At 41.2% G+C, this 71767-nt stretch overlaps 5 protein-coding genes and 1 long non-coding RNA gene across 7 annotated transcripts in view; 2 read left to right on the top strand and 4 right to left on the bottom strand.

Annotated features, from left to right (window-relative positions):
* gdf3 (growth differentiation factor 3) overlaps positions 1 to 991 on the bottom strand; it is a 2849-nt gene extending 1858 nt beyond the window's left edge. Inside the window, exon 1 of the mRNA XM_035173834.2 lies at positions 475 to 991. Within this exon, the coding sequence (XP_035029725.1) occupies positions 475 to 772 (298 nt within the window). The 5' untranslated portion in view covers positions 773 to 991. The remainder of the gene's footprint in view (positions 1 to 474) is intronic.
* A 2139-nt stretch (positions 992 to 3130) lies between these two features.
* Positions 3131 to 21586, bottom strand: trappc10 (trafficking protein particle complex subunit 10). Its single transcript, XM_035173863.2, has 23 exons — positions 21401 to 21586; positions 18037 to 18118; positions 17255 to 17390; positions 15291 to 15490; positions 14990 to 15185; positions 14675 to 14786; positions 14271 to 14518; positions 13915 to 14061; positions 13548 to 13662; positions 12224 to 12300; positions 11920 to 12011; positions 11136 to 11276; positions 10720 to 10829; positions 10029 to 10546; positions 9768 to 9909; positions 8745 to 8903; positions 7927 to 8156; positions 7438 to 7538; positions 7100 to 7223; positions 6438 to 6602; positions 6120 to 6300; positions 5532 to 5726; positions 3131 to 4889 (listed from the first exon to the last, which is right to left on the bottom strand). Exons 1-23 carry the CDS (start codon positions 21459 to 21461, stop codon positions 4642 to 4644), a joined length of 3780 nt encoding a protein of 1259 aa, XP_035029754.2. The 5' UTR covers positions 21462 to 21586; the 3' UTR covers positions 3131 to 4641.
* Positions 21587 to 23034: 1448 nt separating this feature from the next.
* Positions 23035 to 23964, top strand: LOC118119698. The gene is made up of 3 exons (XR_007034801.1): positions 23035 to 23158; positions 23444 to 23767; positions 23882 to 23964. It is a non-coding gene; the product is annotated as an uncharacterized LOC118119698 (long non-coding RNA).
* A 3156-nt stretch (positions 23965 to 27120) lies between these two features.
* Positions 27121 to 37242, bottom strand: cnga4 (cyclic nucleotide gated channel subunit alpha 4). Its single transcript, XM_035173866.2, is given in 7 exon segments — positions 27121 to 27923; positions 34804 to 34969; positions 35046 to 35291; positions 35397 to 35980; positions 36157 to 36263; positions 36348 to 36449; positions 36971 to 37242. Coding segments are annotated over 7 exon segments (2160 nt in total). The 5' UTR covers positions 37123 to 37242.
* A 2161-nt stretch (positions 37243 to 39403) lies between these two features.
* fhip1b (FHF complex subunit HOOK interacting protein 1B) lies at positions 39404 to 59802 on the top strand. The gene is made up of 12 exons (XM_035173864.2): positions 39404 to 39750; positions 43182 to 43656; positions 45544 to 45948; positions 46346 to 46576; positions 48784 to 49029; positions 49234 to 49401; positions 50248 to 50327; positions 50438 to 50607; positions 51337 to 52734; positions 53181 to 53359; positions 53933 to 54095; positions 54544 to 59802. The coding sequence occupies exons 2-12, from the start codon at positions 43528 to 43530 to the stop codon at positions 54846 to 54848; spliced, it is 3474 nt and encodes a 1157-aa protein (XP_035029755.2). The 5' UTR covers positions 39404 to 39750; positions 43182 to 43527; the 3' UTR covers positions 54849 to 59802.
* A 9987-nt stretch (positions 59803 to 69789) lies between these two features.
* ankrd50l (ankyrin repeat domain 50-like) overlaps positions 69790 to 71767 on the bottom strand; it is a 17932-nt gene continuing 15954 nt past the window's right edge. For both annotated transcript variants that reach the window (XM_035175354.2, XM_035175353.2), the window contains exon 4: positions 69790 to 71767. This exon is cut by the window's right edge and continues 2864 nt beyond it. In XM_035175354.2, the coding sequence (XP_035031245.2) occupies positions 71105 to 71767 (663 nt within the window). In that variant the 3' untranslated portion in view covers positions 69790 to 71104.

Genomic DNA, 71767 nt, shown 5'->3' on the forward strand with positions numbered 1-71767 from the left:
TATCGATTCATTTAAATCAAATTTAAACTCCTGCCTCTTAAATCCTGCTTTGAATTCAACCTGATTCTGTTTGATGATTCTGCCTTTATTTTATCTTGTTTACTTTTATCTTAACTTCTGTGTCTTGAACTTTATTTTCCTCTTGCTTTGGATTCTATCATTGCTCTACACATTCCTTTTTATCCACACTTGATTATTTTATATACACACACACACACACACACGATGTACCTCAGATTTGAAACCACACATTCACAAGCTCAGGAGCAAAAATAAGTCTTTAAACTTAGAGAAATAATAATGTGACATTTATTGTGATGGGCTGAGATGATAATGTTTATCTTGATATAATTGTTGGCCATATCTTCCAGCCCCTGACTAATCTGTGTGATTGTATCTTGCAGTAAAAACCAAATCATAATCCTACAAACCTCTTGGGCCCATGAGAAAACTTTAAACCAGTTACTTTATTACCTTGGTCCTGCACATATCGGATGATGTTGCCGCGGACTCCGTACTCAGACACCGTGCAGGGCTCGCTCTCCTGGGTGCGGAGGGTCTCGGACCTCCGGAACATCCTCCAGAGCGCGGAGGGGACGTGGCTCCGGGCCTGCGGCTGCTGCAGGTGGGTCCCTGCGGCCCGGGGCGGCCCGGAGAGCCCGAGGGAGCTGAGGAAGATCCGCTCCTGGCTCTTCATCTCCTCCACGTGTGAGAGATCACACACATCCAGAAAACACACCGCAAGCAGCAGAGGAGTCAGGTCAGGCCTCATGTCTGGTTTCACTGCTGCTCGTTCCTCACCTGCTCCAGATACACGCACCACGTTTGTTTTTACGCGTGAAACCTCCCGGTGTGCAGCTGCATAGTTAAGTTAATGAGGAGGTGAGAGGGTGGCAGACAGGCGGAGATAAGGTGAGGGGGGCGGGGACATGTGGAGATTGATATCAGAACTACAAATATACTGTCTGAACCACAAAATCACTGTCTGAACTACAAACATACTGTCTGAACTACAAACACACTGTCTGAACTACAATACAAACACTCTAAGTACAAACACACTGTCTGAACTACAAACATACTGTCTGAACTACAAACACACTGTCTGAACTACAAACATACTGTCTGAACTACAAACACACTGTCAACAAACACACTGTCTGAACTACAAACATACAATCTAAGTACAAACACACTGCCTGAACTACAATACATACAGTTTAAGTACAAACATACTGTCTGAAATACAAAAATACTGTCTGAACTACAAACATACTGTCTGAACTACAAACACACTGTCTGAACTACAAACACACTGTCTGAACTACAAACACACTGTCTGAACTACAAACACACTGTTTAAGTACAAACACACTGTCTGAACTACAAATATACTGTCTGAACTACAAAACACTTTGAACTACAAACACAATGTCAGAACGAAGTATTACAGTGAGACCCTAGCCTCGGTGTGGGGCGTCTCAGCAGTGCAGGGTGTAATGTATGTTCAGTGTGATGGAAACCTCGGCTCAGAGGAGCCCTGATAACGCTGTATGTACTCCTGTAGTGAGGTTATGACACCACCTAGTGTCCATTGGAGGTACTTCTTTAGCAGCGTGTCTACTGTGTTTCATAAATAATACATGTTTTCCAAGTCATTGAGAATAAAGTAGCATTTTCCAACATGTTTTGATCTGTGAACGACGACAGCAGCCTCAGTGTGGATGCGTTCGTGTGAGCGGTTTCAAAGAAAGAGTAACCTTTCCATCTCAGACGGTTTCATATTATCGAGGCCTATCCTTTTAACGATGTTATGACCTCCTCAGGTTTTTCTTCCGTCCTACCTGGGAAATCATAAACTTAAACATAAAGATTAAACGCCATGAGATCATATTAGGGATGGCTGCCACTTTCCATCAGCACACAGGTGCAGATCGATAGCGGTGCAACAGTCCCCATCACTGACCCAGCTCGGCCTCTTAAACATCCAACAGTGTTTAGTAATCTTTATGAGACGTCCTTGTTTGATCTTGTTGCTGTTTAATGATGTGTACAGTTTGCATGGTGGGTGTCGCTCTGTTGTTTGTTTCATGGGACGTGGTTTGTGGGCGTGAATGTGAACGTGCAGTGTGGTGAAACTGAATTTCTCCTTCCAGGACAAACTGGAACAGCAACTGTGGGTCAGACCTCAGAGCTCACTAATGCTCCATGGGCTGTGTCGAGGAATCTTTGATCCATCCTCACACATTTTATCTGTACACCATTAGGAGAAAAGAGCCTGTCTTATTCCACACATACTCCCTTCTCTCTCTTCGCAGTACTCAAGGTCAGTTTATAGACAAAGGGCCAACTAGCAGTACATTGTAGCGTCTACGCTTAGGGACTTTCATACCTACTTCAGATGCCCCAGACAGAGAGGCACCAAACTCCAAGTCTTTTGTGTATTACACCAGTGGAAAGACGTAAGGACACAAGCTGCTTTAGGTATGCATACTTTAGGCTTAACTATCCAATAGGATGTGAACACCTACATGTAACATAGAGAGTGACAGCAATTCTAGCCACTCATGGATGTGCTGTTGGAATGGATAACTCAAGTAGAGGAAGATATACTGGGAAGCTGTGGGAGACCTCTTCAGACTTGGGGGTGACAATTGCTCCTGTTACTCTGTGAGCGTTTTAAAACCTTCTGCATAAGACATCAGCTGCTGCCTGAGTTCTCCTTTCACCAGCTTCCACAAAACTTCCATAACAGGCTGAATGGGAGGAAAAGTCAGCGCAGCCAGGTTATCAAAGTTCTGTGGAAGGTACAGATACACGATGTTCAAACTTATTCTGCAGTAAAGATTTATTTTGTCAAATCTGGTCCTGGATGCATATTCACTGAAAATAAAAAATGTGAATCTTATAAGTGCTGTATTCCACCATAAGCTTTGTAGCATTAGTTGTGTCAAATTATGTCAAACTTATTATTGTCCCAGCTTTGGAAAATAACCTGCACAAATACATAAATCGCTCTATAAACCGTCCATTTACTATTCAATGCTCACAGCTTTGTTTTTGGGGTGTTTCACACTTCTCGTGCTATGATGCTGTCGCTAACATGCTGCTACAAACACCACACATTCAGTCAGTTCCAAGATTTTTTTTAATATAGTTGGCAATCAAAGATGATCTTGATTTGAATCATTATTTACAGATCAGTATGTACAGTGGTCAAACCGAGAGCACGAGGCTGTAGTTACACTGTGTGTGTGTGTAGGAGGTGGGGGCAGAAGTAGCTGACATTCATCCTTTCAAATAAATGAATGAATAAATCAAGGAAAACAAAAAAAACTTATTTCACTCATTCATTCGACGGCTAACGGTATGTGTGCATAGCTCAGACAAGGATTTGGCGACACACACACACACAAACAAACGCACAAACACCACTCACACAGAATAAATATACACACACAGTATATAAACAATCCACTGATAGTTAAGACAACTGATAGACAATAATGTGCACGATGATTCTTATCTCATCTTATCTTATCTCATCTGATCTCACCAACACACCCACACACACACACACTCATACAGACCTTCACACATACACTAAACTACAGCTGAACATATACTCACACACACACACACACAACACACTGCTAGATTCAGCCCGAGCCTCTCAGGTCATCACTGGGTTTATATTTGAGATTTCATATCTGTGCTGATGTTTTCATCCGATTCTGACTAACTACATTGTTGCTTTAAATAAATAGAAATAAAGTTATTAATCTCATTTCATCGAGCTGCGCGCAGAGCTGTGTTGTGATTATTAGAGAGAGGAAGTGAGATCCCATCACAAGTTGTCACAGGAAACTCATCCAGGACACATTTTTAATTCCAGGTGTGAACAGACAAATTTAGAGTTGACCACTTGTGATCTTTATCATATTTCATGTGTAGGGAAGATAACTGTGGGCTAATCTGGCTGATATTATGAATTAAATTATTCTTCACTATACACCAGTGGGTATGTTTCCTGTGAGGACTGTGGATATGCTGTCTCCTCAGGTTTGTTAACCTGCCTGGTTTTGACTTGTATCATATCTGAAATGAAAGCCAGCAGCTTAATTAAGTGACTTCTCAAATATGAAAGCGGTGACAGGCTGACAGGCTCAGTGACAGCACGTACAGCTGGAAACACTCAGTCAAAGTTACAGCACTTGAACAGCTGATCGAGGCGTACACACATCTAGGGCTTTGGTGCATCATGGGACAATCAGGAGTGTTATTCTTCAGTTTGAAGGAGCACAGCAGTCGCCGATCTGAACGATCAGTCCATATATATATTTATATCTTTATAACTATAAATCCATCCAATGACCTATGTACAAAGTATGGCAAAGAAAAATCTTCATTTTAAGTTATCAGCAGATGTCATTGGCTCTTCACTGTCTTGTCCATTATGTCTCCAGTGATGTGAATGGTTCATGCTTGGGGGAGGGCGGGAGTCCATACCGGCAACCTGCAGAGGTCTTCGACATGGACTCATGGACCCGATCTGCCCCAGAGAAAAAGCTCAGCAGAGTCCATCCAGGGCCTCGGTTCAGTCCTGTAAGAGGAGGACGGGGAGTCTTCTCGCCACCAGGGTCATGTGGCGTTGACCTCCATGATGTGGTCGTCGCTGGAGGGCAGCACCAGGACCTGCCGTGCGTGGCTGTGGTTGAACGCCTGTCCGGGGCCGAAGGGCTCCAGCCGTGGCATGGCCACGCCTTTCTGCTGCTGGTCGGCACTGCCCACAGAATGGACGCTGCCCCGGCTCCGGATGCTCGCTGTGTCCCCCTGGTCGTCCAGCGTCTTGTCCAGCAGGGACAGACTGTCATTCTCCACGCAGCTGTCTGAGGAGGGCAACAAACAAACTATTTAGCGTCCACAGGATGAGAAAGGGAATTGACAAAAGTCTGTAAGATTTACTGAAGGAACAATGCAGAGAACATTATTTTTTAATTAATGTTATTAATGATAAAATGAATGAATAAACTGTAAAATATACAGAACAACATTTTTTTAAATGATTGCCAAGTTATTTTTTTAAGGCAATATTAATCCTTTTATTGGGCCTTAAAACAAACCCAAGCAAACTAAATGTGTTATATTTAGTGGTTAAATAGTTCAACTATGTCTGCTGCTGCAGCAGGTGAATGTGAAAGGACTTTACAAAAACAAAATCCTCAGTGTTACTGAAAACCTGGTGCTGCTTTGAATTTTTCAGCCCCATCTAAACTCAGTGGGCTCATCATATTCAGTTTGTTAACAACTTGTTATTCAGTCTCACAACAACTCCTCCTTAATAAGTAATACTGTCACATCTGTGATACCAACTGCTGCTTGTGGTTCATCCGCTGTCGGAGACTGATCCTGCTGCTTGAATGTCTTTAAGTGATTTTCCATCTACTGTTTTCCAGGAAGTTCAAGCTTCCCTTTCCCCCCTAAGGGATAAACATTCAATGATCTGTGGTTCTACATTCAGAGTGTCTTACCAGGGTCTGGCTGAATGGCCACAGCTGCAGTGTGGGGCAGGTACTTCAGTACTTTGATTTTGGGGAAGGGCAGATGTCCTGCGAACAGAGGCATCACCTCGATCTGCACCTTGTGGGTGGCATTGGCCGTCATGGGCATCGACACCATCCCTGAACTCTTCCCACACACTGCCCAGTTACTGCTGCTGTCAGCCACTGTGAACACACACATACACACAAGATATAGTCACAAAGAACCAATGTTTTGTCTGTTTCAGTCTCTATGTGCCAAGAGCAAACAATCACTAATGTCTGATTTTTTTACATCTAGAGCAACTTTTTTTCCTGAGAAATTACCAAATACATCTCACAATGTAAAGGAAAACGATGAAATAATTCCTGGATCTGTTCTCCTCGAGGGGGGGATGAGCTGTCGCTGTGTTTTTATCAATCAGCTGACATAGCAAAAACATTTCTAATGAGTCGCATGAGCACAAATGTTTAGCAACTCAAAAACATCAGAACATTATTTGTGTTTGAAATACTGTCCATATACTGTCCATGCTACTGGATGAAAAGCTCAGATGACGCGTTCTTCTCCAGACTTACCTTCATACATGAGTTTGGTGGTTTTGAGTCCATCAGTGTCTGTCTTGCTCTCCTCTGCATTCTCCCCCTCTGCAGGTTCAGTCAGTCGTGTTATACACACCTCCAGTCCACAGAGGAGGCCAGAACGACAGTGCTGTTCACCAGCAGGGGGCAGGATCTCAGCTCTCACACTGTACAACGTCTGACAATATCAAAAGTGGTTATTTACAGTGGCAGAGTCTCTGGTTGTGGCAATAAACTCAAAACAGACATGTTTGGTTTCCCTGTCCATGTCAACATAATCAGAGCCATTAGAGCAAAGAAAAAAAAAATACTTACAGTGACTCTCTCGAGCTGAAACTGGTAATGGAAAGGTTTGAGGGAGGAGACGTCCTGGTTGGTTAAAGAGAAGTTGGCAGAGAAAACACACTGGAGACAGGAAGGCAGGTCATCCTTCCACCTCACCTCCCACAAGCAGAACACACTGTGCTTACTGCACAAAAGCTGCACACAGAAACACACCAGATAAAAACATGAATTAATAGTTAATGTAGTTTTAACAATCTTGCATATTGTTGTAAAAACAAATACCAAAACTCTGAAAAACTGTAAAATATCTTCCTCGTGTATAACTGTCATCACATGGTAAAGAGAATGGTTGACAGATTTATTTGGATATCATTATACTGTACTTGATAATTGCACATCAGATAAGATGCCTCAAAAGTGCCCGGACACTTTAAACTTCACTTTCCTGCGGATATCCGAGCTCCTCCCCCTTCCTCTACTGCTCAGCCCCACTCAGGAAACAAGGAAACATTTTGGCTGCTGATAAACATGATCCTTCTTCCATTACCCAGAATTCATTATCATAAATTGGGGACTCTTATAATATTACCATAATAACCATCAAATATTTTACAAAACCCAAACCATTTTTCAGAGACTTACAAATCTATTAACTGATGTATTCTCTTCTCAGTGACATTTGTTTTGTTCACCTGTTGTGCTTTAGTGGTCAGGGACTGTAGCTCCAGTGACTCATGCTGCTTCTCTGTCAGCTTCACTTCTGCCAGCGTGAAGTTCACGTCTGACACATTCTGCACACACACCTGGATGTACTTCCTGTTGAATCAGGGCAAAGGTCACAGACCAGACATGAGACTGTGGCATCTAAGCGAGACAATTAATTCCCATGGATCGTTATTGTTAGTTCAACGATACAAAATGGTACCATTTAATGAACAAGGTAATAATTTTAGTAGCGTCATGATTTCTCAAATGTTGAGATCACAAAATCAAATCTATAAGTTAATGGGATTTCTGAATGGAGACGTACCTGTTTCCAGCAGAAAGCAGTGAGTGTTTGGTCTTGAAGGGGATGTAGAAGGTGAGGGCGAGCAGCGTGGAGTAAATCGACCAGGGACAGTCGATAGACATCTGTGGACACAGCGAAAACTTTACCATCAATCTTTTAACTCATCGTGGTACAAAACAGCTAACTGTCCCACAAACGAGGTCATATTTATCCGACTGATAATGGTTATGCTAATGCTGATTATTTTCCTAATAATAATTGGGTTGCATCAGAGAAGTGAAATAAAATCCCTGTTAAAATATACAAATTCAAAGTGACTTAATCAAATTCATTATTTTGTCTCAGAAAACAGAAAACCCTAACTTCTACAAACAAATGTCACTTATAGTTTTGCTCTGAAAAAAAAAAATACACACACATGATTAACTAAATTCTTCCATCACTATCTACCCCACATAAGTAGAAATTTGTCCCACACTCTTAAAGTGTGTATTTGTCCGTGGGCCTCACCCTCTGGTCGATGGCGGTCATGGGCGTGTCAGGATGACTGTAGCTGCGTGGTCGATGGCGGACCTCCCCATTGGTCAGCCTCTCGTTGGCGGGCCGGTCGTACCCGGACGGGATGAGGCACAGGACCTCCAGCTGGAACTCCAGGGTGTGGTAGGGAGGGGTCGGGGGCAGGCTGATGCTGGTCACCTTCTCAGACGACTGGATGGAGAGGACGCTTTCACTCAGCAACTCTGAACACGGGACGACGACAGAACGAGAAGTCATGAAAACTTTAAAGCAGCATGTGTGTCAGTTACAGCTCTTAACAAAACAAATTAGAGTTGGTTTTTGAACTGGTTCCATACCAAACCAACCCAGTCCACATTTCTATTAGTTTTGAGGAGAACTATTGTAACTGAGTACTTCATCAAAAGAGGGCATTGCCAACTGTACAATGGAGCTCTTTCCAAATAATGTTTCCACACTTTGCACTTGGCAAACTACCGGCTGTAGTCAACTTTCTCTAGGAAACCAATCTTATAAACATTATGTAAGAAACATGGCTACATTGGGGTGATAAAGAGAAAACTAGTTAAAATTGGTATATTAGTGCTGGGAAAAACGGATTTCAATCAGATTTCAAACCCGTGAAAAGCAAAGAATTCAGGCAGAATAAGAAGAAGCAGCAAAATATATTTAAAGGAAAAACAACTACTCTAAAAACAATAACTAAATCCAAAGTTCAACAAAACAAAAACTGAAATGATTAACTAAGTATCAAAGACGACCTCTTTAAATTAATGTAATTGTCAGATTGAAATAAAGTGAAATGAACTGACCAGCCGCAGGGTTGCTGATGCGGGCGGAGCAGCTGCTGGAGGGCAGGATGGGCATGGTGTCTGTGTTGCTGAGCTGCAGAGCGTCTCCTTTCTTCACAGTGTAGTGACCCGTCAACAGAGTGAACTTCACCATCTGAGGCAGACCGGCTAACAGCGGCTCTGAAAACAGATAAACAGCGACAGTTAGGCAAACATCAAACATCAAACATTTATTATGATCAGTGAAGGCTCATGTATTCGTGCACGCATTCTGAAAGCTTACGGACACGGATGAAAGAGACGAAATGGAGCGATACCACCGGAAATCGTGGGGGGGCATAGCAGCCAATAGTTTTTGCGAGAAAACCATAAGACACAGGTAAACGATGGCAAAACTTTTTCAGACACTTTGTGATTTGGTAAGAAACTAAAGCCGTGTCTAAGATGTTTCTTCTTAAGACGTACATGACCACTACCTCCTCCACTGTTGCTTGCTGCTGTCAGAAACCTTCGCGCTGCCCTCTAGTGGATGTATTAACAACCGTGCCAAAGGAAAAGGAAGCATGGCAGTGACATTGACATAACGGAGTCTCTGTTTTTGTACGTAAAGGCAGCATAAATAAGCCTCAATAATGTAGAAGCACAATTGATCTCAGCTGGTATTTAATTCATCTTTAAATCTAAATGTAGTGCTCAATTGTTGGAAAATCATCAGATTATTTTAGACTTAAGATCTGGCCCTGAATAATTATGTAAATATAAAATTATGTAAATATAAGAATACAATCTTCTGCTTGACACAGTCACATTAACGATCAACACGCTCAAACAAAGAAGCCTGAGGGCTTGTGTTTGACTTAGTTTGCCAGCTCCTTGTTTAGTTTGTTCAATAAGACAAATCCAATCTAAAGAGAATAGCTCGTATTTAAAGCAGTGCAAGTGATTTAAAAAGACAATTATTTTAAAGTCTGAGAACTGTGACCAGCATCACAACCTCAAGTATTAAGCAGTAAATATCACACATCATATAAAATGTAATCTGACCTGAGAGCGGCTCCACAGTGAGCTGTGGCTCCTGAGAATACACTTCATACTGGACTGATGGGTAGATGTGAGGCAGCACAAACTGCACCTGACCCACTGTGGCACACAGCTGACGCAATGTGTAAGTCCCAGGCTGCCCACTCTACAAAGAAGAACAGAGAGAAGTACAAGGTGACATAGCAAAAGGTGTCAGGTGAGAAGAATAACGGATAGCAGACAAGCAAATCTTGAGAAAGGAGGAAAAACAAAAAGGTCTCTTACTGGTGCTGTGAAGGTAATTCTGTTATTCCCAGGTTCTAACATTACATCCTGCACTTTCAGCATCTGCGCTCCTTCCTTCATGGGAACAGCAGGACTGACACAGTTGGGCGTGTCTGGTGGCGAGCTGCTGTCATGACGACGCATGATCAGGTGAGTGTTTTTACACACCACTCCTGTAGAATTGAGGGAATTGTCTGACGGACTTCTGTCGTGAATTTCATCCAGTTCTAAAGCAGGACCCGAGGCCGAGGAGGAGGGGGGGCCTGCTGACGAGCTGCCTTGGTTAAACTCTACTGTCCCTGGGTTTGTTTGTCTCTGCAAAGCCTTCAACCTTCCGTGATCCAAGTCAAAGTGAATGCTAGCAGCTACTTGTTGTATGTGCACGGACACGGGCATCAAACATCTCAGAGTGAGCTCCACCTGCAGGACGGCTCCAGAGTGCACAGACGCAGTCGCTGGGTGGAACTGGAGCCGTGTGAGGTGAGCAAACACGCCCATGCTGAGAGTAACATTTTGGGCTGCGAAGGAAGAAAATGACATTAAACGTAAAACAATTATTTCTGATTGTTCAATGTTTTGTTTGGATTCACCAGTAAGAGTTTACTGTTAATTATACTGTGAAGCAAGTTTTGTTATGATTAGCTGCAGTTAAATATACCTTACATACTGATGTAGATCAGTGGTTACTTACAGGAATCGCCAGACTTGGCAGCAAAGGTCAGAATTTCCTGACAAAAGTGTTTCCTCTCCTCTGTGGTCAGATTTGCGTCACCCGCCAACAAGGCACTAGTCTGCAGGTAGCTGTGGTGAGTCGTTAAGAAAAAGAAAAATAATACGGTGCTTTCGCTCAAGAAACAAGAATCAATCACAAACTTTGAGGTGAAAATGGATTCTTCTGTTATCTTCCCAAAGATGTAGGACAACAAGTATGAACAGTGTCCAGCAACATAACCCTGATTAAAATATTACAGAGTCTTTCTATTATAGAAGTAAAGGCACAAAGAACCATTTTGTCATAAATGACGTAATTTCCTCTGCTCCACTGGAAAGTTGACATATTTGGGCCTGAGACAGCGACCTATGTGACCCTGGTGCTTTGAAGGATACTCTTCAGTTCTGCCCAGCAGTTTCTGACACGCCGCGATCTGTTTTCTGGTGTGAGTGACAGGGAGGTTCCACCCCTCTGATACATACGACTTCAGAGCTTCCTGTAAGAAGTTTTCTGCTTTCTCAGGGTCCCCCTTCCTCCTAATACACACACAAACAAAATCATCAACTTGGGTTTTTAAGGCCACAGGAAAATTCTAGATCTGTTCTTAACAATACATTTCTAATGCTTTTTAAAGCCCTCTAAAGCTATAAAAATACATAGATTACAGCTAGTGACAATAAATGAAATTATGAAACAATTCAGAACACATACTCGTAAAATAAATACTTATAACAGAAGTATTGTTACAAATTTCCAATGGTTTTGAACTCTTGTCTTTTGTGAAACCTGACCGTGAAAGCAGAATAATAAAATACCCATCTGCATTTGGCTGGGGTTCTGCATCAGTAGATACTAGGATCTGTATTTACAGAAAGTAATTCTTGCTTCTAAAAAATATTTTGTGCTTTGGGATCTGTTCAATCTTAAAGCCGCTTCAATCTATAGTACATCTAAACACAGTTAATCCTGTCACTGCATGAGGAGTTTAACTTCTGAGAAGTGTTTGAAATGTTGCTGTCAACTGGACTTTCATGGCTTCACATAAACTGTCTAATTCGACGTCTCCCTGGGACTGCGTGGGTGTTTACAAGTAAGGAGTTCTGGAGAAAATATCCTTATTCAGCAAGAATAACTGAAAACACACGGCCTGTGTGAACCAGCAGCTTTAACCTTCCTTACATGTAAAACTCCGCCAGGCTTTTCCCCACCAGTCTGGCAGACCGTAGCCGCCCAATGGCCCTGTACATCTCCATAGCTGCATGGGAGAGTTCCTGATGCAAGAAGTGGCCAACAAGATGGGAGTGGAGGCGGAGGGGGAGGGAGACGGGAACGAGAGAGGAGAAATATAATCAGAGTTTCCAGGAGGTTACGTCAGACAAATGTGGACTTCAAAACTGGTACAGGAATTCAGGGAATGGGTTTGATGCCATGCTTTGAAAACTCCTGAAATAAAACAGCAAACAGTGGCGAGGATTTGACTTACAAGATAGTGTCTTTCAAAGGCCTCCACAGATGACAAAGCCTCTTTTAGCTTTTTGTACGGGCTCTGCAAACTGTTGACTGAGGAGGAAAAACAGAAAAGACTTAGAAACGAGGAGCACACGGTTTATAATTGTCCTTCAAATAAGAGTCAGGCTTTTTCATTACGCTTGGTCTAACAAGCTCAGACTTCTTTCAGACAGAAGGCAATTCAAGCCCTAAAGGCATGGACACACAGCAATGAATAACCAAATAGACAGACTGCTGTGTTGCTTGGTGTCCTCTGTTAAAAGCTGCACTTGAACGGTTGACAGCGGACATGTATATTCAGTCTGCACCAGCATTAGATGAAATACAGATACCCTTGAGTCACATGTATGTGCCAAGACACATACAAATACATAAAGCAAAAATACAACAGGAGAAAAACAACAGTTTGCAATGTTTGGGATTGGAGTATGTAAGGATTGCCTTATTTCAACAAGTTACATTTCAGACTTTTTAAGACCCTTTCAAGATAAAAAGGAACGAAATATAAGACCAATGTCAAGTACGACACATATGAAGAGAAAAGCGAAGAATAACTGGAGATAAGGTGAAGTAGCCTAGTTTAGCAGAACCCTCAAAATGTCTTTCCCACAGCGAAGCTGAGTGTACAGCAAAAATATTGGTGTGTTTGTAAACAGTTATCAGTTCCACGTAGGTCTTAATTTTAGTTTTATTACATCATATCTGTATTGTTGAGAAAGTACAACAACACATGCAAGCATGTCACCAAAACAATAGGAAAATACCATTTTAAAGCACGACAAAAGTAGCACTAAATTAAAAAAGTTAATATAATTCAGACAAACATAAACATATTTACGACCTACTACATTAACATTTCAAATATATTTTAAGACTTTATAAAGCCTCAAATTCAGATTACTGAAGACTATTAGACTATTTAAGACCTCCTAAGATCCCACTAAAACCCTGTAGATGACAAGATGGAAATTTGGATATGGCATTTTTTTAGCTAATGGTCATCTCCTTGTGGAGGAAAAATGAAAAGACGAATATGCATTTAATGGGTGCAAAGACCTAAGCCATCTAAACTGCTGCTGATGATGGCTGAGTAAGGCCAGTGGATCAGGATACATTTCAACAACTACAGGCAGCAGACGAGCATCGACTGTTACCTTGGTGCATAAGGGCCATAAATTACAACCTGTGTATTAATGTCAAATATGGGAAAAGGTAAAAGCTGGATGCCCCTGTAAACTCGCATTTAGATTTTCAAAACTCACACTAGTTCCATATGACAGGAGAATCTCACAACTCACCAGTCTCAGGTCTCTCATCTCCCAGTCCAGCCAGCAGATCTACAGTCCTGTTCAGGTCCTCAGATGTGGGTCCCTCCTCTGACACCAGGCCACAGTGTTCCCCCAGAGACTTCAGCTGATGAAGGCAGACAGGAAAAAGAAGGAAGAATTTTATTTGAAATATAAATCAACTTTACGGAAAATGATTTTAAACCAAATATTTACTGCTTGATATTCAAATTGATTATTGATTAAATTTAAAATTTGGTTTTGTTTAAAAAAAAACTAAAATGTTTACTGCACTGCTGCAGATCAGAAAATGATGTGCAAATTATTTCATATTAACAGCTGGATTGAGACAAGCAACATCATTGATTTATTTCCGTACCTTGTCAGTTGCATAAGCCCACAGCCCGACAGTATGGGAGCAGTTTGATGCTAACTGGACCTGATCACAACAACCCTCGATCCTGTGCAAAACCTCCAAGCAGCTGAGGAACACCCAGCAGTCCAGTGCCCCCTCCAGCACCGACACCTGAATGAGAAAATGAGTAACACATTCAGTTCAGTCAGTGCCGTCCATTTATGTAAGAACATTACATTATTTGTGTTTGACCTCTGGTCTAATAATGTCCGAACATTCCCTCAATCTCACCATTTTATGTCTAACATGCTACATACTTATTTTCCACAAAATCGAATTCTACATTCATACAAACTGAACATGTAGGGGTGTCTGTTTACCTCGAGCAGGCGTAGCTCCTGGACACAGTTGTGCAGCAGTTCCAGTGCTCTTTGGGTGACCTCCCAGGGCCTCTGGAGGAAGATGAGTAAGGTGCACTGGCGGGAGAAAAGGTAGCTCCTCAGATCCAACAGGCTGGCCTCCCCTCGCTGGATCCCATCCCTCTTCTCCATGTCAATGGGCCGCCGAAGCAGCAAGCCGCTCCAGTTGCCCACCGGGGCGCAGAACGAGCCGAGCCAGTTAGCTGTATCTGTGGATAGAAACACACCAGTAAGAACAAAACCATAACCATAACATTTTTTGATAGCGTTAACAGAGAATGCATGCAAAAATAGCTATTTAGCTTATTTTACTGTATAGGATTGCCATATTGCAAATGTCTATTGTACTGGTAGTAGAAACATACCTCCAGCTCCAAAGTTCAGGACATACTGGGTAAAAAGAGCATCAAGTTCATCATACTGGACCAAGGCATCTTCAAACTGCTGCAGCATCTCGAAAACAAAGGCAAGCTCTTCCTACACAATCACACAAACACACTGACATGAGACACAGCTGCACCCTGAAATTTAAATATCAGAGTCGGTTTCTAAGTTTAATGTTTAATCTGTAGTTTTAGAAAAGGGTCAGACAAGTTTTTATGTTATTTCAGTAATAACACAACCTCATCTACACTTTTATTGCTTATAAAAAAAACTATATGTGCTTCTTTTTTGCTTACCTGGACCATGAAGTATTCACAGAAGCTCCAGCCGGGCTGGGTGCGTTTTTCTCGGAGCGTCCGCATGTCGTCTTCAAATCGACCCAGGTTCTTGGTGAAGGACATCAGGAGGAGAGTTCGCAGCTTGAGTAATAAGGAATTCCAGGATTCCTGAGAGCGAGACGAGTCTTTCAGAGGATCCGATAGCACCACGCACCTGCACCGAAGAACAAGACGCCTTGTTTACTCTGGGACATCAATGTAGGAACAAAACAACCATCTTTTACTGTTACTGTGGCAGAAGCAGAAGGAGTCTCCTCACCTGTCGTTCTGTTTGTTGCAAAAATCACTTCGGATCTTGTCCACAATGGAAGCGCGAGGCAGGATGTTGGTCTTGTTCTTCTTCTTAGTATCGTTGGTCTCCACGACGATGATGACCCAGTCTACTGAGCCGTGGCCCCGCAAGCTGTTCTGCCAGCGCATCACGTCCTCCTTCACTGTGCCCTTATATACCTCCGTATCCTACAACAAAACAAAGTGCATTTAATATTAAGACCATGTGAGGGGGGGGAGTAACAGCCCTATGGAATAAGTGTGATCTAAATAGCATCATTAAAATCATTCTCCTGCAATAAAAAGTATTGATTAATGTATTAATTATCATTGTTTCTTAATTATTTATACACCAATGATTTTAGTTACACTGGCTTATTATTTTTGTCTGACTGTCCTTAACATGGGTGCCAGTGCCTCCCACAGTTGGCTGAGTAGATGCAGAAGCTAAACTGAACTATTTCAGCAGTAAGATAACAGCCTGTAATTTATTTCAATACAAATACAGATGTTAAGTGTGACTCGTTGGTGCAGTGTGGTTTTACAGCCTGTGCAGGTTTGAACCTTGTCCACAGCGCTGCCCAACTGTCCACACCACCTGTGATGCTGTCATACTGTGTGCACAGGATTTGCTCCTCTGTGTAAAAAACAGACAAGGACTTGACAGCTCTGCCTGTCCACAATATTCAGTCTGCTTGTAATGTTAACAGAGTGTGGGTGCATTGACTGACATCTCTTTAACTCTAAATGTATCTATAAAACTCTTCCAGCAGAACAACTTGTACCTTTTTACACCCAACTGTTTGTACCTCTATATCAACACCCTCCCCTTGAAAACAAAAGAAACCTCAACTGCTGTGACTGTGTCATCACGGCTTGTGCAACTGAGTAATGAAATGCTGGACTACACAACCTGTATTCTATCCAGCCTGCAACAACACACAGGCTCACTACTCCCACACTAGAGGCATAATCCTTAGGAAATGTCATGAGTCATGGGTTGATACCAGCACTTCCTTAAACTAACCAGCTGCTCTGTCAGCAGCACAAGGTTCCTTTTTCCCCTTCTTGTTTTTCTCCACTCTGCTGTCCCGAAGCAAGTTGAGCAGAGTAGATTTCGAGCCCCTTTAACTGCCTCAAGTTACACCATGTGCACAATGTTGCATTGAACGTTTGCAAACATAAAGTAAATCTTTAACAAAACTAAGCTCTGAAAAACACTATACACACACAATAGGTTAGAAGCATTATATAATGACATTTTCAAAGTCAACAGAGTTATGCCAACATTATCTGAACACAGTGAACTTGCATATCTCCCGATGCCACCTTGAGTGTTGATGTATCTTGCACATGAAGCTAACTGTGACCTATTTTTGCCCAGACAGGATAACTGCAAGACCTATTCTATTCTTAGAGAGTCGACAAGCAGTCGTTACCCAGTCCCGCAAAGACATGGACTCAACAAACTGAATCAATATTCGGTTTCTCCAACTTCCTCATTTGGTAACAGCAACATTAAGAAACCAGCTTTGACTCAATCTCTAATTGTCATCACTCATTGATTTGTCCATGCTTGTATGATGCCCGACAACTTAAAGGTTCAGTGTGTACAATGAACACAGACAAGTCAATGTGTTCCAGAGAGAGACAGCGGTGCAGAGAGCTGTTCACTCTACAATGATGCAACAGCACAAAACTTCATAAGAAACTTTTGTTTTATGATGAGAATTAAACATGACACACAAGTTCAAATGCAGCAGTAGAGTGAGCCTGCTGGCAGTGAAATCTAACTTTAAATATCTCACTCAGAGCTCCACACTGAACCAACACAGGTCTTTCCTGGTTAAATGTCAGGTTGTATCACTAACACCGGAGCTGTCACAAGTTTATTACCAAGTGGGAACATTTCCACACCATGGTATCCCTAGTGTGTGCTGCACAAGTACTCACACAGCAGTCGGTCCAGTAGATGTGGAGGAAGGGGAAGGTGAGGAGAGCCTTGTTGCCCTCCTTGGGGAGGAGCTCCTCTTTAAATTGGACAAAATTAGCTTCAAGGTGGATCATTTTTGGTGCACGGCCATACGTCCTGTACAGAAAGGAAATTAGAGAAATCAGAGATTTACACAGATAATCATCACTGGTATCCTTTATCGACACTCACAAGTAATAACCGTAAACAGAATAACACAGCAGACGTCATGTTAAAAGCCTTACACACTTTACTTCTCATTTCAACTCGTAAAATTCAAGGTGATGTAATATCTCCTCCTCCATTTCCATGCAGCCATAATAGAAAACATCCTTACATAATACACAACAGAATAACAGTGAGGATGAGTGTAAGTCATACAAAATCCCCAGAACTCCCCCCACACACTATCAAATCCCTCTATCAGAGCAAAAAGGGAAGAAAGGGAAGTGAGACACGTTTCTGACCCAGTAAATTTGGATTATTTCTTTTTCCACAACCACACATTTAAACTCTTACAGTTAAAGAACTAAATGATGCTCGCCTTTTAAAATAAATGCTTTATGCATGGGATGTCTTGTGGCTATTATAGTGGAATATGTAAGAGGGTAAAAACTCATTTTTGGACAGAGTGGACCAAAATTCAACAATAGCCCATCGACTACATCATCCGAAATAACCGTAGACCTTTAAATTTACAAGCTTCAAAATTATATTTAATACCATTTAAGTCCCATGATGCATTCAGTAGAGCAGTACTCACCTCCTCCATTCCATTGGCTCCCTAGGAAGTTGTTGGGCCAATGACGTGTAGAGCGACGTAAACAAGCCCTGGTCTCCAGCACCTGTGATGGGAGGGGGAGGACAACCAAGGTTTAAAAATTAGGTCAGAAGTGGAGAAATCAAAGAGCTCAAGGTGAAACTGAAATCTAATATTTACTCAATGTCATATCCTCATTATAAGAACTGAACTAAAGATTTGGAGTTTTGTTACCTTAACGAGTCTCTAAATCTCCACATTTCACTACTTGAGGTTTGAGCAACAAAGGGAAAAAAGATATTTTGGGCCAAAACAAATGAACACATAATTAGAAAGTGCTTGTATTTGTAATCAAAAATAATTGAAGTGATAGGAACGCAACCCAAAACTCAAGTGCAAATGCAAAACCTCAGAAGTTTTATTTTTACTCTCCTAGTAAATTGGTAAAGAGAGCACTAATTATGCTCATGTTTTCAAATTCCACATAGATGAAGTTCCACAGCAGCAGTGAGCCTAGAGGAAAAGATTATATTATGTTGCATTACTGAGCAAAGAAACCATATTAGGAAATGTGTTCAGCAGAATTATCAAGAACAAACTGAAGTTAAGGGTATTTCAAAAGACAGAGTCTAAAAGAACACTAACACTGTTTGTCACAGACATCAAAACACGAGGTGAGGCAGAGATCCGATTTTCATTTTAGATAATGTACTGTAGTAAAGGTTTATACAGACAGTGACCACTTATGGGTCAGTGTCCTGTTGTGCTCTTTGCCTTTATCTGCTCTCTCATGTTTAAAAGCCTGTTAAATGTACATAATCTGTTATCTTGAATGAGCAAACTTCTTTTACCACACGACGAGGTATACGCCAGTGTTTGCAACATAGACTCTCACCTCTTTCCAAACAAAAATCAAAGACACTTTGCTGAAATTTCTGCTTCCCTTTTTGTTGTTGGTAATTTTGCAATGAATAACTTGACCTTTTTCTGATTTACTTGTTTTGTCATTTACAGCAGGCTCCAGACCAATTAAATAGATAACACTGAAAGCAGCGCCTCATGATCAGCAGAACAATTTCCACTGAAACACAGAACAACACTATTATAGTAATGTTTACCCGAACTACACAACTGATCACTCTTTTTTAAAACAGTAACTTCAGGTCCATTTCAAAACCCAGTCCCCCACCTGGTCTCCTGATACAATCTCCACTGTAGCTCAACAATGAAGTGACTTCAATTTCACATCTGGTGCCTCATTTCAGAAATGTTCAAACCGTCATTCCTTATAGCTCTGAGCGTTTTGATAGGAAGTGGATTACAGGACTGAGGTACCTACTCAAGATACACCAGAACTGGGTCACCACATACAATGAATGAACCATGTAAATATAATCCCTTTTTGTAAGAACCGCCCAAGGGTAAACAGGAACACTGCTCTGCCACTGGATGTAAACACCTTCAAACATCCTGCAAGATGAAAGTCAGCACTTAAACTTCACAGTCAGTTCTTTTTTAATCCAGTGTGGTGACGCTGAGCCAAAACACCTCCCGGGTGCTGACAGTCTGACTGCACTGTGAATCAATTAGTCTAGTTGCTCATTGTATAAACATAACAACAATTTAACAACTTTTAACGATTGCATCATGTGTCCACTCAACATTCTGACAAAATATTTCTTAGTTTTTTTAATTTGTGTGATTTCATGTGAAACTCTCAGCTGATTGATATTGTCTTGGGGCGCTTTCACACCTACGTTGTTTTGTCCAGACCTTCTGACTTTTCAATTTAGTCCGAATCCAAAACAACAGGTGTGAAAGGGGCCTCAGACCTCAGTCCAGAACAATGAACCAACATTTTATCCAACCAAAAGAGGTGGTCTCGGTCAGGATCAAAGAGAACCATGGTCTGTTCCCTTTTTTAATCGTTTGGATCTTCGGGCAAATTGCAGGAAGGTGAGACAGAGTTAAACAATAGAAGAAAAAGAAGAAGCAGCGGCTCTCAGGATTGCTCGTAGGACAATCCATTTTTCTGGTAGTAATGATATCACGGTGGCAAGGAAATGAACAAGGTGAATCAGTTCATTCATTTTCTCTATTTAAAATGGAAAGACAACTTTCCCATCATGCACTTTGTTCAAAAAAGTTAGCAAATACAACTGACAACAGGCCACCGTCAGACGCATACCTGTCAACAAACTAATCTAAATATAGGCCGACACAGCCCACATAGGTGATGACGACAGGACGTATGCATGTAATCAAACATTCCATGCCTCTTGCCCAATGTCAGCTGAGACTGGCTCCAGGCCTCCTGACACCCTCAATGGATACGTGCTAGAGATCATGGATGGAGGGTTTCCAAGATCTGCAACCCACCTCTCACAGAACACTGTGTTCAACAACAGGCATCTGCCGGCTTCCACAGTGATACAAATAACAAACACTGTCAAATGTAAAATGTCACGTCAGTTTAATTACATATTCTGATTTGCCAGTGCCCTTTCCAAGCTCAGCCTCGGGTTTGCATCTCCTCTCAAAGTCTAATTTATTCAGTTCTCTATAGTAGAAAAGCATTTGAAAACCTGGAGCCAGAGGATGCTTCAATGGTCAGTGTGGTAACAGATAATAATTAATACTGTTTGAGACACAACCCTTAAGTTGTTGGTTTTCCCACCATAATCCACAGATGTCACAGTGAGGACTTCAGGTGCACACACACTCTCAGGAAACACACGTGACTTTGAATCTACACAATCTACTGATGGTGTCACAGCCATGTTCATGATTTCCTTTAATATTCGGACTTGCCAGCACCGGAGCCTCTCAGGACCAGTCTGACCTAAAAAAAGGAGCAGCCTGCGGCGGGAGGTGAAGCTGTCACCGGGCTCCTAAAATAACCCCTCCACCGAGACGCTTCCAAAGGGATTTGTGAATGGAAAACCGACCCCACCGTCCAGGCATCGTGTGGCGACTAGTGTCTGTGCTGCTGAGCCAAAGAAGCGGTGGCTGTCCAGAGGGGAACCAGGTGAAGTCCTTCCCCCAAAAACTGCAGCAACTGGCCGTGACGTTACATCGTTAGCTCGGCCTGTTAATCAATGTAGCCACAAGCTAGCTGACGGCGACACCGCTCTCCATGCTAACACTTAGCACAGACAGCTTTACAGCGTTGAAGTACGAAAATATCGCATCTCTAGAAAGTACACATTAAACCTCCATTCCCAACAGGCACGCACATGCGGTGCTTTCAACCTGGTTAATATGAGTGTGCCTGCTAGCTTAGCTAAAACGAGCTAATCCCACTAGCTAGCAGGCTAACTGTCACAGAGAAAATAAGAGTGAACGTTTGTTTTTCCTCAACACTCACATGTCACGATCGGCTTGTTTTCCATAGTATAGATGATGGGTTTTTCCTCTTGACTCTCCATATGTGTCAGCGGTGGGCCCCCATGAAGATGACATACAAACACAGCTTTATTATTAGTAAGTGCTTATGTGAGCACTTGTGTTCAATCGATGGGGCCTGTGTCCCCACTGCACTTCCGGGAAGTACGTCACCTGTGCGTCATTAAAGGGCCGACCTGTGCTTTTTTTTCTTCTAAAGGGCGCGTGCAGTGGAAGTATTCAGATGCTTTACTCGAGTAAAAGTACAAATACCACACTCTTAAAATACTTGATTACATATTAGTATTACAATATTACATTGTTAAAAAAAATACTCAATAACAAGTAAAGTGCAATTATCACACTATATATAAATATATATATATATATATAAAAAGGTAAAAGTCTAACACTGTTAAGTCCTGCATTCAAAATGCTCCTTAAGTAAAATTAGTGTAAAACAGTGTAAAAATTCTCAAGTAAAAGTGTAATTATCACCCTGTAAAAATGCTCAATTACAAGTGGAAGTACAATTACAAGACTATAAAAATACAAAATTACGGGTAAAAGTCCTGTACTCCAAATTCTGCTTAAGCTAACGTACATATGCATCTAGAAAATGTATATACTTAAAGTATGATTGCGTATACTAATACTTACAATATACTTAAGTATATTGAGCTTTGACCGAGCTCCCTCAGCCGCGTATCCCCCCTGGTCCGGTAGCTGCTCCTTTATAATCAGTCATACATAACATTAAACACAGGGACATTAATAAGGACAAATAATTACAGATTCATAAATCTGTTTAAAAACCATTTAACTCTTGCAGGGTTCGAGACGGGGGTCTGAGCTTTAGCGCTGGTCCAAGAGCAGTGAGGCTTCATTGTCTACTGTATATGCATGGGTCTACTTCCTTTCTTCTGACATCGGGACTTTGAAAATGTGGTTAAGAATTTAAGTGCACTGCTGTAAATATTAAGGATTACCTGCCCTCTTTTGTGACCTCCTCTTGGCAGGGGTATCTTGAGGAATATTCAAAGCTGGCTATCCTCACTATAGAAGCAACAATATGCAAAACAGCCTACAAGTTTTGATGAAGTGTTACTCTGTGTTTTGTGCATTGTTATTTCTGATGACATGTGGTGTCACTCAGAAATGTCCTAAAACCAGTTTTAAAACATGGGGTAGTTGAGATGAACAACTATAAGAGAGGAGCATTGCAGAGTGAGACCACGTCTCTCAGAGACCTGAAAAAGAGGAATTTGAAGCACAGGTGAAGTCTCATCAGAGACCATCTTCTCCCAGGTCATCCAGATAACCTCCAGAAAGTAAGACAGCCCCTCCTTGTGTGTCCCTGTCTCTGCCTCTTTGTCTCTGCACAGCGCTGCTGGGTTTCTGCCTCTTTAAAAAAAAGGCAGCACTGAACCTGGACAAGCACAGGAACTGTTAATCCACTTTGTATCTTTTATTGTTTTGACCACTCAAAACTCTAATTTTCAACATATGTAATAACACTTATTAGTAAGATTCAAACTACTTTTGAATTTTGTGTGTGGGGTTTCTCATTATGGATACCTACAGTTTAGTTTAATTATTACTACCTTTAACTCTAGTTTCAAATATCTTTTTAAGAAGTGTCCTGTTTGGAGGCTGATCCAAACCAGACTGTGACGGCTCTCCTCCAACATGCTCCTCCTCCTGGTCTACCTGGCTGCACTCAGCCAGCAGTCTGCTGCAGGTAAGAACACATGACTTTAACCACATGGCAGCCATTTTGAAACCCCACCCAAACTATGAGTTGACTATTGCTCTGCTGAGCTGACCGGTTTCTTCTTGTCCAACAACTTTCATTGCATTGTTGAGCCTGTGTTAACTGCATATGACAAATAAAACTTGAAACTTAGCAACCACTTTATGTGAGGAGGTACAGGACTGTGACAGGTGTTTGTGGAATTAGCAGGTACATTGTACAGTTTTTACTTCATGACTTGTTTTACATGTGGTTTCTCCCTCATCCCAACAGGTGGACTTACACGACGGAAAAGTTGCAATTTGTTTCAAAGGCCATTATCCCGCTACACAAGAGAATGACTGTTTAGTGATAGCACAGGAGTCAATCATTGCAGGAAGATGGACATCAGCTACATTCAACCAATGGCTTGGATCAATTTATCATCAAAAAGTGCCTGGTCTCGTTGGTACATCAATATGCTACACTTTTATATCCTCACAGTCAAACAGCCTATACGTTGAGTATTGTTCTGAGTATTGTTCTTTCCAGTTCAAATTGCATTACTTTGGCCAACAATCCATTGTCAACCTACAGGATTACAGAGGTTAAAACGTGGTAAGTACATGTATAACAAACAGTATTGCCGGAGACACATGATGTATAAAGACAGTGTTTTGTGATGTCAGCAGGAGGGTCAGAGATTTTTTTCTTGTTCACATGATGATTCAGTGGAATGAAGCAGAGAGGTCACTATCCGTTGTCTGGTGGTGTATTTTCGAGAAAAGGAGGAGGACCTCTTCAAAGAGCACTTGGTAAGAAACACTGAAGTTCAAACAGTTCACTGTACTTTGTGTTGCTCTTGTTTTTTCTCTTGTTCTGTGACAAAAGCTGGATTAAGTTCAGGATATCATCCAAAATATTTTTTAAGAATGTGGTCAAATTTGGTTTGTCTTGTTTGAGGGCAACTTCGTGGTGACAGCCTGAAAATATTTTACTCTGTGTTAATTTGAAGCAATCAAATCAGTGTTAGTTTGGTTTTCACTTCTGCCATTTTGCCACGTCGCAGGGTAAACTCAGGGGTAATTTTATAAAATCAACTATGGTCCTGTTCTATTTAGTGAGTCAAAGCCACTCTGGTGAGTATGTGCAATACCAGGTCCCTGACCCACCTAAATGGAACAGAACCATAATTTACATTATTAATCAGACCATTACACCTGTGTTTACCTTTCAATGACTTGTCAAAGTGGCTGCTAAAGGGCCAACCATGAAGACTATCTCATTTGAGGACGAGGAACCAGTTTAGTCTTGACTAAGTAGTGTAGGAATTTGCTGGTATATTTTGTGAACAGATGTTAGCATAATTGTTGATGGTTAGAATAAATTGTTAGAACAGTGTTTACAATAAACAGTCTGACCATATTAAACTGGAATTGATATTTGTTGTTCTTACTTTAGCTACATAAATTACTAATACTCAAAAATGTAGGATGGAAATAAAATAAAGAAGTTAGATTAATGTAGATGCAATAACAACTTTTTAGTTAATATTAAATTGGTTCAACTTAATTAAGCTTTTAGAGCTCAAAGCAAATCATGTTGGATGTACTTAAGTAGTTGGGATAGTATGACCATAAAAGACACAGCATTTACTCAATAATGCCAGAGTTGAAACTACTTAAAAAGATCCATGCAAATTGTTTTAAGTTGAACCAGTGAATTTTTTTCACTGGGAAGGGGGGAAGGGGGGAGAGGTGGGTGGAAAAGAGGATAGAGAGAAAGGAGGACGCCGAGGAGAGAGAGGAGAGAGACCAGGAACCACATCTAAGTTCTGTCAGACTGGTTAGAATCAAAATATAGAAAAGGGTTAGGCAGCACCAGTTAATATGGGATGGGTCAGGGCTCACCTGATCCAGCCCTAACTATAAGCTTGATGAAAGAGGAACAGTTTAGGTCTAACCTTAAATGTAGAGATGGTGTCAGCCTCCCGAGAGGAGCGTACAGCTAAAGGCTCTACCTCCCATTCTACTCTTACAGACGGAAACCATAAGTGTACTTAGGGAGCAAAGTGATCTATTGGGACAATACGGTGCTATGAGCTCTTTAATGCATGAAGGGGCTTTGATTGTTAAGGGCTTGTAAGTAAGGAGCAGGATGTTGAATTCTATTCAAAATTTTACAGGGAGCCACTGCAGAGAAGCTTAGAGTAAAATGTTCCATTCTTCTAGTTGCTGTCAGCACTCCGCTACAGCATTTTGGACCAACTGGAGGCTTTTAGCAGATTTCCTGGAGAATACTGGTGATAAAGAATCACAACAATCCAGTCTAGGTAAAGAAAACATGGACTAGTTTCTCAGCATCCTTTTGAGAAATGATTTTCCTCAAAAATCTGTGGATTCTGGTAAATTGAATACACATGTAGGCAAGAAAGTATTTTCGCAGGTCAGCTTCCTGCAAATTGGTTCGGTGTTTTACACAGGAACCTGATAATTTATGTAGAAACAGTTTGTCTCACACAGACCAGTGCCATGTGAGAAATAAAGGAACTGGATCTGGGTGCATTAAGAAAATAACCAAAAGAGATATTTAGTAAAATATTTTCTTCCACACCATCTTCACAACTTTCTGAGATCAGCAGGTCTTTCCTTTCTCTCTTTGTTGTTCCAGACGACACACATGGAGATAACATGTGACACTTTAAAGTAAGACATTTAATTTAAATGAAGTTAATAATTTAACTTAGGTTCGGGAGGGGGACCACGCCTCGACCCCTCCTCTAATCTCCCATCAACCCTTCTTATACTAGTCAACCCATCCTGCTCCGTTTGTCTCAGATCTCTCGACCCACCCACCATTCCACTCATCCCTTCCTCCTCCCTACTACATCCTCATCACTACCTACATCCCTTCATCCTCCCCTACCTACATCCCCATCCCTACCTACATCCCTTCATCCCTACCTACATCCCTTCATCCCTACCTATATCCCTTCATCCCTACCTACATCCCTTCATCCCTACCTACATCCCTTCATCCCTACCTATACCCTTCATCCCTACCTACATCCCTTCATCCCTACCTACATCCCTTCATCCCTACCTACATCCCTTCCAACTAAATCGGGCGCATATTTCTCTAATGTCTCTCCCAAGGTCCTGGGGGGTCCGACACCAGCGTGGGCGGAAAAGGGCCTGAGACGGAACCCCCAAACTGAGTCTCCATCCGCCTAGTTCACCACATATCCTCCCCAGCCTGACAGAGACGTCCTTCATTTATATTCATCCTTGCCCTTCACATCCATTCATCCATCCTCAAAATCTAATACAGCCTGAATTTTAATTAAAAGATTCAAACATTACACTGTCGTGGTGTAGTCCATGCTAGTGAATTAAGTAAATTAAATCATTAAGTAATATGTACCTCGGTTATCAGTTAAGTTTGTGGTGTATGGACGTGTGAATATGTTGAGATTTAACTAAACCAAATACCTAAACAACCCAAATCCAACCAAACCAACCAACCAACCCAGGGAGGAGAAATAGAGTGAATGCTGATGCACCCATAGATGTGTGTTCTCGAGGGTAAATGGGACATCTTCTGACTCAAGGATTAGACCTTTGCTCAGGAATGTGACTGGAGGAGCTTTTTTAAGTGTGAAATAGTTTTGTTGCGTGCAGATTTTTTTCCCAGGAAGATGTGTTAAAAGACTTTTGGGGTGTTTGTGTACCTCTCCTACATGTATGGATATAAATGTATTATACTGACACGGTCTCTCATTTCTGTTTCCAATCTTGCACAGTTTCTCTGCACTAGGGTACAATAATGCCATCTATGGGTACAGGTTATACTGCAAAAAGTGTATGTGAGATGTTGAGGTTTTCAACATTTTTATTAATAGAAATCAAACAACAATACATATTTAAACTTCATTCTCCTTTTCAGTTATTTGGATTTTAGATAAATTTTTTCTACTCTTCATCTTTCGGCCCCTTTCCTCTTTTTTCTTCTACAGCCTTATCTCTCCCCACTTCAGATTATCTTTCTCCGCTTTTCTCCTCTTTCTCCTCTTCAGGTCTGATCTCAGCTCCATCTCCTTGCCCAGGTCTATCATCTCCTTTTTCTTTGGTTTTGTCTCCATCATCGTGTTTTTTCTTTTCCTTGTCATCTGGGTCCTTCAGCCCAGATTTATCTCCCTCAACTAGCTTCTCTACATCTTTTTTTGTGCTTTTCGTGCTGTCTCCGTCTCCCTCCTTGGTCACATCATGGCTATCTTCTGTCTGTTTCTGTTTTTTCACCTTTGGATCTGAACCCTCCTCTTCCTCACCTTCTGCCTCTTCTCGCTCCCACTCAACCTCCTCTCCCACCCCTGCACCTCTTCCCTCTGCTATTTCTGCCTCTTCCCCATCTTCTGGCAGCTGAGTCTCCAGCACTGCCACCTCCCTCTCCAACTGCTCAACCCTGGCCTGCATCTTGTGGCTGCTCGACTCTAGTTCCATCATCAGTCGAGCTAGTTTGGTTTGCAACACCTCCAAGTTGCTCTCCAGCCTTTTTATCTTGGTTTCCACTTTCTCTTCCTCCTGCTGCTCTCCCTCCCCACTCTCCTCCAACATGCCCATCTTGGTGAGGATCTGTCTTCCTTTCTCCTCCAAGTGATGTTTGGCTGCAGGGAACTCAGATAACACATCAGTTAGATCTTCTTTGGACAAGCTAAACAGGTCAGAGTAGCCGATGCTTCGGATGTTGGCAGTGCGACGGTTGCCGGATTTGTTACCTAAAAGGAAATTGCAGTTGTCTTTAATCACCAAGGTTAATAGTAGTAATATTTAGGTATTCTTATCTTACAGTTGTTTCTATAGTTGCTCACAATGCTGTTTTTGTTAGCTAGTTGGTAAACAGTAGCTGATTGATCTAAATAAATAGATACAAATTAATGACAAAATTTGAACAAAGACTGATTCAATTGTTACTTATGCAACGAATAAGCTAACTAGATTGTTCTGTAGCAAATCAAACACAGTCAACCATAGTCAACAGTTCCCAGTCCTGACCAGTCTGAGCACCAGTCTTGGTACTTTATACACTTGATTTGTACTCAATATAATTACATAGACCAAAAACACCAAAGAAATATGTCCCTTCTCTCATTATCAAATCATGTTCATCTGCTTGAAGCATTTGAAATATTGTGATATATACACATATTCTGTGTATGTTCTTGCTGGCATTCAAGGGAAAGCTGACTAACATTCCACTGTGTTGTTATTTATTATTATTATATTAGATTTGTCTCTTCCCAGTGGGGAGAGAACAGGTGCATTCAGTTAGTGAGTTTTAAAGAGTTTTAAACATATAATTAAATAGCATTAATAACATTATATAATATTTAGTTATTATTCATAACATTATTATTTCAAATGTAAATCAAATATAGTCATCAAAATATCTAAGTAAGAAAAAAAGTATTTACTGAAATAAATGATTGCAAAACAAAATCAGTAGGTGTTTTCATCACCATAGCAACCAGATGCTAAGATTTGAAATAGAAGCTGATTTTGATTGACAGGGACACTCCCTCAATACCCCGATTGTTGCTGTGACAACAGGATGATTTTGATTGGACAATTTTGATAGGAGACCCCTGATTGGCTGTTGATTGGCTTAAATACTGTTAAAGTTTAAGACAGTTTCTATTGCACTCTGACCTTGGTAAGTCATGTCTCACTCTCTCTGTATTTACCCAGCATGCTAACCGATACTATTCAGGCTCATAATTTAAGTTTGAAATGAGACCACTGTATAATATGAAGTTGCTGCTGTTACCGGCTGCTGTTAAATGTTGATAATGTGCTGGTTTCTGTTGCTTCTATGACAAATGTGGGAATATTGTTGCTGGCTTGTTTTGTGTTTTCTGCTGCTTATCTTTGATTCCTGTGGTATTCTTGTCACGTTGTGATACGTGATAATGAATGAGTGATACGTGATAGCGTGATGCTAAGTAGCGGCAGAGCGAGGCATTGTGGAAAACACATCTTTAGCACCAGGATATTTTCACATTTCACATCTTATTCTACCAAACAATGTGATTTTTGTAACAGTGGGAAGATTAACCTTGGTATTTAACTATAGTATTGCAGAGAAAGTCATAAAAAAACTGCCATCACTGCCAATCAAAACTCAGATTCAAATTCATATCAAAGCATCTGGTTGCCATGGTGATTGATGAGGGAAGCTTTCCCAGTCATTTATTTCAGAAAATGCTTTTTTTTTACTGGTGAGTTTTAATTGGTTTATGGGGAGTTTGAATGTGTTTAAGGACAAGTTGACGGGAGCTTAAGCTAATGCTAGGAGCACATTACATGAGGTGTGTAGCTCCTTTAAGGAAAAAACAATCCCTCTCCATTTCAGAGAAAACATTTCTGGAAGGAGCATCAACTCGCATAACTCGCTCCCACGGTCCCATTTTTTTACTCTCACAAATCCCAAATATATCTGTGTGTTCTGCAACGTCTTGGGATTCTCACGGTGTCTTTATTTCACAGATAGGACTTACAGTTTTTGAATTAGAGTTGTTTGAGTGCTGCACTCAGAGTTTAGATTTGTCTCTTCCCAGTGGGGAGAGAACAGGTGCATTCAGTTGAGTTTCCATGGCAACCAGATACACACATAGCAGGAGGGGAGTCTCTCTCTCTCTCTCTCTCTCTCTCTCTCTCTCTCTCTCTCTCTCTCTCTCTCTCTCTCTCTCTCTCTCTCTCTCTGTCTCTCTCTCTCTCTCTGTCTTTCTCTCTCCCTCTCACTCTCTGGGTGTCTCTGTGTCTCTCTCACTCTCTGTGTCTCTCTGTGTCTCTCTCTGTGTGTCTCACTCTTTCTGTGTCTCTCTCTCTCTCTTAAACCAGCCAGTCTGTCTCTCTCTATCTCTCTGTGTCTCACTCTCTGGGTGTCTCTGTATGTCTCACTCTCGCTTAAACCAGCCAGTCTGTCTCTCTCCCTCTCTCTCCTTGTCTCTGCGTGTCTCTTTCTGGGTCTCTCTGTGTGTCTCTCTCTCTGTGTCAATTGTTTTATATTGAATGTTTGTCAGTAGATCAATTTCACCTAAATCTTACACACTATTTCATCCTGTCACCTGCAGACAAACGTCATTTGACTTCTAGATCCAGACGAGAACGGAAACTTCTTGTGAGAACGATCCTCGACGACCACAAACCAACATAAAGACAACAAACTACTCAGCAGATAAGAGAAAATAGAGCATCAACGGTTCCAAGAGCTTCATCAACAAATAGATCTGCTCTCTGTTGTAAACATGCAGCAACCAGACATTGTGTTGAGCCTCAGAGCCGAACTCCTCCGAGCCAACAGGGAGATTATGGCTCTTAAAAATGGAAAATTGTCTCTGAAGGAGCAGGTGGAGCAGCTGGAACACCAGCTAAAAGACAAAGATGGTTTCATAAAGAAGGAGACCAAGAAACGGCGTGCTCGACTCAGGGCCTACATTGACTGCATGGCCGAGCTCACTGAGTGTCAGGCCAAGGCTAAGAATATGGAGGCAGGTCTGCACCAGGAGCCACCTCAGCCTGAGACAAGCTGGAGCAGAGAGGTGGAGAAGGATGAGGAGATCCAGGCTCTGAAGGAGCAGTTGGAGCAGCTGCAACATCAGTTGAATGACAAAGATGGTCTCATAAAGAAAGAGACCACGAAACGGCGTGCTTGCTTGAGGGCCTACATTGACTGCATGGCCGAGCTCACTGAGTGTCAGGCCAAGTCCAAGAGTATGGAGGCGAGTCTGCAGCAGGAGCCACCTCAGCCTGAGACAAGCTGGAGCAGAGTGGTGGAGGTCGACAAGGAAAAACAGGCTCCGAAGGGGCAGTTCAACCTGCTGGAGGTCGGACAGAGGAGGCCGATGGTTAAGCTCATTAACAAGAACCAGCTCATCACATGCGAAACCAAAAAAAGGAGAACTCCCCGGCTGCCCGGGCTTGCGCACTACAAAAGAAAAGGAGCATAGGAAGAGTCGGGGCTGGAGGTGAAGCAGGAGGAGACGACTCCACCTATGGGACTGAGCTGCAGAAACGTGGAGGCCGAGATGAGCTGGAGCAGAGAGAAGAGGTGGAGAAGGAGAAAAAGGCGAATCAGTGCTCAAAGAAGAGAGGGATGATTAGACGTTTCCCTTCACCCATTCTTACCTCACCCACTCCTTCCCTCCTTGACCCCGCCACCCTCACCCTTTTCCTACTCCTCAAAACAAACCCCTCCCCCGTTCCCCCTTTGTACAATATTATAAATATTTTAATGATGTGAATGTTGTAAATATGTTAAATTTTGTGAATAAATATAACTAGTTCAGTAACATCTACCTCTGTCTTTCTGAATATAGATACAGGATTCATGGCCCTGATCAATTAACACAGTGTTGGAGTGAAACAAATCATAATAATGTTGTTACTTGAGAAAAGTTTATAGATTTCATATTTACATCATAGATAGCATGTATGTTTACATTTGGAGCACTTTCTTAGCAAATTATTCATGATTTAAAAAAGTAGTCATTCATTGCCAATTACTTAAAGCAATACAAATAAATACTATTATAAGATTAGTTCAAATTTTTACAATGTAACAAACAAGTGATCCAAAAAGTTAGCTAACAAGATGGTGACCACAGTGGAGCATTTAGCAGCTGATGATATATTTAATTAATAGGAATTCCATTGGCTTGGAGTTGGTGGAGACCAAAAACAGAGTTAAATGGGGTAAACTAACCCTATTTGTCCTTTAAATCACCAAGTGGATGACATGAAATCTCAGTAAAACCTCAGAAGTTGTTAGTTTGGTGGTCTGGTGTAAACTATAGTTGTGACAGTGTTCCAGGGCAAAACCATGTTAAATCTAAATAGTTAGTTTGAAAAAAGATGAATGACAATAACAATGTTATTCATTCAACACACAAGTATTTATGGGACAATAGGTACATTCATGACGAACAATATTTTTTTTAAATAATTCTATTTAATACCCTTGACAACTATTGGAAGAAAAAGACAGTTCCTTTGTTTTTGTTGTGCGCTGGAGACATTTGGGTTTACAATCAGAAAATGAATATGAAAAAAAAATTCAGCATTTCAGTTTTATTTCCCTGGTATTTACATCTTGATGTGTTTAACAATTCAGGATGCTGCCTCTTTTGTATCAAACAGCATTTTAGGCGAGCAAAAATGAAGAAACATAAAGTATTGAATTAAAATAACTTAACTGAATATTTGGTTGCATAAGCTTTGCTTGCAGTAAATACTTCAAGGCTGTGATCCACTGGTTTCAACAAACTGTTTGATTTTTCATTAGTGAAGCTTTTCTCTCACTTTGCTGCAGCCTCTTCTAGTTGGGAGGTTGTTTGTGCATCTATTTGAGGATTACGTAAAAACTACTTTACCACTTAAGAACCCTTTTGAGTGGATGGAATTATGGGGTAGATACAGGTCTTTTTTTCTTGTTTTCCATTACAAGAAATAACATTTGCAAAATATTTGTCAATTTCTCATTAATTAATGCAGTTATCTTTCTGAAAGAAACCAAGCACACTTTTACTGGTATCTATTGTTGTATGAAATTTGGTGTGGCTTGATTCAATTTAAATTGGGTGCATATCTCCTTGGCAAAGGTATGTACTCAATAGTGAGTGTCATTCTAACTCTTGTTTGTCTCTGGTGGCTCCTCTCCTCAGAGATTGTGATGCTGGATCGTGGATTCTACCATTACTGGCAATAACTTCTCTATTTCAATCGTCAGTGTTGCTCCCTTCATCTATATCAGACAATTTCCCCCCTGTTTTTTTTGGGGCTGGTTTTCCTTACTCCTGTTGATGGTTAATGACAGAGGATGTCGCACCTTCTTAAGCCCTATGAGACAAATTGGGATTTGTCAATTGGGCTATACAAATAAAATGATAAATTGATTGTGTTGTGCAGTGTGTCCGGGTCAATGTCCTGCCGCATGATGACAACGTGTTAGTGCAGCCTTCTGAATTATTTCTACTGCTGACATCACGAGTTACATCACATGAGAGAGTGACCGTGATTAACTTTTATGTTCTGGATCATGATCAGATAATTTCTTTCTCCACAATATGGCAGAAGTGTATCTTGGTCTCATCGGTTGACAAAACTTTGTTCCAGAGCTTATACTATTTGCCAATTCTAGTCTGTCCTTCCAAATTTGTCCTGCTGATGAGTGGTTTTCATGTTGTGGTCTGACCTCTATGTTTCGGCTCTCCTAAAGCCCAGGTGAATGTGAGTCGTGCTGCAATTACACCGCCAGAATGCTAGTGGCGGTAGAGTTTCTATGCTGATGTTGAGTGTCTTCCGGTTTCTGGTCCACTTATTTACAAATTCTCTGGCATCACTGTTTACTTCAGAACAATGGCAAGTGTTACTAAGCGGATCGTGTTGGAGTTGGAGCTGATAGATGTTGAAGAGCAATTAAGTTTTCTTAAAGAACTGCAACAAAGAAAAGAAAGACATCGTCCATGTTCGTTCCTTCAACTCAATAAAAAAATGGTGCAGAGTCTGTTGAAAATGCTACCAAGCGAACCAATCACAGCTCCAATCGTCACCTCAATGCATAGTTACAGTTTTGGGGATGTGCACTTCAGGGTACTGTGTAGGGCTCTGTGTAGGGTACACGTCTATGTGTAGGCTACAGCGTAGCTTCAATGCAGAAGCATGAATTGGCCTTAAGTCCTCCAACATTTGACTGTGAACCTTCACTCCTGCCTTGTGGATGATGGTGGTTGACGTCACTGTCAGTTATCTTTTTCACAGCTCTCACAGCTGCTGCTGCTGTCCTTGGCCGACCTGTCCAATGTCTGTTGTTCAGTGCACCAATATTTTTGACGTTTTCAAGACATTCCACATTGTTGTATTGGCTATTTCCACTCTTTGTGCAATGGCTGATTAATTTTTCTTCTACTCTTTGCTTCAAAATGTCTTTTCTCCCATAGGCAGCTTTCTGCTCTTGCTTTATCATTTTGAAAACTACTTACTTCATACTCAGCATGAAGCACAACTTTACTTGAAATGGCCCAAAAGTTGTAACTAGGATTATAAATGTTGTGTAGCTATCACCTGCCTTTAAGAGAGTGGTTTTTCATGGCAAACATTTGCTAAATGTTATTTAAATGATTACTTAACCTTCAATAACCTTTGAATATACTGTCTGTCATACTGTGTCCAGTTTTGTGAGAATCTTGAATGACTTGACAGCAGATGGGAAAATAATGAGCTGAAGTTAGGAAAACCAACTGTTTTATTTTCAGATGAGCTTCAATTATTGTTATTTTGTATTTTCTGTGACCTGCAAAACTCACACAATCTATTCAAATCATCTCAGATTATTCCAAAACAGTACTTTAAGAATAGCTTTTACAGAGAAACTGATTTCTTCGGCAGTTTTCCCATTCTCCTCAGTGTTTCTGTGAGGTTAGCCGAGCTGCTATATCTTTCTCACTGTGTCAATAAAGTGTTAACACAAGCCGAGTTCTAATCCATGGAACAACTTAGAGCAGAAACAAGCCTACAGGTACTTTATTAACACTGTGCATTCAGTTCAGCCTTGTTAATAATTGTTGTATGACCATGTACAAGAAATTGTACTTGACTTACCTTTGATGTTGAGGATACTAATTTCTCCGAAAAAATTCCCTTCAGTCAGCACAGCGAACTCGGTGACCCCATCATCTGCTACAACTGCAAGTTTTCCCTCTTTGATGATGTACATCTCATGGCCCACATCTCCTTTTCTGCAGACATATTCTCCTGGACTGAACACCTGCGCGAGAGAGGCATTATAAAAGTATATATCCCTGAACAATTCTTTTCTACGCTAGAGCCAACTTTTCCCTGACCTGAGGTGTTAGCTTAAGCACCAGCTCCTCCAGCAGACTTTTCTCACAACTCTTGAAGATGGTGACTTTGGAAAGCGTGGAGAGGTGAACGCTGACAGCGATCTCTGTCCTCAGGTGCACGGGCAGCTGCTGCAGGATTTCATTCTCTCGCATGATCTTCTTGTTGATGTGCAGATGCTGGTACCAGTTGTCGATACGCTGACGAAGCTCCTTGCTAATGTGATGGCTACGTAGGTATCCCTTCACCTGAAATTAAATTGTGTAATTCATCAATCAGCCATCTCCAATTTATTAATTTTTTCTGTGTCATATAATATAACAAGACTGTCAGAAAAAAATGGAACAACTTACCAGCTCATGGTTGGGGAAAAATACATTATCACGGTCTCGTAGGCTTGAGATGACATTACCAACGTTGCCAACAATGGATGCAAATACCAGCACAGCAATGAGCAGGTCTGCAATCATAAACAAGTACTCCTCTTCCCTTTTTGGCAGGGGGGTGTCTCCTACTGTGGTGAAAATCTGGGCAGAGAACCAAAAGCAGTAAAAGTATTGACGGCGCATGGAGGCAAACTCTGCATTGGTGATGTTTGGGTAGACCCAACGGTCACTTCCGAAACCAATGTAGTTGGAAAGTGCAAAGTAGAGACAGGCATTCCAGTGGATCAACACAAAGATGTAGATCATGAGCTTGGTGATGCGAAAGGTGTTGGGGTAGGAGGTTCTTGTCTCCATGCGATCCAAGGCCTCGTTGAGTCGTGGCATGCGCAGAAGGCGGTTGATCCTCACCATTGGTGTTTGGATGCCAAAGAGAAAGTAGAGAAAGTCAGTGGGCAGCACGGAAGTCAAGTCCCTCAAGAAATGTTTAGAGTGCAGGTACCGCTTCTTCAGTTGATTTAGATCTATTACCAGGATACCCTGATCCAAATAACCTAGAGTGGGGAGATAAAGACTTAGTAAGGCCCACAGCACACTTCATACACTCATACACTGGAATTACCTTTTCAAAGTTTAGATTGGCTCTAACTTTTCAAGAATAGTAAATGTACCTGATCTCTATTTGAAGTTCTGTTCTATTTCAAATATCCAATTAAAAATGAATATTTACCTGTGTGAACAGTGATGACCATGTCAACAATATACATGAGGTCTGACAGATAGTCCAGTGTAAGCCACACAGGCAGGTAGCTCGTTGCAATTCCTATGAAGCATGTTCTGAGAAAGCCAAAAGACTGAGTTTCAACAAATTATAGGCAACATGCATAGATATATGATATATACCACATCCCATGCTTTTACCTCAAAATAATGATCACCCAGTTGTAGACAATAGGGAAGATCATGACCTGTAGCCAGACATAATAAAACCTTTCTGCCGGATCAACCGCCAACTCTCTCCAACTGCAAAGGAAAAGAGGAGAGAAGGAAGAGCACTTAGAGAAGAGAACTTAATCTGTCACACCCAAGGAAAATGTACATATTGAGATACAGAATATATACAGATATAGAATGTTTCATTACTCACATCACAATCAATTATTTAAATTGAGCAAAAATTGCAAATAGAAACATGAAACCCTATGTATATTTGTTTTAATCTATAGAATATTGCAAATACCTCTATATCAACAAAGATTAGTTCTGAGCATTTTTTTTACCTGATATAGCCATATCGCAATATCAATGTTATACTGTGGTAACAATGAGGATATAAATTTTCACATATACTGTAGTCATGTACTTTGTGATATGTAGTAAAAGCCTATGATTATACAATTGATGAAATGTTCTAGTTATGGAAAAGGGAAGCGTTCAAGTAGATTGAATTAGTGGGGACGTTTATTTAAAGGTTAATACTGTTCGGTGTTTTAAAATATTTACATTTTTTGCAACTATATCCAATCCAATTGTTAGTTACTCACTTAAATTTCAACTTCAGATCCGGAGCGATGTTAGGTTTCCCTTCATCTTTGGCTCCATCTTCTCCTTCCTCGTTCACTTTCTTCCCTTGATGCCACCGGACGAGTCTCAGCCATTTGTTACTGCTAACATTAACATCACCTGTTTTCTCCATTCTCCAAAGTTTAGCATTAGACTAACACATGCTTCTAGATGAGGATGAATGTTACTCTTGATCTTGTTCCCTCCTGCATGAGTGTCGCACTTTCTTGGACAATAATTCAAACAACCAAGATGAAATGCATAAGGCAGCACTGTGTGGTTCACCTAACAACAAACCAGGTCTACATGCACACTGCCTGGTGATGCTGGTCACTATGGAAGGAAAGCACAACAGATGCCATGTGTCCTTTGGGAGTTCTTCCCTCACCTAGAAAAACAGAGAGGTCCTCCTCTGCTCATCCCAGAGGGTTCGTACATCAAGTATCATTCATCCGTTGTTGTTAAAGTCACGCAATGAAAAACAAATCCTGTTTAGTCTAGTCCCAATTTGAGTCCCAATTGAGTTTTCATCTTTACATTGATTTTCCTTTGAGAGAGGAGGAGTGCAGTATTGTGTGTTTTTGAGTGAGCTGCATCTTGCCAGCTGGTTCCCATGCCTCTTCATACAAAGCGATGCTAGGCTAATTGTTTTAAAATATTTGTGTTGTCAATACCTCCATTAGCACATACTACTTTACAGTGACAGCTTTGTAGTAGTTCTTATGCTCTTTTTCTCGACTGTTGTGTGTGTCTTTCTATCTATCCATCCATCATCCATCCCTCTAGCTTTCTAACCATTTCTCTCTCTATCTATCCATCCATCCATCCTCTCTCTCCCTCTATCCATCTATTTATCCCTCCCTCTCCCTCTATCTATCTATCTATCTATCTATCTATCTATCTATCTATCTATCTATCTATCTATCTATCTATCTATCTATCTATCTATCTATCTATCCTTGGTGTAGTTGAGTCATTTTATAATTAGGGGTACATTTCATATCAGTCAAAAAAGTGAAAAAATCTGTGTTCTTTTTTGCTAAATATTCTAGTTGTTCCCATAATATACCCCCATAATTTGCTAAATTCATTATTTGGCAAGCTTGAGCTCAAATTACTTTTTAAATATTTAAATGAAGTTAAACATTCAAATCATTGTTTAGTCAACAGAAACTGTGTCATAGAGAACATGAATAAAGTCTTACACATTTGTTTGAAAAGGTCTTGAGTCTATTCACCAGGGGTTTTGAGATTGTTTTTGAAAATATGAATTTTGCCCTGGATAACGGATATTCTGTGGGATGCTTTCACCAATGATAAAGTTTGTTTCAACATAAATCCAAATTACACAGAATTTGGAATTATTCTTTACATACATCTTTATGTAAGACTTAAGTTCAGCCAACATTTAAAAGATTGAATGTCGGGGCTTACAGACCCTTGGATGACACCACAGGAGCAGTATGGAGGCCTTTTATGGTGGGGTTTTTTTACGGTGAACTATCCCTTTAATAACAAATCTTTATATAAAAATAATTCATACTCCATGAAATCATTGTTTTATTCATATGAGTGTAGCTTGTGATAACTGTAGTTAATGAATGTTAATTAACACACAAAGTAAGCAGATTGTCAAACTGTTCCAATAAACCATACCAACATTGTCCCATCAAGTATAACACAGTTGACATTTATTTCATTTTATGCCCTTGTGCTAACTGCTAGCTGCTAACATGTCATCACTTATCTCATGGTTTCATACACGCTCTCTACACTTTTGTAAATATATTATTTAAAGCAATTACACAAGAACATGTTGATAACACAGTGGACTGGCAGTTAATTCGCTCTAAGTGCAAACAATAATATTGATGAAATATCGAAGAGGAGGAGTAGAAATTTTCCTCAGAGTATTCAACATTCCCTCCAGAAAGGAGATGGCATCTTATGGTGTTGACAGAGATTTCTCGGACACACACAAAGTGACTAATTTAATGTATAGTAATAATAAAAACAGTTTTTGATAAACCTTTGTCATGTTTTAATGATTTACACAAGTAATGATGCCAATAATATACAAAAACGTGTATCCTACGGGTTTATGTGAAGAGCAAATTTTGGTATTTAGCAAATCTGACAGTATATTATACTGCAAATTCCAGTATAATATACATGTTTTCTGCTAAATAAGTCATGGAACCTGTTTACTTTTTGTAATAAATGAAAGAGAAATGTGCCCAAATATTGTTTTGCTCGTTGCTTGAAGTGACTGTTAAAGTAAAATTGACAAATACAACCCACGGACATTAAAGGTGCCCCTAATAATAGAAGGAGTCCGTTGTGGAAGTGGGTCACGGTGTTTAGCGGCTCACCTCCGGCTCCTGACGCCGCTCGCACAGCTCCGTGGAGCCGCGGTGTGGAGGCGTGAGTCGGGGCCGTGTAGGCGGAGTCAAAGCAAGATGGCTGCGGGAGAGAGGAGAGTGTCTGAGGAATCATCTGATGGGATGTTTATCTGTCGCTAACAGGATGCACGGCAGCCCGAGAGGAGCAGTGGTTCATTCGTCAGCTGCCCCGGCTCAGTGCGGTCGAACCCAGCGGTTGTCCCCGGGTCCTTGTGTCGCTGCTCGCCCCTTCACTGCTCTGACATTGTGGAATTCATTAGCAGCTAGCCGCTAGCCCCCGAGCAGCGCTAACTCGCTAGCAGGCAGCTAGCAGGTTTCTGTGGACACCTCGTAACGACAGACAGATACAAACGACCAAGGTGAGTGACTCCTGCGCCAACCAGCGTTAGACGCCTCCAGCTGGATGCACAGACATGGCTGACGTCCCAGAGTCGGCTAATCATCTGTGTAGTATCCACCACTAGCCTGCTACATCATCTCGCCATTGAAACGCATTGATTGTTGTTTTCAGGCGTAGTCCAACGTAAGCGGCTAATATGAGATCCAGTGCAGGGCGATGACTGAGGGATCACATGTGAAGAGCTAACGTTCCCGACACGGTGTCAACAAACTGGGAAGGTTTTAAAGGAAGGTCGTGTTGTTTGATGGCTGCACAGCTCGTTGCTAACTGTCTGTCAGACTGAGGTGGGGGGGGCACATGAGCCACAACACCGCAGTGACTGATGGCTGTCTCCGGCCTGACGCTGTGTGTGGACGCCGGCGTCTTTAAATAAGTGGATATTGTTTGTCCTGGAGCTCACAGGAAGTTATGGTCCATCTCTTCACATGTGTCAGAAGCAGTTAACACAGACATTTAAATACACGCACATAGAGAAGATCCGTTTGTTTTGATCAACAGCAAATGTCTAAGGTCACACTGCATTGAGTGCATTGTACTGAAACAGACTATAATAATACATATTATTTGTATGGCACCTTTCATACAAGACATGCAGCTCAAAGTGCTTGATATATAATGTAAATAAACATAAAAACATTTAAAAATGTAATTCAAATAAGAAGAGAGCATATTTAAGGAGACATTAGAACACGTTAAAATGACATTTGAAAGAATCGGAAACAAAAAAGAAAATAAATTGAAATGCATAAAGACAAAAAAAGCCAAGGAGGGTATTTATTTATATTTTTAGAGGTAGAATATCTCTTCTTTCAGGCAGTCCTGGTAAAGATAGACAATATTAAAGTAAAAAGGTTTCAAATATGAAATATGAATATGAAAAAGGGAAAGATCAAAACCAAGGAACATACTTAGAGACACGTGTTTTCATTGTGTGTTTGTTTGTCAGCAGGGTTACTTAAACAACTAGGTGGATTGATCTGACTTTTTTTTCCACTTTCCTTATCTACTGTAGGTTTATCACAAATATAAAATCAAGTTTATCAGACCACCTCCTTTTTCTTCTGTTTTATACAAACTCAACAACTATGTGGGGGTTAGGTATTTTCACAGATCACCAAAAACTTCAAATGATGGAAAGCATTAAATGCTTGTTCAGACTGTGCAGCAGTGTTTCCACTATAATAGTACAGTCTCAGGCTGACGAGAATCCCTGCCAGACCAAGAAACAAGTAAATATGACACCAATGTAATAATGAGGGTCGATTTCCATATCATGATGGAATCTTTCTCCAAAACATCTTAAAAAGAGAAAATTTGCACAGCTAAAAGTTTTCCCAAGAAAAGGAAGATAAAGTAGAGCAATGATTCAAGCTCAGGTCACACAGCTAAAAAGGTTTTGCAAAAAAACATTTCTGAGAGTGAAAGTTTTTGGTTGCTGATCCTACATTTCTGAGAGTTTCACGATTTTCTGCTTTATGCTCCTCATGATTTGTTTTGTGAGTACCACTGGCCCGAAAAAAATTAGATGGGAAACACTGTTCAAGTATTTTTTATTCACTTATTCTTTGATCGCATGTTTCCAGATTCAATTGGACTGCAGGTTAACTTTCTGTTCGCCTCAGTCAGTCTCACAGCCTCGACAGATGAACTGATGTTGAACAGATATTGAACCTGAGTGCAAAAATAACATGTTTCTGTTGAGTATGACATGGTTTTTGAACGTCTCCCATGTAGGCCTTGTTTGGATGATGTATGGTTAACCTCCTCAGAAAACAAAGTTGTAAATTATTTTCTTAAGCGACGACAACCTTTGAACGCCAGGTGAGAAACTTATTGTCAACGTGAACGAGTGACGGAGGTAGTTTTTAGTACAAGAGGTTGATTAAACACTGTGTTTAACGACCACTTTTATCATGGTGATTTTAAAATGCGTGAAGAAGCAAGTTTCAGTGCTGTGGTTCACAGCAGGTTTAAAGCTGATCTGGGACATAGATGTGATCAATGTGGTTCAACTGTGAAAAAAACACGGCAGATGTAGAAATTTGATGGTGAAAGTTAGCAGAGACTTTAGAGCTGTGCTGCCTGTTTTAACTCCTGTGCACACCTGGACATCTGCGACAGAAAGCAGGTGTGGTTTTCCATTTGTGCACGTTGCAGGAAATCACAAAAACTTTTGGACAAACTTCCCGCGTGTCTGAACTTCAGAGACAGCATTTCTTGGCCTGTAGACTTTGTGCTATGAGATTTTACAGCCTGAGCAAGCTGTGTTTTGATCACTAACCTTTGACAAACTCAGAGGCAGCCTTCCCTGGAGTGGAATGTGTTGTTGAACTTTGAACTTATTTTATGGCTGTTTTAATGAGGCTGTGTGTGAACTGAAATAAAGCCCATTTTGAATATCCATATGTGGGACAGCTCTTATTACTAGCTGATATGTGTTTAAGTTAATCAAATGTATGAAACATTGGTTGTATTTTCAGTGAAATTTATTTGAAGGCTCATTCTGATATATCTGTTTTTACTCTTTGTTGGTTAAGATTCATTTAGTGCTTTGAAAGACTGAATCTTCTCTGAATAATGAATGAATAATGAATCTTTTACCTTTGACTCACCCAATGTCAGGCCGTGAATCACTTTGATAGTGTTGTTTGTCCTACAGCTGCTGTATAAGAAATCCAGTGAAGAAAAGCACTTATTGATTTTGGGAAGTCGGACCAGAGGTGATCAAATGTGTTACTCCTGTCTCATGACTTCGGTCCACATGATGCAGTCATAATAATAACAAGTACATGAGGAATGTAACCTTAAAGGACCAGTGTGTAGGATTTTTAAATTGGAAGAAATGTAATAGAATATTAATTATCATGTTTTGATGAGTTATGAGTTTATAATGACCTAAACTAAGGATCATTGTGTTGTGTTAGCTTGAAATGAGCCATACATATCTACATAGATGATTTTGCACTGCGATGTTTCTACAGTAGCCCACAAGGAACAGTTTATGTTTTCCTAATTGCAAGAAGGGGAGGGTTTTTTATTGGTTGCAATCTGCTACAATACTAACACATTTATTTATTTCCACTTTTATTGTGGTGCTGTGACCCTGATGCTTTTAAATATTCTATATATATATAAATGTATAAGATCTCTTTCACACTTTTGCTTATTAGTAGAAATGTTAACTGTAAGAAATAATGGATTCATATTTTTTTTCCATTCATGTGCTGAATTGTCTTGTTTTTGTTTAGAGCCTGACCGATCTGGTGATTTGGGAGCCAATGCTTACACTGATTTAAAATGTAATCTTTTTTTTATAGAAGGCTCGGAATGGTTGGGAAATATAAAGTTTGCATGTTGATGTTGATGTTTTTGTTTTGTTTCTCTAAACAGAGTGCCCGTCCTGACCGGCTATGGAGTGGTGTTGGCTTCAGACTGGATGACAGGGTCTACAGGGAGGACAGGGTCACACAGTTTCTAAAGCAGCAGCGGGCTTCTCTTGGACGTACACTGACTGGCAGTGACAGCCCATACAGTCGACCTCCTTTGCCGCCTTCTCTCTGGAAACACTTTTCCTCCCCTTCATCCCCCACCTCCCCTCCCCTTCTTATTCTCCCTCCTCGGTCATCTTTTCCCTTTCCTCCCTCCTAATTTCTGTAATACTTTGACCGTTTACTCAACCCCCTTCCTTCTTCTTTGAGTTTGTGTGACTTTTGACCTGCTGCCCGCTGGCTCCATTATGAGCTGGCTGAGCAGGTTGAACCCGCGGGGCTCTGGGAGTCGGTCTGGCCGGAGCGCCGCCCCCTCCAGCCCCTGCACCGCAGACCCAGAGACCTGCCTCATGGTGTTTGAGAATCACTGGAGACAGGTGAGCTGGAGACCTAAATATTAGTGTTGCTGAAAAACATTTTATTGGCTAACTTTCTATCTGAGATGTGACGGAAGCATATCTGTTGTGTTTTGCTTTGCCATAAAGCGTATACGACAACCACACAGGCCATCAGAAAAAGTCCCAAATTGTACAATATTATGTAAACCACTCTACACAGTAGACCGTGGTTTGAAACTAGAATGGCACTCAGTAGAGCACATATCTGTGTCAAGGCCTTACTATCAAGCCAGTTGCACACACTCATAGATATCAGTCCCCTCAAAGAACTGATTTTTAATAAATTATTTTATTACCAAATTATATTAAGAAATTGGTGGAGATTTAAAAAAAAACAACTAAAAAACACCCTATCTTGCAATATTAGAGAAAGTAAATAAGTACATCTTGGATCCGCCCCTTTGTCCGGATTTAAACCCAAATGTAATGTTTTTTTCTTGGAACATCTCCCTTCCTTCCACCAAGTTTTCACAATGCTGCTGACAAACAAACAGACAGGAGTAAAAACGATGACAATTAGGACTCTTGATCATTATGTCTACAGTGGATGTGACTCAGCTCAAAGTTTACATGGGGTGGAGATCAGTTAGAATTTGAATGCTCCTTCAGTGAATGATTATCTGTCAAGACACCAAGTGAAGAACTACTACAGACACATTCAGCTGGTCTACTTTAACAGTGGGACTGACTCATGTCCAATCACTGACTGAAGGTTTATAGGTTACTGAGCCTTGGCACTGTGTGACTGGTCAGTTTGCTCTGAGACAATAAAAGATGTGTGACGGATTCTTATAAGTCTGTAGAGGGTGGATCTTGTTATGTGGAAGCTTTGGAACTCTACAGATTCTGGCCGGATGCTGTATTTTGGCTGGATTCTCACTAATTGTTCATGGAGAAGTTTGTTATAAAAGAAGCTGATAATAACTGATAATAGCCTTAACAAGATGATAAATTACCTCTGCATGTCTGTGCCAGATTCCTAGCACTGTACATAACATGCAGGAGTTAAGAGGAGGGAAGCTGGAGCAATAGCATTTTTTTGAAAAGTGTTAAGGTCTGTGTCTTGATTATTAGATTGAATAAATGATGTTCTTAATTTTCAGCTTGTATGTTAACCATACACGTCAAGCTGCTAAACCCCAAAGAAGAGCATCTCTTATCTTCACAGGCTGTTGGCAGATCTGCAGATTCATCGTGCTGACATAGCGCCGCTTGTTATGTGCTGATAACACCCTGGCTTCTCTATTTGTTCAGTTTTTACACACTTATTACACAACTTTGTCTCATTCTATCTTGAAAAAATATCTTGCAGTGTCACTGATCTGTCAACGCCTTTTTATAATTCAGTGAATAACATAAAAGGAATTCTGTAAATACATTCTGTCTTGTCATGGCAGGAACGGCACACTTGTTACTAATGCCATAATGGAGGCTATGTTTTTTTAATCTTTATTTAATCGGCCAGTCTCATTGAGTTTTCTTTAAGTGCCCCAGTATTAAGTGTTGGCTGTGTCCTGAATCATTCCCTTGTTCTCTCATTCACCACTCCCCATATTGATTTTGGACACAGCCACTATGGGAGTGAGCCTCAGACAATGCCAGGACCTTGACAAGATCTGCCAAATGACATTCAGCCACTCTTAAGTGTATATAATCATATGCTTTACCTACTGTGACATCAACATGTCTGCTATGATGAAACAAGGTTTCATTACCCCACTTAATAAAAAAAAAAAATTATTTAACCCAGTCGAAATATAATTAAGTGTTCGTCAGAAGCCACACTTGTTATTTTTTAACTCCTCATCAGAAGACAGTGATGTTAAGAGTTAAACATTACACTAAAAACACTTGTCCTCTACTCAGGTCTCTTGGGTGCTGGAGCAGCACGAGCCTTCATCGTCCAGCGACGACCTGACAGCAGTGAGGAATCACACAGACCAGATGTTGTGTCTGCTGGCAGAGGAGAGGCCTGCTGAGAGCGCAGAGGGCGGCCCCAGTGTGCCACCCATGGGCCCCATACTGGAGCTGGTGGTCACTGAGAATATTCTGGAGTGCCTAGTTCAGTGGCACCTCCGCCGCGGCTTGGATCCCGACAGCCAGGGGGCGCTGCTCAAGCTCTTTGAGATGCTCATCGGCCAGTCCCAGCAGCCTCTGCTACAGCACACAGCCGTTCTCCACCCCTTGCTGAGGCTGATGGGAGCTTGTGCTGACCCAGATCTTGGTTGTCCTCCAGTGCTGGAGAACAGCCTGGTACTTCTGCTCAACCAGGTAAACTCACCACCAGTTAACATCAAGCTCTATCTCAATTTAGGGGCCGCTTCCTTCGTCGGCTGCATTCGTAGACCAATTGTGTCACGGCGGCGTGAATAGACCAGTCACGTTGAACAGTCTTTCATGGAGGTAATGGTGGCAAAAAGCGAGGCGAAAACGTCAGGAGAATTTATGCAGTCGGCTGCATAGACCTGCTCCTCTGCAGCAGACACAGCTACAGTCTTAACCTGCTTTCAGAAATGCACTGAACTCTGGGGAATTTCCGGAGAGGCTGTTTGCCTAACTTATATCAGTCTGACTAAGATCGATAAGTCCCATATTTTTCATCTGGATATTATTTTTCATATGTCATATTGTATTATTTTTTTACTGCAACTCAATTAAACCTCACCAGGTGTGCGTGACCATGGCCCGGCAACCAGTGGTTCTAGAGATGTTGTTCCGTGCAGCACCAGCCCAGCAGGGCTCCACCAACCTGCTGATCTTCTCCCTCCTCGTGCCATTCATCCACCGCGACGGAGCGATCGGACAGCAGGCCAGAGACGCGCTGTTGCTGGTCATGGCGGCTTCTGCCAGCCACGAGGCCGTGGCGTGCTACATCGCAGAGAACTCCTATTTCTGCCCGGTAAGCGATGAGCTCAAATCTCATATGTTTCGTGACTTTTCTTTCCCGCAAAGCTGCTACATTTTTTTATTTCCAGAAATGTGCGTGATTTTATTGTTTTCCCTTGTTATGACCGCACATGTGTGTACTATCATCACAATTTGAGATGATAGTAATTACAGTAATTGTGATAATAGGATCATTGTCCAGATGAGTGTTGACACAAATTTAGAAGAGATGCATTTATTGGTTATTACAGTATTTCATTTTGTCATCAATATTGTGGGATTGTTTTGGTGATAATTATTCAGATTGATGTATATCTCAGCCCCAGTGAGTTTTAGGGAGTTTCATCAATTGTTCATTTGGAGATTTTCAGCTGAAAATTGTTGCTGTTTTGAGTCTGGTGCATGTTTATTTGAATTGTGTGTTTTTGTTGTTTTGGTCTTATTCTTTCTTTCCACCAGTACACACTGGTAGAGCCAAACAGCCTGTTGGGTGGAAATCATACTTGAATCAAAAGCCTTAGAAAGCTACTGAGGTAGAATTGTTTTACTCATATTCAAGTATCAATTAATTATCTTGCTCACAACTCAAAAGACCAACAGATCTGTTCACTTGGGTTTAAAACGTCCTCAGTTACTGTCAAGTTTTCAATTTCCATCCAAAAGATAATTCCCTGTGTTTTTCAAAAGGAAATATTTGTAAATCTCCTGCTTTTTTCCCCCTTTGATGCTATGATGGTTTTATCCCACTTGTGCATCAACCAATTTAAGTACTTAGCAATATTCTGAAATAACATGCTCTATTATTTATGGTTGATTTTGACAGAAAAGAGCTATGATATGCACATGACTACAACCTGCTCTTTAATGATGCGATAGCTGAGGACAGCTTATAATGTGGGTCTCTGGCTTCTTTTCAACACTGCTTTTAAGAAAAGTGTGTGTGTGTGTGTGTGTGTGTGTGTGTGTGTGTGTGTGTGTGTGTGTGTGTGTGTGTGTGTGTGTGTGTGTGTGTGTGTGTGTGTGTGTGTGTGTGTGTGTGTGTGTGTTGCCCCTTTCTGATGCATCAGTGATGCTGTGTGATAATGGAAGAGGAAGTAGATGACTTTGCATTTTGACAAACCATCCATCCTTATCTGTGTCTATCAGCTCTGTCTCAGCTCAGAGTTCTTCCTGTGAACGTCTTAAAAAATAACCACCACAGTCAACATCACACATTTACAATCTATAAGATAAACACATTTAAAATGCATTTAAAACCCACTGTATCACCCAGATGCTGCTGATTAACACAAATTAATAATGTCTAAACTTCCTGAAGGAAAACAAAAATCATTTAAAATTGAAGACTGGATGACGTTTTTTGGTGATTACATTTTTTCTTCTAAAACGCAAAAACACTCTTTATTTAATGTATATTTGTGAAGTGTAAATAAGTGAGCGGAGTTTATAAAGGGAGATCAGTGAGCCATGTTGATCTTTGTTGTTGTAGTTTCCCACAGCTGCCATTAGATGTCATATTTTACTCATTGCACTTCAAACTGTATTTACTGAGCAGGGTTGCACCACTGTTAACCAATGAACTTCACTCTGATTGTGACTCTGTGCGAGATGAAGGTGTGTGTGCATCTTGATGTCACGACCATCGTTCTAAATCCCGCTAAAATCCGCTTTGTCTAAAAATAATTTTATACTAAAATAAAAGAGCTAAAACTTTGTGTTTTGCAATGTTGCTGACTCTCCTATTCTCTCTCTCACACCAACCCATTTGACCCGCGTGTCAAAGTCGGACTGACCATCAAAGGGTTTCCACGGGTAGTGAAACAGCCCAAGTCTAAAGCTCAGTGTGAATTTCAGGCCTTAAAAAGTCTTAAATATGTCAAAATATTCTATATTAGGTCTTAAATATGTTTTTGTTTCTTTCTCAACCCTACAAATAGCAGCACGCTGTAATAAAACTACAAACATGACCAAGATGGAATTGACTCTAAACACCTCGGTCATAATTTATCTCAGTACATAGTACAAGTAATTCTAGGACTCGGATATTCATTGATATCTGTCGTACTTGACATAGATCTTAACTTAATTCCTCATGTTCTTAAAAATTGTGATTATATAACTTATATAAGTTATTGTGCTCATATATCACACACATATTCTGCACCACTGTGGCTATTGAGAATAACCAGTCCCATCTAATGCCTCTCTGTCTGTCTTCAGGTGTTAGCAACGGGCCTAAGCGCTCTCTACTCCTCTCTGCCCAGAAAAATTGAGGTTCGGGGAGACGACTGGCACGCCCTGCGGCGGGAGGACTGGATCGGTGTGTCGTCACTCGTGCTGTTCATGAACTCGCTGGAGTTCTGCAACGCTGTGGTGCAAGTCGCTCACCCCCTGGTCCGCTCCCAGCTCCTGGACTACCTCCACAATGGCTTCCTTGTACCTGTCATGGGCCCCGCCCTTCATAAGGTAGATAATAAGATCACAGTTGCAGACCACTTGTCGGCAGTAGTTTGAAGTATTTTTATGTAAAAAGAAAACTCTTCCCAAGGATTTATGATGCTTTGAGGCACTACAAACTATCTGCATGACTAAATACCACTCAGGGTTTGTGGGAGGATTGTAATAGATTAATCAAATCACAAGCATTTTACGTGAATGTTTTTTTCCCAGTCGTCGGTGGATGAGATGATTGCCAGCACCGCCTACCTGGACCTATTCCTGCGTAGTGTGACAGAGACTTCCCTCCTCAAAACCTTCCTGCGCTTCATCCTGCTGCATTGCCACGACAACGACACCATCCTGGACACATTGCTCACACGCATCAGCAGCAATTCAAGGGTCCGTATTTATAAACTGTGTGTGTGTGTGTGGGTGGTGGGGGGTGGGGGGGGGTGGTGAGTGGGCTGTGAACAGAAATTGATTGAAAATGACTGCATCAGAATACCGAGGGATTTTTTTTTTCTCAGAACAAACAATAGAAAATGTCATCAAGTCTGCTGCATCTATTGACTGCCTCGCTGCTCATTGTGTGTATTTTGAAAAGACATCAAGAATGAATTGTGCACATAAATCGTCAGGTTCATACTTTTTGATCCCTCAAAATACACACATTCTGTTCTCTGAGTCAATCGTACTGTAGTGTTTCAGAAAAAGAAAAGAAAACTTCATTGGTCATAATTTGCATGATACCATTACCCTGTGGCAACCCGACTGACGAAAGGGGCCGCACTTACACTTCAAAGTAGTTTTTTATTACTGTAACAAATAAATAATTAATGTATTCTCTGTCAGAGATCCTGCGATGGTCGCTCAGTATTCTGAATATGCTGTAAGGTTATTTGAACGCTCCAAAAACTTGTGAGCTAGCTGTGGAAAAAATAACCAGTACAAGATTGTAACATAGAAAATATAAATAAAAAATATGTTTATTTATCCATTGCCTTTTGCATATGGTTTAGGTCATAATTTTAAAAAGGGAACTTAAATTACAGCAGTTGAGAACCAGGTTATTAAAAATACCTTCATTCCTGCTGGTTAAAGTATTACAACATCTTTAAATGTAATACTTTTAAGAACTAAAAGCCTTGCAATTTTCAACTCTGAGGGGATTTTCCTGTCATATCATATGTAAACTGTCTGAATAATTTCAGTTTTCTAACCATTTTTCTAATGTGTGTGATGCAGCTGTGCATGGTCTCACTGAGCCTCTTCAGGACTCTGCTCTCTCTGCACTGTGAAGACATCATGCTGCAGCTTGTTCTCAGGTACGTTTGCATATCTCATCTCTTCCCTCGGCTCATTTGATATGCAAAACACAGAGTGGGTTGTAAATATTGTTCTGCATACTCAGTGGTTTGTGTGTGTGTGTTCTTAGGTATCTACTGCCCTGTACCCATGTCATGCTGAGTCAGCGTCGGGCCATCAGGGAGACAGACATTTATGGAAAGTCAGCAGACAAGTTCCTGTCGCTGATCCCTGAGTGCTGTCGGCTGGATGCAGCGCCCTCTGCTGAGCGGGACGAGGACAATGCCTTCTGGGGCAAAGGTGCGAAACAAACACCAGTGGAAAGGGAATAACTGTGGTGGTTGAAAACACGTAGACAACAATTCCGGCTGTGAAAACTCAAAACATAGTCATTCATATAATTTTCATTTATTTTAGTCTCTTTACTCTTTTTTTTGAGATTAACAAAAAAATGGAAAGTTAGTAAACTTGCCTACTGAGCCCTGTAGGTGTCAGGATTAATATTGTAATGTGCAAAATAATATTTTTTTATTATGTATAGAGAAGGTCGTTGTTTACACAAAGGTAGCAGCTGTCTTTTAAGTTTAGCCTTGAAAATGTTGTGTTTAGTGATACTACACTAGGTTTTTCTTCCATTTTTGGATGATATGTACTGTGTACATAACTGTGTAGCTTTCAACAAAGAATAATCTAGAGGAGCTGCTGTGATTTAATCTTTTTAATCTGCCTGTCATATCTGACAGCCATTTAACATGTGCTTAAGTGTTTAGAGTATTTGGTAAAGTTGTGTTCAGTTCATTTATGTGAACAAATTAAGTATTTAAAGAGTATAAAATATTAATAAAAGGTTTTTATTGTCATGACAACAGCTGAGCTTTGTAGAAATTTCTTGTAATGAATAAAACTTTGGTAAAAGCTCACTAACACTGTACATTGTTAGCCTTGTAAAGTTGGTTTTTATATGAGCTTATCTTACCAGTGACGATAGAAAGTAAACATTTTTTTTTCCTGTATTTTTATATCATACAGTGCTGAACAGTCCAAGTACAGAGTCTCCTGCCCCACCAAGACCCAGCACCCCATCCCGCTTAGCCTTCTTCATCCGCCAGCAGAGCAGTGGAGGAGGATCAGGGGGAGGGGGTCCCTCTACGCCCACCAGCATGGAGCCGCTGCAGTCGGGTCCTGCCAGCTCTCACCCTTTATCCCCGGACAGCCCAATGCACCAGCTGCAGACGTACACAGAGTGTCTGGACTGGGACTCGGGTTACCTGGAGTACCTTAAAGATGCCCGACGAGGCATCGAGCTCTGTTCCTGGGCCTGCCGAGACTGGTCAGCACCCTATGATGGAGAAAACCCCTCCCCAATCACAGCCGCTCCACCCCCACCACCCCCTACCTCCGCCCCCTCCATGGCCATGTTGCCTGAGCACTTCTCTTTTCAGCAGGGAGGAAGCAGTAACACCCCCCCCGTCCAGCAGAGGGCAGCCATTGTGGCTGCTGCACGCTCTGAGTGGAGCAGTTCGGAGCGAGACAGCGGAGAGTGGGACATTACGATCGGCAAAAACAGCTGCATCAGCCTCACGCCTCGCTCCAAGAAACGCAGCCTGCAGAGGGAGGAGCTGTTGCCGAAACCTGTACCTCCTCTCGTCCCGTCTTCCTCGTCTTCAGCCACCTCTCTAACAAGTTCCCATGCCGCCTCGTCCCCAGCTCCTCACATTCCCACCTCAGCTATCACTGTTAGCTACCAGGCCATGTATAATGGAACAATGGGACAGGGGGACGGATGCTCAGACAGTCGAGATAGAGGTCTGGAGGTAAAGAAAGTGAAGAGAGATTTAGGGGAGCAACAGTATTTGGATGAAAATTCAAATCAAAACGGATCCCTCGTCACACGTCCCTCACAAAGCTGCACCAGTCTCCCCCAATCCATTTTTAACAGCAGTGACATCAGTGATGCAAAATCCCTGTGCCCTAACCAGATTCCCTCACAGAGCTCAATTTCCCAACCAACATCTGACACCAAACTGCTGACCAGCGACACCTCAAACTCGCACAGTGTAACCTCAGATCTTCCAGAAGCCAACCAGACGCAGCAGTCTGTCGAGAGTCTCATCGAGGAACTGCTTGAGCAGGCCCCAGGGGACCCCCAGCTCCCTCCAGACACCAATGGTCAGGGCATCAGCATCGAGGCCTTCACACAGGAACTGAGAGAGCTGGAGGACAGGGTGAAGGAACGCTGCAGAGCAGCCTGTCTGCAGGAGGAAACAAACAGAGAGTCCCTGACAGCTGAGCGGCCGGAGGAGGAACAGCAGCCGTCCTCGGCCCTGGAGGCAAAGCTGATAAGTGACACAAAAGTAGAGGGGAATGTGGTGGGCCTCTATAGTCCTGCCAGACCACTAAACCAGCCGGCCTCACAGCCATACACAGGTGAGACTCACACGGTAGTATGTTTTCCAGGACATTTTTGGATTTGGTTATAGTTTCATTGATTTTAGTTTATCTTAACAGTGTCTACATTAGTGCTTACAAAATGATGTACTGTATAATCTACCACACTGATCACCAGGCACAAGTGCTGATCCTGTCCAATCGCTGAAATACTAAATACTTTAACAGGATACAAACCTAATTCGGTCGCTGAAAGGCAAAGTTAGTTTTTCCATTTGTGAAATTATTTTTCAAATTATTTTGTGAAGGATACTGGACTAAATGTTCAGTAACAAGTATATATCTCAGTTTTCCATAAATTCCATAGTTCATATTACAAGCTGTAAAAGCACTACCTCAGCTTTTTCATACTGACTTCAGTCACATGCAGTTTAAATCAATTTCTCCACTTTCATCCAATGATGCATTCATCTTTGCCTCTGCAGGTCCATTTATGGTGGTTCTGTTTGCCAAGCTGGAAAACATGCTCCAAAACTCACTGTATGTCAACATCCTGCTCACGGGCATCGTGGCCCAGCTGGCCTGCTACCCTCAGCCCCTCCTGCGGTCCTTCCTGCTCAACACCAATATGGTCTTCCAGCCCAGTGTCAAGTCACTGATCCAGGTACACTGCACCCTTCAACACCTGGGAAATAAAGGCCAGGATGGCCTATAATGCCCTTGTTTGAACTGCACTGCATTTCATAACCACGTATTCAGTACAAACTGGAGATAATAGTTTCTGTATTTGCTCTTGAAGTGATGACAGTTCTTAGGTTCCTGTTTGTAGGTGTAGTTTTCCTGCCCACATCACTTCTGTGCAAGCTCCAGGCCCACAGTCATATTTGCATTTGATATTTGAGTTTCATCAATATTCTATTCTTAGAAACTGTAAATGGTTGCTTAGTACTGGACTGGACATAGACTGTATATTAAGATGGACGACATGACAGCTCTCAGAAAAGTGAAGCCAAATTATCTCTATTGCCACCTACTGACTGGCTGCAGTATAGATAAAAAACCTTGTCTCCTTCATGTGAGCAGATGGGACATGGACCAAGACTGTTTTCATCTCTGCCTGACTCTGTAAAGTCAGAAATGAGACATTCAGATATAGTCATCAATAAAAAAAAAACTAGACAGCTGTTCAGTAAACATCAATCAAAACTCTGAAGCTTTGTTGCCTGATCCACTTTAGGTTCTCGGTTCTGTGAAGAATCGTATCGAGGCGTTTGCAGCTTCCCATGAGGACTTCCCTGCCATGCTGAAGAAAGCCCAGCAGTACCTCGTGGCCCGAGGCAAAGTGGACTGGACCGACTCGCCTGCAGCTGTTCCCCCCCTGCGGCGCTCGGATTCATTAGGTGAGAATAGAAACCAGGGAGACTGAACTTACGTATACAAACACCCTTTTCACATGTATATTTGTGGCTCAGTTAATTATTAAGGTCTTACAATGTGAGTTGATAAGTTTTTTTTTTGCACATAACTGGAGGTTGGACAGCGGCTTAAACTTCTGGAATCAGGCCCAGTAAGTCCAAGGGTAAAGCCGAACTTTAGGTCAGTTAAAAAATGTTACAATATGTTATAGGTCACTAAAACCAATGTTTATCTACAATATTTAGCAAATAAACAGAATTCGGCGTGTTTCAGTTCAGTGAGTGCAACTATAAAGTCAAGCGATTGATATTTGTTTGTTTCTGAGAACTGCTAAATGGCTTGGACTACAAACAGAAATAAATCCCACCTGTGACCACAGAGGTCGCTGTTGAAAAAGCTACTTAGTGTTGCTTTAATCTGTTGTTTTCCCAGTGAAGAGTCGTAAGCCATCTCTCGGGGACCTGATCCTTCGTCACACCAACAGCCCGACTCGAGCCCGGAATGCCGCTCAGCTGGCCCTGGCACACGTACGGGATGGCAGCCAATCACTGACCAGCGCATTTTTCCGGGGCAGTGGAGGGGCATCAGGCCTGGAGAAGCAAGCCGAGGCACTGCGAGTGAAGAACGCCGTCTACTGTGCCGTCATCTTCTGTGAGTTCCTCAAGGAGCTGGCTGCCCTGGCTCAAGAGCACGCCGTCACCCTGCCCTTCCCCCAGAGCCAGGAGGTGGAGGAATAGATGGTAAACACAGACTCCTCAAATCTAGCTCTTAGCCTCCATTTCCTTTTGTCTAGGCTGTAAAATAAGAGTTGTATAGGATTCACCCATCACCAGAGGACAGACTGGAGCACTGAGACTGTTCAGTCACTGATGAGGTCGTCTGCAATGTCACAGAGGAAAACAGTGGCAAATTTTGTACCAAAATCATTATAGGAAGCCTATAGGACTAGAAGTACTGTCCTCATCTGTAAACGAATGATAGTGTGCATATCATGTATTATATTTACATTCTATACACACAAAAGTCTCTTGAGATTTGGGAGCTTGTACATACACATACCATGTCATGGTATAAAAGCCTCAGATAAAGAAATAGGTGCACATACTGGTGCTAGTCAGTGCTCTATATTTTAAGATGAAAGGTGCTTTCAGGCGGCACAGAGGAGACGAGGGTTTTATCCTCAACAAAATTATAACAAACACCAAAAAACTGAAAACGTTGAAAGTGTGAGCTAGACGATGAAATACAAAGTGATCCACTCAGCTTCTCCGCCTCCATCAAGGACAGGCCAATAGAGAACAATCGCAGAAGACAAAGTAACATTGAAGAAGAACCTCAAGTGTCCATTTTGTTTCTAAAAGGCTCCACTGCTGCAAAGACTCAATGAACGAGATGAGAACTGGAAGAGGTGAGGCGAGAGTGCCACCTTCTTTCCTGTGAATCAGCACGACCATCACAAATGTACTGGAAATTCTTTTTTTTACATTTTGTTTGAAATGTGTTTTTTTCGTTTTACATTTGCACCATTTTCTAGACATATCAGCAACATGTGGGAGCAGGTGTGACTGTGTTTGTGACTTTGTTTTTAAAAGTGACTCCATTTTTCCGAAAGGTGGCGTTGAGTCATCAGGCCGTCGCTAAGCCATTCACCTGTTGCCATAAACAAAGTCAGCGGGATTGAAGAGGCAGCGCAGCCTCACAGTTCATACCTTTTTAATGTGTCATTTAGTCTTTTCAAAAGACCTTAGAGTCGGGGAGAAAAAGGCGAGAAGGGAAGGATTACGTTTTTTTTCCTTGATGATTTCCATTTACTTTGAACTGACAGGAAAAGGTCCTACTGAGGCATTCATGGCTTTTCTTTAAACAGATCTTTTGTCTGAGCGAAGAATTAGGCTCCATAAGAAGCGATTTTTCATGTCCTTTTTCAGGTTGAGGTTTTAATCTGCTTCAAAATGTTTTGTCTCTTCGGATGAGACAGGGCCAAACTGAACATACAAGCGTTCATCTTGAAATATAACATGCTGCTATTTTTCTTTTTTTAAACACTCACACCCAGTTTGGTTTGAATTATACTTTCACTTCATCTCATTGTTAGGTACCAAGTATTAAATGTGTGTAGAGGATGTGGAGGAGTCAGTGCCTGTGATGTGAGCGGCTTTTTTAATTTATTATCTTGTGTCAGAGATTGAATGAAGTTGCAGTCAAAGTGTTAAAAGATTTTGCCAAGTTAAAATATCCTCTTTCAACGTTGAGGCTCGGAAAATGTTGCGTGTGGGGACTTTTGTAAGAGACGGTGATTCTTCATTTTTACAGGTCTGTAATTTTTCTAGAAGATTATCAGGAAAATAACCTGTGAAATGAAGCACGACACCGGTGTGAGTGCATTGTTGAATCCAACTGCCCATGGCCCAGCTTTTTGTGAAGTAACTTGTTTTTTTGCACATACTCGCCATCCTCTCTCAACTTTCAGCAGCGGAGAAACTGCCTGCAAAGTCTTAATCTCTGAAACTGATTACCACATCATTTTTTCACAGATGTCCTCTTTCTCAACAAGTCGAAGCCGCCTCGACTTGTCAAAGCCATAGCCGTGATCTTCCTGTTTGTACATGTAGTTCTTCATCATTTTTCTACACAATTTCTAGACACATTTTGTAACCCCCCACGTTTATTTCCATACATACCATTAGTTAGGAGTCTCTGCATGCCCGTTAAGATCAGGTTTATGATTAAATAATGGATTAAATAGCGTAGGGTAAGTTTTCTTTGGTTTGTGCAATAGTGCCGAGCTTACTTTAGCCTCCATGCAGTAGGTTTTTTTGTGGTTTTAGTGAGTCATCCGGGTGCCTGCAGAGATCAACAGCGATGAACATGTTTCACACTGAATGTTTGCTCTATAATCAAATTCGTAGAGAAATCGCTTCTGTATTTTACCCGCTGCCTTCTGTCCTTCCATCTGTTCACCTAGTCTGTTGTTCATCCATGTGTTCAGAACAAGATTCATTTCCCCCTCGTTCCGGGGAAAGAAAGGCCAGAAGGTGGCGCAGTTAACAAAGTTCCCCTACTTTTACCCTCAAGATTTGTGTTTTCATTTCACTAACTTACTAAGAGTTCTGTTAAAGTTCGGGCATATTTTAAGCATCTTGGTAAATGTCGCTCAGTCACCCTGTAAGTGGTTAGAGTCAGTTTTATGTTACTCATACACATATGTAGACACCAAGAACAATTTCTGTGACAACATTGGAATCTCCCTGTCTTTTTAAAACCAATCGCAGACAGTTTCTTGGGACCTGGTCTTAAAAGTTATTCATGAAGCACTATTTATACGTTGAAAAGCTGCACCTAGTAGAGCGTTGATCTCTGCCAAGGCCCAACAGTCCCCTTATGAAACACTTAAATCAGCTGGATCTGGATTTTTTTTGGGGACCCTAAACACTCTATCCGGCAATGTTAAAGAAAGTGCCCCTTTGTCCAGATCTGTGACTAAATTAAATGGGTTCCTTTTTGACCCATGTCCCATCCCTTCAAATAGTTTCGTGGAAATCCATTTAGTAGTTTCTTGTAAAATTCTGTTCACAAAATAACAAGCAAGTAAAAATCCAGATTTATTCTTAAAAAGGTGATTTTATTTTTCCCAGATGAAGCTTGGACAGGGAAACGTTTTTTGCTCAGTGACCCTGAGTTTCAGAAGTTCAGTGGTCGGCATTGATCCTTTGTGAAAGAAAATCCTTCCGATTTTAGCCCATTCCCATGTCTACACTTTCCACAGTCATTTTTCACTTTGAACTCTTTGTATTTATTTATTTTTTATCATTCTCTAGTTTTTCATTATAAAAAATACTAAAGACATAATTGTGACAATGTTTGTAATGGGGTGTTTTTTCTAAAGGGGATTATTTCTACCTGGGATTTGTCAGATGAAAGCAGAGCGTAATATAGAAAATCGAAATTCACACAGTGAAATAACTAACTGACACTGTTTTAAATTTGCATTTGACAAAGGGATTTAGATTTTTTTTTTTTAAAGCAGCAACTATCGCAGCTGGACGCTGAAGCCAAAGCAGACATTTCTAACTGCTGTTCTTCTAATGGCCACAAGAAAACAAAAATCTTATTGTCATGAAGTGACAGAGAAAACCAAACTAGTGATGAACTCAATTAAAAGGTTAAATATAATATATAGCCTGTGTACCACAACATGTTAGGGCCTCAAAATGTGTAGAGTCATATTTTTGAACACAATGATTTGATAAACAGGTCGTCTCAGTCAGTTGCTGTTTATCGAAGACCGAAACTGCCAAAATAAAAAATAAATAAAATAAACAAATGACGAATGATTAATAATATTTGAATTAATAAATGTAGAAACATTTATAAATTAATTAAGAAGTGAAGAAATGCATAAATAAATAAAGGCATAAACATAAATAGCCTTTTTCTTTGGAAGCCTATTGAATTCACTTGAGAGAAAAAATCTGCTGTTTTTCTGAATTAACGAGATAGTTAAATCATTAATTAGCTTCAGTATTTGTTATCACCCAACTGTATTCATTTTTTTCATTTATTTTTGTATTTTACTTTTTTATCTGCATATAGGAAATATATTTATTTTAAATTTTGGCAGTTTAGATCTTCCACAGTAGTTTCCTTGTTTCCTCACCTGACCTAAACTCAAGACTCCAAATTATCTGCTTGATAAAACTGTTGATTAAAAAGAAAAAATGTATTTCATCATGTTTTGACTGTAAACTGACCAAGAGGGTGCAGAGTGTTAACCCAAAGCTACGCTTCAAAAAAATTGTCATGTCCGTTTTTTCCCGCTGTCTTCAGACAGATTTACTTGAACGTTACAAATTTTCACTCAAAAATGTATTCTGTCAGATGAATATTAATTGTTTTTTTTGTTGCTTTTCAATTCAGAGCATTTTAATTTTGAGTTGCTGTGTTGTGTTTATTGAAGGGTACATGGAAACACACTGCAAACATAAAACCAAAGTGTAAAACTGTCACTTACTTTAATTTTGTTTCAGGGTGTGTTGTGATTGGCTGTTCTATTTAACAATGCAACACAAAATATAAAAGTAAAAACAACAGCAACACAACTTAAAAGCAGCTTAGCTTCATGTAGCAAAGCTGTGAGGCCCTTTAACTTCAAACGCACATATCATTCAGTTCAGCAACTCCCTTTTTCACTTCAACTAGAATCTGTTCTCACTCCTGTTCTCTTAGTGTCAGAAACACTTTGTGCCATGTTTTTAGAATTTTTTTTAATACAAGGATTTGTATTGCTTATCATGGGATGTACTGCATCTTCACTCATTTTTCTTTCTTTCTTTCTTTCTTTGGAAAGCTTTGACTTTTCACTAATATTTCTCCCCTGTGATCTATGCAAACATGCTCTAATGTCCCCTGTTTGAATCTGAGAAGATGATGTGGACTGATTTAATGTGTAAATACTGTAAAAATGGGGAAAAAAAGCAATGGGTCAGAAATGCAGAGGTGTGTGAAATAATCAACGGGTCAGAATGAAAATCACGCTAAAATAATGTAATGATGTTGAATGTTGTCAGAAATATTTTTCTATATTTTGAAATCATTAGAAAAAAGGACAAAATACAAAGTGGGATAAAGCTGTCAGAAGAACACTACAAAGGGAATGTTTTTATTAATTTATAAATTCTTTGCCTAGCAATATCGCATGTGTCTGTGTCCTTTCTTTCCTGTCTCTCCCTCCACTGTTTTATTTGAATTAATTATGGGAGGTTGGAAATATGAAAATCTCCAGTAGCAGGGAGAAAATTACATAAACTTACTTTTTGTGAAATAGAAAAATCTAGTGACATTTACATTTTTTCTTGGGACACCTTGAGCCTGATCCCAATAGTAAGCAAGTTAGCATGCTCACTGCAAAAATACTGAGCAGTGTTCATCTATTATTTATGCTTTTAGGGGCTGGAGGGTGGAGCCCCTTTACCTGCTCGCTGATCTCAATTTCCAGTTTCTTAAGTTTCCTGCTTATAAAACTGCATATGCTGGTTTGAGATTCCTGTAAAAGCTGATTTTTGAAAAACAATTTGATGGAAACCAGGATACTGAGCCATTTAAACCTTTGACCCAGGGCTCTGATCCCTTTATCACCGGCTCTCTCAGGACTGACGGTGCAGGTGTATCTTTGCCTCCAGTTATATGGCCGTTAAATAAATGTAATCAGGTGATTAATTAGTAAGTCTTGTCACCGGGATTCCAGTCTTATTTTACTGGTAAAGTTGTGGAGAAAAAAAATCTATAATAAATAAATGCAGCAGGTTTGAATTAACAGAACAAAAGGAAATAACAGACATGCTGGGTGTTGAGGGGTCAAAGACATCTGCACTGATGAACATACGGTGAAACAATTAATTGAATTATCGATTAGTTGATAATGAAGAAGCAGAACTGAGATCATATAGAGACGTGGCTCAAACGCAGACACGACACTGAGCCTAGAAAACAATTAATGCAGGAAAAAAAGCAAAAATATTAATACATTTCCTCAGTACTCCTAGTTATTATTTACGTCTCTTCCTCTTTTATTAACTCAGACATCTAAAACACAGCAAGTATTAAGCGTAAAGCACATAGCTCTAAGACCGAGAAAAACGTCAAGAGTGGATGGACACGCTTCTGCGTTTGCACACAGAGGAAACCGGAGACAGCTTGTCCGTCTCCCAGCAACAGCCAATCGGAGAGGACAGAGCCAGAGCGATGGGCCAGAGGTTGATGGTAAAAGTGGACGGGTGGTGAGACGAGGTGACGACGAGTGGAGCATGGGGTCGAGGCAGTGCTCGTACCTGACGACAGGTAAGAAGGAGGGTGGACTTTGGTTTTTTCAGCTTTCTACAAAATGAGATTATCGTGGATTCATTATAAAGTGGATTTTATTAGGATATGACTTTGATTTCATGTGTATTTTGTAAGAAAATGCAAACATAACGAGAATAATTGTCGACAGCCATTTTAAATGAGTCCATAGTTTTGTTAATTTCATCATTTGAAAAGTTGGAGTCGTTACACTGAGCTGCAAATTGAGCGTCTTCTTGATCCAACCCAGTCGTCCTGCGCAACTGGACCCTCCTCATCTATAATGTAGTTTGGTAATTTGAGCGGAAACCTGGTCTGTGACACAGAGATGGGGCTGGAACGGTGCCTCAGGTACACCTGTCACCTCCTCATCATAAATAACTTCACTGCCAGTGACGCTGGAAGAATTCTTCAAAATTCGTACAAGTTCCACATATGAAGAACAGATTCTTTCGCAAAGCTTAATTATTTTCGCAAAGCTTAATTATTAATGTGTCCGGTATTAAACTGTATCATAGTCAGTTTACCAGTCAGAAAATCACTTAGTATTTATTATGTGATGGCGCCCTGGGTCTCCGGTGTTCTCACAATACATCACAGAGAGGAGAGACATCTTTCACTGCTGTTTCTCTACATCACTTTGTACTGCTTATGAATAAAATATCAAAGTGGCGTCTGCTCTCAGAAGTGGGGAGTTGAGAAGTATTGTTGTGTTGACACTCGGGCTGTGTCTTTACCTCCCACTCTAGCCTTCACTCTGGACGCTGCTGTCTGTTCGCCACCATTTGAAATGTTAATGCTCTCTCAGTGCAAAACCCAAAATGTTCTTCCTCCTCTGTGCTAGTTCGTCCTGCCCACTCACTCGTCCCTCTCATGACCTTCCTTCATCGCTCTATCACCTTCCCATAAGCATCTGTTCACTTGGCAGCGTAACAGTAGCTCTAATAAAAGACCCATCTGGTTAGAAAAATGTTGTAACTCCATCACCTTTGCCTGGCTGAAGTAGAGCGTGCCGAATTTGATTATGCTACATTCTTTGTTCAAGTGTCTGTCACACATTTCCCCGTGAAGAAAATAAAGTCTGATGAAAGTATTTCTTATTATAATGTAGTGAAATGTTCAAGCTATTGTAAATCATATATATAGAGAGTATAAATTCACTTGCCATCTGCATTTAACATCCACTTAAAATGTCTGCCGATGCTAACGTTAACCAGCTGATTATACATTTCTGTGAGGAATACAACTTCATTAATTTATGATTTGCTGAGAAATTGTTGGGCATGCGACATCTTAAGGTATGAATTCCTTTTATAAGGGTGCTGAGCCGGTGTTGCCAAGTAACATCAGTGCTTAAAACTGAGGTTCATCTTACCCTGATGGTCCTCAGTGGCGTAAGTCAATAAGAAACCTGCAGGTTCTGTGATTCATTGAGAAAATGTGGCTCAGTTATTCAAATTGTAGGAGGAGAAATAACTTTGGTTAAAATATCTCTGTATTGGTACAATTGAGTCTTTTTTAGAAATGGAAACAGTAATGATTCAGCACAGCATAAAAACAAAGCATTTAATATGTTAACGATTTTGTTGTTTATGTCCTTTTTTTTCTCTTTCCCTTTATCATGTCTGTCTGCAGGAACTCAAACTGAATGCTAGAAAGAAGAAAAGATCCATCTGTCCTTCCGTGATGATGTTTGTGGGAACTCCTTTCGGTTGCAACCCCAACTCCCCTAACCCAGCACACAGCCCCAGTCCTGATTGTCAGTCAGACATTTCTTCCCCTGCTTTCCTGCCTCAGTCTTCTTCATGTTGGGCAACACAGGCACGTTGCGACCTTGCCCAGGCAGAGGCAGAGCTGCGTCGACTTCAAGAGCGTCATGCAACAGAGACTGAATCTGTGAAGCGGGGTGTAGAGCGGGCCATCCTGGGAGCTCGCAGAGAGGAACGGCGCCTGCAGGAGAGGGTGGAGCAAGACCATCGGGACACTCAGCAGCGTCTGGAGCAGGTCCTGAGAGAGAACATGGCAGCAGTCCGAGTAAGCCAGTCCCTGTTGGAACGAAGGCTCTGCAGACTAACCCAACTTCAGCAGCAAATGCAAGGAATTGGTCAGCAGCCAGGTCTGGATCAAAGTGGGCATAATCAGAATCTGCTTCTGAAGGAGGTCACAGAGTTTCTACAACCCTGGGAAATCTCTCTTTCTCTAAAGAAAGTGAACTTCAAGCCTAGCTCCCAACCAAACGCTGTCAGCTTTGGAGATATCCGTATGCAAGAACAAAGTCTGTGCTTGCATGTTGGAGGTTGTGGACAACAGGGGCAAATTTGTGCTCTACATTCACAGGAGATACAATGTGAAGACAAAAATGATCAAGGTGCTGCAGGAGAGAAAGGCATCCTGGGACAGGGGTGGACGTCACCAACAGGCAGGGTCATTAGAAAGATCAGTCTCTCTACCCGGAGTGATCTGGAATCAGAAGAGGAACAAAAGGTCTCCTCAAGGAAGACGTGTCCCTGGCTTCAACAGTCTGACTGGGAGTCATCCCAAGATGATGATATGGAATCAGCCTCCTTTCAGCAACAGGGGGAGGATGTATATCTGGTTGTCCCTACGGTACTTCCAAACATGGATACTGAAGGCAAGGAGCAGGTGTACAAGATGAATAGCAATGGAAAACACTACTCTCCCAGGAACCAGAGGAGGTCACGTTCTCTGGTCTCTGGTAGGAAGCTGTCCCCCTCACCAGAAAGAAGACATGCTAAGCTGGGTCACTACTTGAGTTTGGACAGCCAGGAAGGTGATAAAGGAAAAGTCAGTCAAGAGTCCAATAGTAGACTTTTGAGGCATGGCAACAGTGCACTAACATCTCCTAGGTTGAGTCCAAGAGAGCCTCTGACCAGCCGAAGCTGCTTAGACCTCACCTCCAGGGGCCGACCTCACTCCCGCCTCAGCCAATCCTCTGATGAACACTCTCTAGGTACGCTTGGGGACTCTGGCCGAGCACCATCACCTACAGACAGCCTTGACTCCAACTATACCTTCATTGTTAGCCCATCACATGACTACAACATGAACAGAGGCTCTTTGAACTACAACGGCCGTTTATCAAAATCTGCAGTGGACTTGACTCACAACACACGCCCACTGATCAGTGGTGGGTCGAATAATCAGGAAGGAGGTTGGAGGGTCAAGTGTAACAAATTCAACTCCATGTCAAGCTCAACCTCGCCAGTTCTTGGTAGAGGGCATAGGCTCTCTGATATTGGACATACCCTTTCATACCCTTCATATAAAGCTCATCATATGTTACGTCAGCCACAGAGAAGAATTACAGTGGCTGGCTCAAAACAACCCCTTGTGGGTAGGTCTTTATCAATGTCTGTCATAGATGGTTCCTCTCAAGAACCAAAGAGAGGCAGAGGAGAGAGAGGAGAACCAGCCTTGATCGAGTTGGAGGAGGAGGGGGACCCATCTTTTACAGCATTCAACCCCAGAGGAGCTCATCTGACCAGGCAGTTTGGGAAGCAGGGATCAGGTCGGGCTGACCTTACCCTGCCAAGTGGTATCCATGCCACACCACAAGGCCAACTCTTTATAGTTGACTGCGGAAATGCACGCATCCAGGTATGTGTCCTCATAACAATTTTTTCATACAAGATACAATATGACTACGAGATAATTTTTTGTTGTCAACTGGGGTAAAACTAAATGTAAACTTTGAAACAGGTGACTGACCCTCGGGGAAATGTCGTCCAGCAAGTAATCTCCCCAACTTCAGATGGATCTGCCAGACGATGTCGGAACTACTTTGATATTGCTGTCAATGCTAAGGGTTTGATTGCACTGAGCTGCGCTGCAGAGCGGGCCCTACTTGTGTTCAGCCGGCACGGTCGTCTGCTCCAGACCTTTGGAGGATCTGGGTGGGGCTCTGCAAAAGATGAACTGGAAGCTCCTAGAGGTGTGACAGTAACCAGGCTGGATGAGTTCTTGGTAGCTGATATACGGAAAGGTACCCTTATTGCTCTAAAGCTGGAACCTAAAACAGGATCCCGTCTTGAGCGCACAGTGGTGACTGGATTCCACCGCCCCTACTTAGTAGCAGCTTGTTTGAGCTCAGGATTGATAGCGGTGTCCGAAAGAGGCAATGAAACAGGTCGTGTACCTTGCATCAAAGTTCTGGAGCCAGGCTGGAACACAGTGAGAATTCTGGGTGTATGTGCTGGTATGGGACCAGTCCTGGTTTGCCCCTGGGGCATCTGTATAGATACAGATGGCAACGTGCTGGTAGTGGACTGGGGGGAGGTACACAGAGTCCTGTGGTACCCAGCACATGGACCGGGGTGGCCAATAGTCACTCAGGGCTTGAGTAGTCCACGTGGTCTTACACTGCTACCTGAGGGCCAACTTGCTGTGTCTGACAGCATGCACCATTGCATCAAGATATACCAGTACAAAGAGACCCAGGGTTAGAGAAAGTGAGTTAAGGCTCAACTTTATGTACACAAAGTTATGTCAGTTTCAAATGATGTAATCATTAGTGTCCACATACATACACGCATCCTTTACGTTGGCATGATTGTCAAGCAATACGTCCACTAGGGGGCCGCACAGAGGTGAAGGAAGATGTGATACTGTGACTCTAAAGAAAGAAGCAAAAACAGCTGACCTTTGAAATGTATTTCTCGTGTCTTATGGTCATCTCGCATCAACTATGGGATACACTGCCCCCCATGATTTTCTGTGGTACTGCTACATTTTCATCTGCTTGTCCGTAAATGAGCCTTTAATCAGATCTGAAGTCTAGTGTGTGTTGATTCTAAATAGAAGTGTTTTTACTGCAATCAGACACAGCTTCTATGCTGACTCTGTAAACGTAACTAGAGAAACTCTGACTGACAAATGATGCATTGATGTTGGATCTCGCTGTATTAAAAGAGCAGAGCCTGGTATTCAGCTGAATTCTGAGCCGAAGGTTATTCATTCTTGAAAAAAGGCAAAGGTATTGACCCTAAACTATAGAGAAAAATATCTCCAGTTACAAAATCAGCTCAGTGCAGTACTCTGGTATTTTTATGTTTCATGTGCTGAAATGAAAGTGGTTTGACTCATGAGTGGAATCTTGTCACAACTGACTTCAATAATTCCTACAATTTTTCAGACAGGCGATGCTCTTTTTCTGACGAGTGGAGCTCGGTGGCTTTTTTCAATCCTCCCACTTGTTTGGCTTTTTCGCCAGCAGTGTCTGTCATGTAAATCCACCATTCTTTTTGAAGGAGTCTGCATTTAACACATGGATGCACTAATGCCAGACAGCACGTTTGAATCATCAGGAGCGAAAGATTGTCGTCTGTGAAAAGTGTCTGTTAATAGCTCACGTTTCTTTCAGGAGACCATCACTTATGTGGGTTCATGCAAGAGTGTTAGGAGCTTTATTAAATGCCTTTACATAAGTATGGTGTATTTGCAGTAATGGTAGTTTTCTACTTTTACGCTACTGTCACTATGGAAATTTTGACTCCAATATATTTATCTGACAGCCGTGGTTCCTGATAACTTTTCAGGATCAGGTTTTACTTTCAATTTTAGATAATCTTGCTGCTACAGGCAAAACTTCATATGTTTCATTAGTTTATGAAATTCAGAAATTTGTTTTAGAAATGGAGTTTTAAACTTCTGGTAAAACATACAATCTGTAAAACAATCCTTAACGCTTAAGATATACTTAACATCAAAAATATTACATATTGCTGTAGTTTAAATCCATAGTAGTGTAATTAAATAATTACAAGTACCTCAAAAATTGTCACAGAAACTATTCTTTTTCTTTTGATACTTCACTGTACTGCTCTTAAGTAAACTGTTCAATTCAAGACTTATACATGAAATTCAGTTTTTATTTATTGCTCAATTGTAATTTTGCTACGTTTATTTAAGTAAACGATGGGAGTGCTTTTCTTCGCTTGTATCGGATTGTAAATGTTCCGATTCCATGTATTAGATGACATGTCTAGTATTTGTGTTTATTATGACTATAGTATAAAATAAAGACATTAGTATGGTATAGACACAATTCCTTTCAAATCTATTGTGTGACTGTTCATTTGTTAACAGTAAATAAAAAAATGTTGGCTACAATTGTGTCTATTTTTTATTATTATATTTCTAATTAGATTTGTTTCATCTTATATTACCGACATAACTAATAAATCCTGGCATTATCAAATGTTGAATGACAGGTGAACAGCAGAAAAATGTACAAGCACGTCCAGAAATACAATGCTGGTGTAACAACCTAAAAACAGCTTAAACATAAAACTTACATCTGCTGCCAAGTGAAGAATACTATAAGGGCTTTGTTCGCATTTTCAATTTCTTGCACATTTGAGACAGTCACACCAACCTCCTCACATTTTAATCCAGCAGTTCACCAGCAGTTCAGCGCTCCCGTCTCAAGGCTCGCTGCAGCTTGAATATGTGAAACGATTGTTCAGCAGGAAACCAGAATCGCTGTCTGCTGAAATTCATTTTTTACAGAGTGAAAATGATTTTGAGTATAAATGTCAATTTCCTGGGAATGCTCCACATTTCTCAGCTCCCCCAAACTAGCTAGAGGCTGTATTTGCTGGAAACGTAATTATTTGCGCTTCACTATATTTGGTGGGCAGGAAACCATATAACGTTAAGTAGCTAGATCAAATAATCCAGTAATTAATGTTTGTTTGTTGATGAAACAAAGCAAATGTAAACTCTTTAAACTGATGCAAACATCCAACAACACTCTCGTCGCGTCAGACTTTGAAATTTAAAGCAAGAAATATTCAGCATGTTAACTTGCCAATGTTTGCTCGTTGTGGGAACTCTTATTACACTATAAAGCCTCTGGTTTCTTTCTGAGTTAAGTCAGAATCCTATTAAACAAAACATAAATCCAGTATTTGGTGGAAAAACATACTTGTATTTCCTGCCTCGTCCACTAGATGGAGGTGACTATATTTTAAAGGATGTGGCCCCTGGCTTGGTTCCTGGACCTGCAGGTGACATCAGTCCTCTCTTCTGTCCTCCATCATTCTGCTCTCCTCACTGTGAACTGCGTCTCCTTCTCTACAGAGTTAAACTTCCTGTTTCCCATCCGCTGCTTCCTGTCCTGTTTCTTCATTGTTCTCCAGTCATTCAGCCGCCATTGCTTCCTCGCCAGCTGCTCAGTCTGTCATTTACTTTTCCTGCTATTTCCTGTTTCACTGACCCTCTGATGCCCCCACTTTATTCAGGTCTTATACTTTATTCACCATGGACAGTTTGCATGCTTCCAGACACTCTAGCTTTTCTTTTTAATCATCCCTTTATCAAAAATTATAGCCAAACATTTGTGTCATAAAAAGATTAAAACCATTCATCTTTCCTTTCCTCCCTCTACATGACTCCACAGTTGGAGAGGAAAGAGGAGAGCATCCTTAACTCTCTCACAAGCTGTCAGTCATTTAAAACCTATTTTACAGTTGATTGGATAAAAAAACATTTTATCTCACGATCAGTAAGTAAAATATTCAAACCAAAGTAGACACTTAAAATACTGTTTATATATACACTCAAGCGTTGCTTAAATGTAGAGATTGATGCATTTAAACAGGAAGATTCTTAACCTTGTATAAACTGCATTTACTGATGTTGCTTTCATTTGCTTGAGCTGTGTAGGAAGAATTATGGAAACGAATGAGCTCCTACACACAACACACCAACATCAATTTATCACATTATAAAGTGCATTTATAAAGTAGAGCAGCCTCAGTCTCTAGTTTCTCAATTGAAATAAAGATGAAATAAAAAATATTACTATAAACCCCAGTAATAGCTGTATTGTGATTGTTTCTGACTGTTTCTGCAGGTCTCTGGGCACCGGCTGGTGTTTTAACTTTGGATCAAAGCAGAGCAGTTATCCTTTTCACAAATATCACACACAAAGCAAGTTTGCTCTTGTACTTATCGTACCTGTTGTTAACGACAGTGACAAACTTTGTCAGAGAGATTAAAGAGCATCCGAGTAGTTGTAAGCTACAGAAAAGCAGTGACGCAGATGTCACCGAGAGTTGGAATAACGTGACCTGCCTGTGCATACAAACACACACTGAGCACTTTCACACCTGAACCTCCGTCAACAACATGAATCTATGGATCTAACCAGCTTTGTATCATCAGCCCAGGCTGCTGGTGGGTGGATAATAGGTGTGCAAAAAACTGCAAAAGCTTAGTTTAGTATCAGCTCCTTTGTACATCCGTTCGTAAAAAGCTAATTAATTGCGCGGTAGATTTAAAGTAACTTAGTGACACGATGCTGAGATGCAAGGTCAAAAAACATCCAATATGGACAAAGAAAGACACATAGCTCCAAATAATAAAACCAACTTTCATCAGAGCACATCCACAGAATGCAAAGTGAGAACACTGCTGCTCGGCAACAGCAACATAGATGCTAATATTACTGTCGGTGTCAAGAAGCCACCAAGGCAATTTAGCAAGCAGGCATGTAACAAAATTCAGGAAGTGAAGACGAAAGAAAGAGAAAGAGGAGACTAATAAAATTGTAGTTTAGAAATGGGATTCCCAAGGTCCAAATAACTGAAGGTTTCACAGATACAACAAAACACAAAAATGTAGGACAATTCGCTAAAGGAGCCGTCCTTTAGTCAAAATGTGTTTGGTTCTCTCATCCCAGGTGGCCACCAGCAGGCAGCTGCCAGGGTTTCATCTCTGCATGATGCTTCCACATCAGAGGTTTTCCATGACATTTAGTCGTAGTGCAAAAGTGCACTGGAGTACACACTTAAATAAAAACACACACACAAGACAGAGAAGAGGTAGACACTTTTTATGGCAGACGTTTGCCACTTTAATTAATGTATGTCATTAAATAAAAATAAAAAAATCAATGAAAAATTATTAACAAGTAATGTTTGAAAGTTTGGAATTAAATCCATGGCTCCCACACCCACCCTCAGTTTCTGTGGACTGGTTTCAATGTTCCTTCCTGCTCACACACACACACACACAACGAGCAAAGCTGGTGCAGTTAACTTGGCCGTCTTTTAAGGTTTGAATCATAAACCACACACTTTGTCAGGCCTGCTCTTGAAAACTGTTTTTACTCGTCAGAAATGGACTTAAGGGGGATGTTTATAGCAAATATAAGAAACTTCAGCTTAAAGCTCTCAAACAAGGATGTTTACAGCTTCAAAAAGGATCTTTACCAGCAGAAAATAATTTAAAACATAAAGCCAATCCAGACGTGTTATTCACTGTAGAGCTGATAAAGTCTTGTTAACCTATGTATGACTCCAGACTCTGTCAAGAGGCTAAATTGAGTAAATACTAAAAACCTTCTCTTCAAACTGCTACTGGTGAGTTCAACTAGAAAATAAGGTCCAAGTTAAAAATGAGCAAAGTTATGCATTATGTGAATATTGAATGCGAGAGCCCTGCTCAACACACAGTCACCGGAAAGGTTGGAAAGTAAGAATTGATGTCATTCAGTTCATTCTTCCTCTAGTTTTCTGAACCCAGGAAGTCATTGTACATGTTGAGAACTGTCTTTTCCTTGAACAGCAGAAATTCCAAACTCCTGCGAGAACAATGGGGTCGTCGTTAATGCTCTGAATGTGTAGCACCAGCGACTGTTTACCAGCCGCGACAGAACAGCAGGTACTGTTTTAACCTTCTAAGTGAGTGTGTGTCACTATGGCAAATGAATCAAATGAAGGCCAAGTCAAAATGAAGGCCATGTTTCAAGATGGGTGTGGTTGACCTGTGAGTATCGAGTACTGATTTCTGAGCACACATGGGTTAGAACATTAATATGTTAATGGCAGTCGGTGCTGGCGTCATCACAAAATTGTTTCTGGACGGTTTTGATACCACAAAATAATCTATAAATACCCACACTGGGGCTGCAAGTATTGATTATTCTTTATAAAATATTTTTAAATAATGAAATGATGAAACCCAAACAATATCAAACACAGAAAACAAAATCAGATTTTAGTTGCTATGACCAGACACTATTTGGCAATTTAGTTTGACAAATGAGTCTCAATTACTAAATTTACCATCAATAAACTTTCAGCATTCATCCAAACCAATGAGGAATTTGAGTCTCTTAGTTGAGCACCAGTCACAGGGGTGTCTCTCTTTTGTATAAGACTGCACTGGTGGGACCTTCAAACTGCAATTTGATGGCCTGTTTCAGATTAAGCTGTGGGTCAGTGGTAGTCATTGTAACCATAACATCCTCTGGCAAGGCACTACAGGATAAGTCTGGAGTAAAACTGTAGCAAGCAGGAGACAAAATGTTTTTCTGGGGTACAGAATCCCAAGCTTCTCCTTGAAGTGGGCTCTGCAATTTATATGGGTAGCCCAGAGGAGGGCTCCCTCGGTTTTTAGCACCTATGGCAGGACTGTCTTGCCCTGGCATTATCCCAAGGGAAGCCATGACTGAATTCCATTTACCACCAGCGTAAGTAGTCCTGTCTGTATTTATTAAGTGAGAATTTTGTTTGTTCATTTTGTCATATTCAAGTCCAGGCGACAAGCCTTTCTGGGGCAATTTGCAGTTGTGCACCATGGCAGTAACTGTGCAAACAGTGGGAGGGGGACTGCCTTTGGGATTTCTCTGGATGCTTCCTTGGAGGCTGCCTGGTGGAGGGAGGGTGGAGTGACGGCTACGACTGCGAGGCAGGGAGTGTTGCTGGATCTGTTGAATAAAGCTGAGGCTGTCAGCTGGCACCGTCTGCACTGTGGACAATGAATGGCAGGTAGATGAAGTTTGGGAACTCTG

The sequence above is a fragment of the Hippoglossus stenolepis genome, chromosome 13 (assembly GCF_022539355.2).
Source record: "Hippoglossus stenolepis isolate QCI-W04-F060 chromosome 13, HSTE1.2, whole genome shotgun sequence".
NCBI classification, from domain to species: Eukaryota; Metazoa; Chordata; class Actinopteri; order Pleuronectiformes; family Pleuronectidae; genus Hippoglossus; species Hippoglossus stenolepis.

Bases quoted from the DNA above. Each gene is read 5' to 3' on its own strand.
- trappc10 (XM_035173863.2), bottom strand. From the start codon at position 21,461: ATGGAGAGTCAAGAGGAAAAACCCATCATCTATACTATGGAAAACAAG. The intron at 10,830-11,135 runs GTATCCTTCAAA...GACTCACCACAG, and splicing joins CTGCTGGGCAGAACTGAAGA to CTACCTGCAGACTAGTGCCT. The intron at 8,157-8,744 runs GTCAGTTCATTT...TCCCGTGTTCAG, and splicing joins CATCAGCAACCCTGCGGCTG to AGTTGCTGAGTGAAAGCGTC.
- fhip1b (XM_035173864.2), top strand. From the start codon at position 43,528: ATGAGCTGGCTGAGCAGGTTGAACCCGCGGGGCTCTGGGAGTCGGTCT. The intron at 50,328-50,437 runs GTACGTTTGCAT...GTGTGTTCTTAG, and splicing joins ATGCTGCAGCTTGTTCTCAG to GTATCTACTGCCCTGTACCC. The intron at 54,096-54,543 runs GTGAGAATAGAA...TTGTTTTCCCAG, and splicing joins GCGGCGCTCGGATTCATTAG to TGAAGAGTCGTAAGCCATCT.